This window comes from Borostomias antarcticus (genome assembly GCF_949987555.1).
Source record: "Borostomias antarcticus genome assembly, chromosome: 7".
In the NCBI taxonomy this organism is placed as follows: Eukaryota; Metazoa; Chordata; class Actinopteri; order Stomiiformes; family Stomiidae; genus Borostomias; species Borostomias antarcticus.
In genome coordinates, this window is record NC_140240.1 from 21,763,119 (window position 1) to 21,835,207 (window position 72,089).

The 72,089-nt window shown below is 41.9% G+C and overlaps 1 protein-coding gene across 3 annotated transcripts; it reads left to right on the forward strand.

Annotated features, from left to right (window-relative positions):
• The first annotated feature begins 15,528 nt into the window (after positions 1 to 15,528).
• Positions 15,529 to 35,571, forward strand: LOC311311172 (equilibrative nucleoside transporter 1-like). Of its 3 annotated transcripts, XM_084440831.1 has the most exons (14): positions 15,529 to 15,611; positions 18,636 to 18,676; positions 25,519 to 25,595; positions 25,730 to 25,811; positions 26,432 to 26,616; positions 27,947 to 28,086; positions 28,466 to 28,600; positions 29,810 to 29,907; positions 30,654 to 30,747; positions 31,325 to 31,398; positions 32,253 to 32,361; positions 32,844 to 32,929; positions 33,333 to 33,532; positions 33,693 to 35,571. In XM_084440831.1, exons 3-14 carry the CDS (start codon positions 25,570 to 25,572, stop codon positions 33,802 to 33,804), a joined length of 1,341 nt encoding a protein of 446 aa, XP_084296957.1. In that variant the 5' UTR covers positions 15,529 to 15,611; positions 18,636 to 18,676; positions 25,519 to 25,569; the 3' UTR covers positions 33,805 to 35,571. The 3 variants fall into 3 exon arrangements, with proteins under 3 accessions (XP_084296957.1, XP_084296958.1, XP_084296959.1); XM_084440832.1 differs by lacking the exon at positions 18,636 to 18,676 and having other exon boundaries at positions 15,568 to 15,611; XM_084440833.1 differs by lacking the exons at positions 15,529 to 15,611; positions 25,730 to 25,811.
• The last annotated feature ends 36,518 nt before the right edge of the window (positions 35,572 to 72,089 follow it).

Consider the following 72,089-nt stretch of genomic DNA (forward strand, 5'->3'; position numbering starts at 1 on the left):
TTTCTTCTTTACTTTAATCTTTATTAGCATTTTCCATCCATACAACGACAATACAATAAAAAATAAAAACTTACAATAACAGCTTATGGGTACTTCCATCCATGCAGCTTTTTTCTCTTAATCAAATATTACAATTTCAATATTAGTGGTATCATCACACTTCCTTCTATAATCCATCCATTTTTCCCATCTCCCTTCAAACTTTCCTTCCTGCATCCTCAATGCATGCGTGAAGTTCTCCCTAACATAAATCTCTTCCACAACACCCAGCCACTGCTCCTTGGTTGGGCGTTCCACCTTATACCAAGCGCTCATTATTGTCTTTTTACTAGCAACCAATAGTACTTTCACTAGGTATCTGTCCCCTCCTTGTACATCATCCTGTGTTATGTTTGCCAAGATATATATTCAAAGCTGATAAGAATGAGAACCAGTCAAGACCCCACCACAAAATGAGGACCCAAGCCCTCAGCCCCCTCCCCGTCATGAGGGTTACCAGCGGGGCCAAAGGGCCCGCACTGAGGTCATGCGCCAGCTATGAAGACACAAACAAGTAAGGTTCACATTTTTACCATTTTATTGTCTGTTGGTGGGTGACTGTGTGAGGTGTGTGAGTGCGTTTGTGAGTGCATGTGTGAGGTCCGTGAGTGTGGTAGTGAGTGACTGTGTGAGGTCCGTGACAGCATGTGTGGGAATGAAGTGCAGTGAGGATGTCCTGTTGGCTCTGGTGGTGTAATGTGGTGACCTCCACCAACTGCTGCACAACTGCCCCAATCCCTTCTGCCATGTCCCTCTGGGCCTCTAGGGTCATGAGCCTCCAGCACAGCATCTGAGAGGAAGCCCAGCCCTCAGGGACCCTTGAGGCAGGGACGCTGGCAGCCGGAGGTGGAGGCGTGGGCGGTGGAGACGGAGATGGAGGCGCTGGAGATGGCACTGGAGGTGGAGGCCGGCGCGCTGGAGGTGGAGGCACTGGAGGTCGTGGCGCTGGAGGTGGAGGCTGCAACCAGTGGGGGCACGACCGTCAGGTCAAGGACCACTGCAGACTCCCCCTCCTCTGAGTCCCACCCCACGTCAGAGTCTGGAGAAACAATTTCAGTCATTTTCTTTGAGTTTGTCTGTTAACTTGATTATGCATTAAACATTTCATTGTGTAGCCATATTCAATTGATATGTTTTTCTGTTGGCAGCCAAATAAATGCTTAAGTGTGATTTACCGGGTGATTTAGATGAGAGTCTTAATTTCCCAGAGGGGAAAATGTTTAATGTGGTCTAACATTATGAAGTGATCATCTGTGTTATCGTTCCCTGTTTTTGGTCCTAAATCAATCATAGCCTACCACAGAATGTGTGGAATGTTTGCTTTCCTCACAGCCACATAATACAGCATGTCCGTGTAGCCTACGCCAAATACAGGATGCACGAAACCTACAGTAGGCTACCTAAACTGTAGGAGCAATCAGACAAATGTAGGCTCGTACAAATAGCTTACCTTCCGAAGATGATTTTCTTTCCTCGCGTGGACCTCACCAACAAGCACATGCACCTCCGTCTCCGAAAAGTTTCTATTTTTTCCGCGTTTTTCCATAAACGTAATTGTCTTGCCTTTTTTTCTCCACGCTATATTATGTCGGTTCCTTCCGGGAAACCACGTTTGGCCACTCATGGTTTTGACCATATATGGTTGGATTTGGGCGTGGCGAGGGCGGAACACGGGGCGCGTGCACATCCGCTCTCTTCTACGCCACCGTCGGAATTTTCGTTGAGGAATCGGCGCAGCAGCGTGTACGCCATGTTTGATAGATCCGAAAAGCGTGTAAATATTCTCGTCGTACGCGACATTTCGCCTTTTCCTCGTTTTCGTCGTACGCCCTCTTTTACACCTGAATTTACACGCTCTTTGATAAATGAGGCCCCTGGCCTGTTATCACAGCACCCCATGATGCCATGACACCCAACAAAAACAACAACAGCAACAAACAAACAAACAACACCCAGTTTGGGACCCATTGCTCTAGACAGTTGTGAGACCATCCTGATCTTGCGAGCTCAGTCTGGAAGCTCCACAGAGATCAGTTTGGGCTTGGTCAAAAAATTACCGGGGCCAATTAGCGTTCAATGAGGGTAGGCTAACGCTATGTTCACAGGCTTTCCAAAGCGCAGCGCCAGCGCGAAGCGTTCACGCGCGCACAGCAGCGTTGTTCACACCAGAAGCCATTTCTTCGCGCTCGTCAGAGATTTTGAACTGAACTTGTGTTGCGACTTGTTGACAGTGGATATAAATAGAATATACCTGGCTCTCTAATGGCCTTCGCAATGACATCACAAAGCTTCATTTTTTTGTTGGTGTCTTTATAGAGCATGTGCTGGGGATCATAGCCTACAACTCCCTGTATTTTTCCACTTCGAGGATTAACTTGATGTCGTCGATCATCTTCAAAAATTGCACTAGTGTAGTTGGGGTTCGTCTCTCTCTGTCTCACTTTCATGTTTGGTCGCCCCAACCCCAACCCCGCCCCCAGCTCCTCTCTCTCATTTAAATTCAAAGGTGCTTTATTGGCATCGGAAGCTTACAGGCTACATTGTCAAAGCAAGTGTGAAACCTAAACAACGAATACGTAGGCTAGTATACAATTACAGATTTCGGCTACTGAAATCAAATCTTTACTTGACAGAAAATAGATAGACGTGGAAAGCCTATTCTTAAAGCAATACATCGCGATATTTGGACCTTTACAAACATGTCTGGTGCTAATTCTCCAATTAGATTTACTAAAAGTAAGCTGGTCATCGGGCTGTCCCCACTGAGCATTTGTGTCGTGGGGAAAATCACGCCTCCAATTCAAAACCAATGGAGAGCAGCGCCGAAAGGCGGGGTGAATGATCTTCAGGTGGCGGGCGGAGCGCTGGCTAGGAGGCGCGTTGTCGCGAGGAAATTAGCATAAAATGGACCTCCATCCTATTTTATGGTAATTCCTGCGTGCGATGTAGGCTACAATCAGGAAAGGGTATTACACTTTCATGTGGATTTTTGCTCTCCCCGCTGTATTGCATGTCCCTGCATTAGCATTGTTAAGTACCTGCCATCAAATCACGATTCTGTCAAATATATTGTTTCGAAAAATTATTTCTTTATCCAGGCATCTTAGTTGTACCAGTTTCATTATAGTGGAGCAGGTTATATTTGCTCGTATGTGGTATTTATTCTGTTCACAACTTCGCGATCGTACAGCCAGGCTACAGAGCTCCAGAAACCGTACCCAGATAGCAAGCGGATGTGTAATAATTCTGGGCCATATATGGGCCGGAACTAAGCCACAAGGGCCAGATCTGGCCTGTGGCAGAGGAGCGGCCAGAAACAGAGCGCTCCTGTCACAGGAACGCGGCTAACACACTGTCGTCATGATCATAGACGTAAGCTGAATCCCAAATCGCGCACTTAGGCGAAAGTGCAGAGCACTCGCGGCCTTGTGGCCTTACATGCGCGTTCCCGCTAAGTCCACAAGGGCTCAGGGTAGTTCCAAAACGGAATTGCTAGGTCCACAAGTGCGCCACGCCGCCATTTTGCGCACTTTAACCGCACTTACCGAAAGTCCGCAATTTCACGGATTTAGGAGTAGAAAATACCCACAGCCCACCGCGTCTCATGTGACACAGTGCTTGAGTGCATCCGAGTCATGATCCGAGTGCATCACACATAAATGATGACATTTGCAGATAACACAACATTTATCTTGAAATCCACATGCTGCAAACATATCCCACCCAACCTAATTTTTTAATTATTATTAAATTAAAACAGACGTCAATCGGTCAATTTGCAGAGCTGAAGGGAGCGTCAGAGCAGCCTCTGCGTCGGAGGAACGCGGCAGCCAATGAAAACGAAGTGGGAGGGGCATTGAGCGAAACTGGGAGTGCTGTCCCATTTAATTCACGGCCCTGCACCCTCTGGCCCTTCCAGCTGACGTCAATTAAGTGCTCAGGCCTCAGGCCACAAGTGCGAGGGGCCGCAAGTGCGGTTTGCGCACTCAGATTGGGATTCAGCTGAACTAGACTGGCCATTGTGCTGTAGAATTCCAATGGACTCACGTCCGACGTGGCAGCCATCTTGTGCAGGGCATCCCACTATGTGACGTCAATGATCCCACAGATTCACTGTGTAAATGGTAGATGTTAGATCATCTGGGAGAAAGTCCCTGTAGTTGTGCATAAGTGGAATTTCCTATCACTGGGATTAGCTTGAATGCTTGTATATTTATATTGTGACAAAAAATGTTTTTTATTGTGACTTGCCAAGAGATTATAGATGCAGCCCCCCTCCCTCCCCCGCCAGTATACTGTTAAGGTCTACTCTGTATCTGGTGTATTCTCCAGGGTACCCACTCATTTTTACCAATATAAATTACAACTTTTCCATGATTTTTCCATAACGTCTTGATGACCATGGACCCTGATTCTCACTAGCATCAGTATCAACTAGAAAAAACACGTAGCGGCTAAATGCCTCCGCCCAACAATGCTAGTTGCAGTAAACATTCAGTTGGACTTGAGAGAGGGCCCCTGTGTTGATGTGGATGGTGCTTGTGTACGCTAGCTTGCTGGTATTCTAGCTGTAACGCTAGCTAACACTAATGCTAGCTAGCATTACAGCTAGAATAGCTAACGCTAATGCTAGCTAACGCTAGCAAACGTTAATGCTAACGCTAATGCTAACGCTAAAGCTAATGCTAACGCTAATGTGTTAGAATTAGCATTAGCTTAGCTAGCTAGCGCTAGCTTTATTGTTAGCGTTAGCTAGCTAGTGTTAGCGTTCAAAAGTGCCTTTTGTTTGACCTTGACCTTTGACATTTGAATACCAAAATCTAATCCAAATAAATCCAACTGGACATTTTGGCCAAATATGTACAAATTCTGTCAAGCCGTTCTTCATATCATGTTCAGCAGGCCAAAAATACCTTTTGTGATGTCAGTGACCCTTGACCTTTGACCCCCACAATGTAATCAGTTAATCCTTGAGTCCAACTGGACATTTTACCTAAATATGAACAAATTCCGTTAAGCCGCAAAATACAAGTTTGACAATTAGCTATATGAGGGACTATCTCTATTTCCCCGCATAAAACAAGATACTACATTATATAAAACTGTGTTAATAGTTGATGTGAGTGGAATAAATTACGTTATCCGTGTAATGTTATCTTAGGGCAGCTAGACTAGTCTGTTATCCTAACCAGTTAGCTATGCAATTTAATTGTGAGATAAGTAAATAATTACCATTACAATACCCATATTAGGCTACCACTCTCTTCCCGCAAATGCCTGAGTATTCATAAAAACCTTAAAAGGCTAGTCTAACTGTATTTAGGCTGATACTTGGTGATACGGGTGATCACTAGTCACTTACCGAACAAAACGACGAGCAGCTCTGAAGCCCAACAGTAACATGTTCCAAATGATGCCCTGCATAACATGGCGGTCTCGTCGGACGAGTCTAAAGGGAGCGTGGCCAGTCTAGTTCTTTATAATGTCTATGGTCATGATGCTGTCCGCTGGCACTCCTCCCCTAGAAACGCCCACAAGCGTGGAAACCGCGGAGGGGACGCGGGGACGCGTGATTTCAAATTCTCCAGTAGGGACGGCCAGTTCATCGCTTGGGTGGGCGTGTTCGGGCTTCAAGCTAACGAACGTTATAATCTTGCATAGAATACTGATTCTGTCAAATATATCGGTTCAAAAAATTATTTCTTTTTCCAGGCATCTTAATTTTAACAGTTTCATTATAGCGGAGCAGGTTATATTTGCTCATACAGTATGTGGTATTTATTCTGTTCACAACTTCGCTATCGTACAGCCAGGCTACAGAGCTCCAGGAGTGACTCCTACAGCAGTCGCACAATATCATTTGATGTATTCATTCAGTAATGGAACGCAAATCATGCACATGGGCCACTTTCTTTATCAATATTCTGTTACTGTAGCCAGGTGTCCTGGTGAGTCAATATTCTGTTATAGAAAGCCTATTGACCTGGTGAGTTTATCAATATTCTGTTATAGAAAGCCTAGTGACCTGGTGAGTTTATCAATATTCTGTTACTGTAGCCTATTGACCTGGTGAGTTTATCAACATTCTGTTACTGAAAGCCTAGTGACCTGGTGAGTTTATCAATATTCTGTTACTGAAAGCCTAGTGTCCTGGTGAGTTGTGCTCATTCCTACTTTCATGTTTGTCAACTACGTCGTGCAGTATGAGTCCAAATGAGATATCAGCCCAACCAAAATGCCGAAGTGCTAATTTAATTGCCCAATATACTGTATGCGCACAGGAAGACCATTGCCTGCAGTTTCACCCTTGGGACTTGTATTTGACGTAGGCTATATGCTTAAACTCAATTATTGTATTTTTTCCAAATGTATAAAGACGGAGGACAGAAAGCAGAATTGAAAGCGAGAGCGCGCCGGACTCAGGGTTGATTATATAAGAAACTCTGGTTTCAGGACCTTGGACAAGTCATTTGGATACAGCACGTGGCACTTTGTTGATCTGCAAGAGGCACTGGTTGTGTTGTTTCTCCAATCGGTCAAAACGAAGTGAAAGAAGTGAGTTCGTCCGAGAAAACGCATTGTGTAGAGCCATAAGGTTATGTTCCTCGATTAAACTGATACCGTATGTTTGTTTCTGTCTCTGCATAGCAACATGTCACTGAAGAACAGCGCGCAACTTTCTTTGATAGCACTTTGTTCCGTGCTTCTCTCCCGGACAACGGCGCTTCCTGCTAATGCTGCATACTCGGACAGGTAATATAATATTGCAAAAGTGGGCTAATGTTCTCAAGATTGTTGTTCTTTTATTTTACAGAGAAGACAGATGATGAACATAACCTGAAAAGACACATACTGTATCTTTAATTGGTGGGCTACTGTAACTGATTATGCTGTGATTGATTTACGAATGTTAATTGCTAACATTTACAAGTGGATACATTTGGGATAAGGCATTGTCAATGTGATAATTGATGAGTTTGGTAGGCATGGTGTAATTATTTCTATGTGTACTGTAGGTCTCGAATTGTTGAGGAAGATAGTCATGGTGACTGGAACCAGAGTCCCTCAACACAAAACATGGAGAGCCTAAAACGCATTTATGGTATAACTTACGTTGCAAGGTAAGTTCTCTCACATACATTTATCAAAAGTCATGATTGGAGATTGAATAAACCATAAACGTAAAAGAGTTATGTTGCATAGAAAGCTTTGTCAAAATCAAGTCAATGTTTTAGGCCACACAGTACATTGATAATATAGAAGATCTGCAGTAGCTTTGCTGAAGTTTATAGGCTATATTTGATTAATCGATAAGTGAAGAATGTATGAATAGCTTTTCCACCAAGAGGAATTTGGTCTCCTGCTTTTCTATCTCAATCATTGGTTGAGTTGAGTCTGCCACAGACTAGTCTCTCATAGCCAGACCGGTCTCCACACCTCATTTACGCTGTGCCAGCGCTGGAGAAAGGTCTGGCTGGACTCATTACCAATTGGAGATAGTGGGAAAGTCTTGGGCGGAGCGGTTGTGTTGTCATTTCACGTAGTCTGGATTTAATCTGATTGGGCTGGAAAAATCTTCCATCGCCACTGATTGGGCAGTAATAAAGTGCATGACAAGGCTTATCCCCCAAACCTACTGTACATCCAATGAGTCAGACCAGCCAAAGCGTGACCTGCTCCTGGAAGTTAGGAGCTAGTGTTGGGGTTAGGAGCTAGTGTTGGGGTTAGGTGCCGTGCTCAGGGGCACAACAGTAGGCAATGACAGATGGGAACTCTAAGTTCTAACCACTGGGCTACCTATCGCCCACAATGTAGTCTCTCATAGTCAGACCGTATCTCCACACTTTATTTACCCTGTGCCAGCACTGAAGAAAGCTCTGGCTGGATTCATTACCATTCAGGGATAGGTGGGATAAAACGGTTTCTTTAAACCAGTCACAATTGTCTTCGGCAGAGCGGTTGCTAGGCTGTTGTGGTTTCTTATAGTCTGGATCGAAACTGATTGGGTGGGCAACAGATTTCACCTCCACTGATTGGGCAGTGATAAACTAATGACAAGGTGGGCGTATCCCCAAAACTACATCTGTTGACTCAAACTACCCACAATGTAATTTTGACATTGATTTAAGTGGGACATGTAAGTGTGTACATGTAAGTAAGATAGGCAGTCTCTTAACATCATACTGTAGTAGCGCTTTGGGAGATTTTCATAAAATTCACTATCATTTCCAAAAAAAAGTGGTAATTTCATGTTCATCATCCCTTTTCCTGTTCTTCTTAACTCATACCTTACAAACCTAACTGTGAAGACCTAACAACCTTAGATCAAAGCACATACAGTATGAATCACATTGAAATGCTATCAATGGTGTAACGGATTAATCTGCAAATCTCTCAGATTATCTTATTTTGACATCCTGTCTGTAACTATCTATCTGATGTGACTGAGCTAAATTGAGAAGCAGTCTTGTTTGTTTCATTAGTGATTTTTCTTAAAGTGATTCTTATTTTTACAGACCAACGAGACATGCAGATGCTCTCTTCACAAGTGGATACAGCAGACTTTTAGGACAGCTTTCAGCTAAGGACTACCTGGAATCATTGATTGCGAAGCAAATCAGGTAGACTATGCATCCAGCAAACATTAAAAGTGTTTCTGACTGTGTATTCATTGAGCATTGTACGGTATATTAAGTGATAGGTGTCAGTATGCTGCTGTTACAGTCCACATAGACAAGATGCTTTTGTATTGCAGATAAGCCAGAGCATATGGGGATACAGCTACACTTTGTAGACCAATGGAAATTTATATAGAAAACACATTGTGGTGTAATTAGCCTCCACATTGTGCATTTCACTCATATGTTGTGTGCCGTTAACTAATATTTTCTACATTAAAATATAAAGAAATAGGTTATTTATGCGTTGCTCACTGCTGACTTTCATCATAGTCCCTCTGGGCTAAATCATGTTGCTAGGGAATTTCAAATGGTATCATATTCCCTGGAGGAACAGTGATGACATCCAATAGTTAACAGGGGTTTAGAACCGTTACCTTTTCTTTCAGCAAGTTGCTCACCCCTGGATACGACCTGCTATTCCATACAGTAGATACGACCTGCTATTCCATAGCAACAAAGAGTGAGCCTGCCAGCAAACTTCCCAAAAGATTTGGCAGATTTACTAACAGCCGTGTTTTTGATAAACTGACCATGTGTTGATAATGGTATATATATGGTTATGGTTAGCTGCCAGCACTGACCAGCTATCCCAATATTTTGACCAATGTGTTAGAACAGTTTATACATGTAAATGGTTCATAATGTATTTACAAATGCTTAAATAACCATTAATGTAATTATAAACCCCTTTAAAGACCCTCTTACAAATGTAACATTATTGTATTGTTATCGAAAACACTTATCACGTAAGATAAAACCAATGTTTTTTTTGGCATAGCGCCTTTTTTTCGACACTTGTCGAACGCTTGTCCAACTTGTATCTTGTAGATCAAGGCTCAGCTGTTGAACTCATACCTATTTATTGTATTACAAATTATATTTAATTTGCAGTAACAACCTCACGGAGGATCAGTCGCCAGTGAAGCGCCACTCCGATGCGGTTTTCACAGACAACTACAGCCACTACCGGAAACAGATGGCCGCCAAGAAATACCTGAACTCTGTGCTGTCAGGCAAGAGGAGGTAAATACAATGAAGAGGAACTAGAGACGAGAAAAGATTTAGAAAAAAAAGATAGCCTTCCTACTCGTGTATCCACAGTTAATAATGGGTTAATAACGCTGACTGCATATTCCCCCCAGTAAGTTGGAAGATCTGCCCATGACAGAGGTATCCACAAGGAATGAGCCATCTCCACAGCAAAGCAGTGATGATTTCTCAATGGATGAGCTGCTTGACGAGCTCTCTCTGGTAGGTCCTTCAACATGTACTAGAGTCTCTCTCTCTGTTACTGTAGGTCCTTCATCATGTACTAGTCTCTCTCTCTCTGTTACTGTAGGTCCTTCATCATGTACTAGTCTCTCTCTCTGTTACTGTAGGTCCTTCATCATGTACTAGTCTCTCTCTCTGTTACTGTAGGTCCTTCATCATGTACTAGTCTCTCTCTCTGTTACTGTAGGTCCTTCATCATGTACTAGTCTCTCTCTCTCTGTTACTGTAGGTCCTTCATTATATACTAGTATCTCTCTGTTACTGTAGGTCCTTCATTATGTACTAGTCTCTCTCTGTTACTGTAGGTCCTTCATCATGTACTAGTCTCTCTCTGTTACTGTAGGTCCTTCATCATGTACTAGTCTCTCTCTCTGTTACAGTAGGTCCTTCATCATGTACTAGTCTCTCTCTCTGTTACTGTAGGTCCTTCATCATGTACTAGTCTCTCTCTCTGTTACTGTAGGTCCTTCATCATGTACTAGTCTCTCTCTCTGTTACTGTAGGTCCTTCATCATGTACTAGAGTCTAGAGACGATTTGTAAAACAGGGATTGCCAATAACTATTGGAATTTGTATGTGCACATTGTACCAACACATTTAGATGGACACTGACATTCACAAGGTAAGCATATGATAATGATCTTGCATTTGTAATTTTGTATTATGACACAAAGTCTCCTATTATTTTTCCAGACACTCTGAGACTGACATTGAAGTGGAGAAATGCCAAAACCAACCAATCAATGTATGTGCTCGTCTTTACCCCCTATACAGTAAACGTCCTGAAACTGCTACAATGTTAAGAGCTCTGATCAAAACACCACAATCTATAGCCACATAGAACTGGTGGGAATTACAACAAAAGATACTCTCAGCAAATGTTGCATTTATCAATGTGCCATATTAACCAATGTATTTGTTTGTTTATGTATGTATGTACTGTATCTATTTACTTTTCACATCAGTTCAATATTGTTGATTCAACTATTGTGAATTTATTGATTGCTTATTGATTAATTTAATTATTGATGTAAAATTATTGATTCTTTGCTTTATTTTGTATCTACTTTTCTTGATAACACTGTCTGGATTAGTGTTTGTTTTTGAAAGTTGAAAGTTATGATACAGCAAATAAAGGAATTGATCATTGAAATGGCTGATGAATCAATTATTTTAAAGCTACTTAATCAGATAATGAGTAATGCATTGTGTTCTGGTGCAGCTGCCCACCGGGGACCTGCGGTCTCGCCAGATCCGAGTATGGACGGATCCCAGAGGGAGTGGCCTATTGAGCCGCCACTCCCCGAGCGTGGTTAGTTTAATCTCGTCTTGAGGGTTCGTCTCACCACAGCAACCCTGGTGTCAGAATTATAGTTGCAAGCTGAGAGAGTCAAGGAGGCGTCTCTCCCCTTCGTATTGACGACCAGCCGGGCTGTGTGATGAATCTCAACAGTTACTGGGGGGTAATTGGACACTAGGGTCCAATTCAATTGGATCAGTCCAAGTCAATTGTCTACCAAATTGGGTGAAAATGGGATAAAATCCTAAAATAAATGTATAAAATAAAACAAAAAGTTGTGGAAAAAAAGTTGTTAAAGGCTACAAAAAAACATAAAAAATTCCAAAATTCCCAAGCTTCACTTCCCATGGTACATTTGCGGAAAGTTTCCACCCCTTTGCAACCCTATGACTGCTTGACACTGGAGTGAACAAAAAGGAAGGAAGGAGAGATGGAGGGAGGGAGGGAGAGGTGGAGGGAGGGAGGGAGAGATGGAGGGAGGGAGAGGTGGGGGGAGGGAGGGAGAGATGGAGGGAGGGAGGGAGGGAGAGATGGAGGGAGGGAGGGAGGGAGAGGTGGGGGGAGGGAGGGAGAGGTGGGGGGAGGGAGAGATATATATTGAACTTTATTGAAGGATAAACCACTTGAGATTAATCATTTCGTTTTCAAGGGGGTCCTTGAAACACAAATACAACTGCAGTACAACAACTCAAAGAAAATTAGATGGAGTGAGGGAGAGAGAGATGGAGGGAGGGAGGGTTAGATGGAGGGAGGGAGAGAGAGATGGAGGGAGGGAGGGTTAGATGGAGGGAGGGAGAGAGAGATGGAGGGAGGGAGGGTTAGATGGAGAGAGGGAGAGAGAGATGAGAGAGAGAGAAGCTCAATCTCCTGACTTGTTGAACTTTACTAGGTTGTACAAGTCCTGCTTTGAGTCATTCTTGGACATCAGCCTCCTGCTGGTCTCCTGAGCCCTGATCGCTCCATCCCTCTTTTCCTGAGAGATGTACTTGGCTGAAGCCTCTGTCACCATCTTAACAACCCTCTCAATGCTTTGTGTGTGGCAAGGCCAGTTGAGCACCTCCATGGGAGTTGATGAAGCTCTTCACCTGCAAAGTGCTGAGGGAGCAGGTGAGAGGTGGCTCTGATACTCCTTCTGACCAGCTGATCAGGTCACTAATGCTGGTAGCCTCACTGTTGATGTCAGGTGTCTTTCTGATCCTGACAGAGGAGTCCCCCAGCTGGGTATCTCTGTCCCCCTCTCCCCTGATCCTGAGAGAGGAGTCCCCCAGCTGGGTATCTCTGTCCCCCTCTCCCCTGATCCTGAGAGAGGAGTCCCCCAGCTGGGTATCTCTGTCCCCCTCTCCCCTGATCGCCAGGATTCTCTCCACCCCATTGATCCTCTCCTTCTGGTCCTCAGAGCACAGCAGTGTTTGGATGATGATGTCACTGTGGGCATACCAAGCACATCTTCTCACAGTTGGCATCACACGATCGAGCATCTCTTTCCTCTGGGACTTGAGGCAGTCCAGCTGAAAGAGGATGTGCCTAGGCCCTTCGATCCAGCAGTGCTTGACCTTGGCATTGAACCAGCATGGATAGAACACCCCAATGATTAATTCCACGATGAGCTGCAGATTCTTCAGGTTCTTTCCTTTAAGTCCGTGCTTTGACACCCAGAGCCTGAGAAGTCTGTTCACTGTGGTGAGCCAGCGGCTGTGGTTCACTGGTCCAATCTCCAACAGAGCCATCCTTGCAGGAAACACTCCTTCCCTGACTGCACAGACTATTTTGTAGCCATAGCGTTGGTCCGTTGAGAGATCTTGAATGACCTCATCAGGTTTGATCAGTGGAGGGCCAACACAGACGCAGGTGAAGTGTGGATTGATATCAAGTCCCAGAGGAAAGAGGTGCTCGATCGTGTGACGCTACAGTGTCACATCCTGATATGGCATGGGCTGGTAAAACGTGTTTGACAATTTGTGTCTGCTTGGCCAGTGTTGACTTGATGTCCACTATTACTCTCTCCTTGCAGAGAGACTTGTCCCTACAACCAGAGGGCAGTCAAAGTCAGTATTCCAGAGGCGTAGCCAGGGCTGCTAGATGGCCACTCCCAGACAGATTACTATTTTTTCAATTGGGGAAGGGTGTTTCATTCAAATGACAATAACTTGGGCATAAATTGTGCTTAGTTGCCCACCCATTTTTTGGCCACCGCCCACCCACCAGATGATTTCTGGCTACGCCTCTGCAGTATTAATTTATAATACATTACCTCCTTTATTAATAGTCATTGTAGACTATCCATTTGATGCATTTAATCCTTTAATGCATGCAATATCATAAGTCTCTATTTTTGTGTGATTTTGGTATTTTCGGGCATGAAGGGGTTATCTGAAAATGCTCAAGGGATATCACCGAGCACCCTCCTGTATTTTGAAGCCCCAAGATTTTTCTACTGGAGTGAATTCTGGGGGAACGTGTAGTACAGTATGTAGAGAATTATCTGTTAGTATATTTACACCACACATTAGTTATGTTTTTTTTTCCATACTGTTGTAACTTGTAATGCACATGTGTATAAGTGTGGATGCATACTCACTGGGTGGGGATGCACTTGTTTGATTTAGTCAGATACATTTTTGTGGGGGGAAGAGCTGCACCCCTTTTCCTGTTGCTCATGTTTTGTTGCCCATATCAATAAATGGACCAACACAATGCAAACTTGAGTTGTGTGTCGCAGCTAATAACTCCTGCTAAAAAAGTTGTTTTACAGGCCTGGCTTGAAAGGGTTAATACTAATAATTTGGAATGCAATACATTTCCCATCACCCCTTGTATGAAAAAACATTAGAGAATGTAGAGAACTGGGATGCTGGAGGGAGAGAGGGTAGAGAACTGGGATGCTGAAAGATAATTCTTCAGTGACAGGAACCCAATCTGCTCTTCTGCCCCCTGCTGCCAGATTACACAACACCTATATAGGGATCAAGATCTCCAACTAGACATACTGTACTGTACATAAAATAAGTTATAACACACACTTACATAGTCTTTGAGAGGTAAAAACAGTGATGGAACAGCTAATGTGTTCTTTTTCTGTAGCCTGTACCTACTGTACTGTTATATTCCTTCTTGTGTGGTTAGAGTCCCATCCCAGTGAGTATATATGAAGGGTTGACCTTTGATCTTTGAAAAACGTAATGCTTACAGACAAAAGAAGGAAGGACACTGCGTTCATATATGGTTCCTAATGTACCGACTGTCCACGACCAGGTCAGGTCTGCGCAGGACCACCTCTGCAGGAAGTTAGTTATGAAGAGGGATTGAGAAACACATGAAGTCAATCACAAAAAGGAAAAACATACTGTACGACTTCAGTGACAATCTTTTCCTGACTAAAAGGAAGGGAGGTGTACGTTCGTAACTTCCTTTAGAGTCATAATGTCAACGAAGCAATTAGACTGGCAGACATAAATATAATCACAACAAGCATTTCGCTTTTTTATGTCTTGGAATGTTTTGAAATCCTTGAACTATAACTTGGCCTCTCAGATGAGAAAGGTTGCCTATGCAATCAGTCTGTGGTGTACTTTAGCTGTGTGCCAAAACCAAGTTCAAAAGTCCATGGAGTTCTGCCTCACTGACTGTCAGGGCCTGTCTTATAACAGGAGGAAGAGGAAGGGTGAAAGGTGGATTAATCAAACATGCACTAATTAGTCTGGAAGTACCCCAACATTTCTCCATGGGCACGTAGTCCCTCCATGGAAAAAACGTGGCGAATCCTGGTTGTGGAAAGGGTTGAGTTTAAACTATTTACTGGAATGCTTCTACATGTCCTGTATGCACCTCCAAATCAAGTCCAGTACACAGTGCATCTCAATTATTGAGACAGTGGTGTTACCGTCTTATGTTTGTACAGTAATTGAATCACATCAAAGGAAATGTTGTATTGTTTCATAATCTCTGATTTTGTTAGTGTGCACTGTATGTCGTGCTTCAAGTAAAGGTATCTTTCCAATCCATTCACAAGCTTGTAAAGTTGATTGATTTTTTGGTGTGAACGACATCTTTTATAAATGATACATGTGTTTTATTTGAAAGGCGTATGACAAACAGAACACACATGACACACGTGGAGGTGTTTCAGTGTCCCAATGAAAAGGTGAGTGAAACTCATGACAGGTCCAAGTTGTCCATAGTGGGTGTTGTTACCTCTTGTTTTACCACTCCCACAGAGTTGGACCCAGAGGGTTCTCAGATAAGGCCCCTGTGGTATTTGAACTGCTGCTGTTGAGACATTGCTGGGGACGTACTGTAGCGCTGACAGCCTCCTTTGACAAGTGAGTTACTCTCATTTCCCTTTCCAGCTTTACTTTGAGTCAAGCAACTTTGTTCCTCTGTTTCTCATCCATTAGGCAGACAACAAAACCACATCCCTGGGGGGAAATAGTTGTGCGAAATATGCTACAAAATATGGTCGATTTCTCCAAGCTTACCTTGGTCAAATAGATCAAATTCTTGAATGTGGACGTGATTTACCTCATATTTTGTACTTTTGGTTCCATACTGTAGGTTCCATTGCACTAGATAGAAAAGGGTAAAGAATGTGTACATCTGTTTGGAAATACAATGGATTCCTTGTAGACTGGTTACAATTGGAGCTATTCTATAATTATAACATATTTAAGCACTGATAGTGATTGTCAATAGCTTCCAGTTAATGATTCCCAAACATGTGTGGAATGTTCAGCTCCAACAAATCTATGTAATATTGTGTGTGAAGAGGCTTTAAAATAAAACATTCCTTGAGATGAAGTCACATTTTTCATTACATGTATATCACTATAAAATTATAACTTAAATTGTTAAGATATGTTTCTATAATCGCAACTTGAGAGGTCCAGAGGCTGCAATCAGGAAACATAAAGCCTGATTCCATTCCAAAGCAACAAAAGAGAGAGATTAGACCTGTTTTTCTAGAGTAGTCTACTATGCTAATATGTTCTCAATCTGCATGTGCATATATACGATGAAAATAACACTGAATGTAGTTTCTCTGAGGGGAGGGTGGAAATGTCACAAGGCTGTGTAAAAACAGACTGGCGCATGATCATAAATTGCATAACACAGAGACTGCAGCGAATGTGGCTCTGACTTCTCCAAGAATTGTAGTCAGAGAATCATTGGTTTATCTCAGGCTAGTAGCTCAATGAGGTGTTCACAGGGAATACATCAGACTTGTTCTGCCATGAATAGAATGAGAGAGAGAACGAGTAGAACTCAATGACTATGGCCAGGTGAGATACAGAGAGCTGAATCAGTATGTAAGTGTACTTAATCTGACTGTAATATTTGCTTCTCAAGGACTGTAAATAACCTTGGCGTGGAATGTAGGGATCCATTTCAAACACGTGCAAGAGAGCTGACAGGATCACTATAAATGTTTTTTGTTTTGCACAAAGAGAGCATAGTCCATCTGAAATGAATGTCAAGTTGACACAGTTGACATTTTAGACTGAACTGTATTTCATTTCATTCATGTAAATGAATGTGTGGAGCCTTAAGTTGTCCCCACCTTTATCAGGTTACACTATTATACTAATAATGTGGATTGGTCTGTTTGGTTTGATTAATATTATGTTGTTTTTCAGTACATTTTTGTGCTTAGTAGTTATCCAGCAAGGAATCTTGTAGGCTGCAGGGCAAACACATGAGGCATGTAGCATTTGACAGTTATTATGTGGAGCTGAGGCAGACACCTTGTCCTCTCATCGACCAGGGTTTCCTCCAGACCTGTTACATGGCCGTGTGAAAATTTTGTCAAGAAAAAAGAAAGTGTGAACAAAGTGTGCAATGTACCATGTTAGGATACAGGGGGGAAGTGTTACTTGATCTGTGACCCCTTTGCTGCTAGTATCCTTCTTTTCCTAAACTAAGGTTTAGTGACCATCATATTTGCAGCTGATGTATTGTAAACTGCATGGCATATGGAAGGAAACTGCTTGCTGCATGATCAGTTGGAAGTCACTCTTAAGATTTACCCCATAATACAGTAGGAGTGAGAAATACTCTCATAAAACAAAAGTGCAACAATATGTTTTTTTTCTTGTGGTCTGGTCACATGACGATTTCCTCTTTTTAGTGCATTCTCAGCACTGCACAAGCCACTCATGTGATTGACAAGCAGCGTTTGAATCTCTGCGCGTGCGCTCTTGGCTTTGGTCAGCGTGGTTGTTCTAGTTGATGAGGCACTTTCTAGTATTCTACTTTGTGGACTGCACAGGGGCCAGACCAGAGTCCAGACAGGGCCTTGTGAATGTAAATATAAGGTAAATGTAAATATAGGGTACATGTAAATATAGGGTAAATGTAAATATAGGGTAAATGTAAATATTGTTTGTCAGGCAAGGTTTCCAAAGATCCTGCTGAGATGAGAGGAGGCTATGAGAAGGTGTTGAACCTGCAGGGTCCCCTCAGTCCATGTTCCTCCATCGTTTTGTCTCAGGGCTCCACAAGCTATAGTTTTGTTTTGGCCATAAGGACCGGCAACCTATAGTTTGGTCCTCGTTGGGGTACTACTAGAATATGTTATGACTCATATGCGTGACACTCCTCGAGGGCTACACTACCAAGCAGGAATGTCGTGTTTTTTACGTGAACCGTTTTACATGAACGCGCTGAAAATCCTGGGTTGGCTTAACGAGTTACTGTGCGATTGCGGTTTAAGGCTTAGTGAAGCCAGCTAACAAAATGATTTTCTTACACAACTATATTCAACTACTGTATATTCAAAGGTAGGGTCAGGCAGGGTCTCCACACATATTTACCAATTAATTTTCATAACTTTTTCATAATATTTTATCACATTTCCATCCATAGGGCGCAATAATGACTGTGCCATGCCCTAAGACTGGCAGTGTAGCACACATGGAGGGCCGGGGGCGCTGGTAGTCAGAGGGCCCTATAGGAGGGCTGGAGCGCCAGTAGTTGAAGGGCCAGGGGCCTGTGTAGTCAGGGGACCCTGTGGGAGCGGTCTTGTATAGGCTGAGGGGCCCACATATTCAAGCATTAATTGTCTATATACATTTTGTTTTCACAGTAGATTGTTGATGGGCCTCACAGCTCAGGGCCCCCCCGAGGGTTTCAGGTATATATAGGATATATATAGTTAGGTATAAGATATCCCAAAGATTTGAGAGGCAATGTTTTGTACCTGATTTATCTTTACACACAGAACTTATTTGTGCAAATTAAGGTTATGTGTAGGCCTATTATTAACTCACTGGCTTATGACATAGTAACAACCCTTTTGATGTCACATTTAAGGTCTCTATGTAAATAAAGTTAATTATTCCACATTCCAGATTCATCACCAGCCCCTCACCTCTCTGGTACCTGATACAGGGTAAGTCTGATTTACTTTGATGAGGTACTGTATTTCCTCCAAAATTCTGTGGAAACAGAACTAAACTAAATCAACTTAAGTAAGCATGTAAGGAGTTTCTCTCTAAAATATGACCTGCAGGTGCATTTACTTACTGCCTCCCACATCCTGCTGCATCCTCAAGACAAGTATGTGTTAATATGCACGGGTATTAGCACACTGGCACAGTACGGTACTTCACAAGGACTGCTGTGAGTAACCAAGGGCCAAACATGCCAAACATGTTATCAACCCCCTCATTCCTCTCTCTGATTGCGTGAGGGATCTTCTCCCATGGAGGTCTTTCGGGGTTAGGTGCTCAGTGTTTCTCAGCTCTCCCTCTCTTTTGACATCGTATTCTGGGAACGGTGTCTTCTGTCAGGTCTACGTACTTCAATTATTTGTTTGATATGGATCTATGGACTGTATAAATATTTGCCTGCCTTAATGAAATGTAGCATATTGTCGCCTCAATCTGAAAAATGCAAGACGCCTGCATCATGGTACAGTATCGAAGGACGAGTATCGCATTCGTTTTTGTGTTTCAGTACAGTATTTATTTGTTTGTTTTAGTTGTATCTTTATTAGTTATCTTCTTCCTAGGAAGTCTGACTTCCCATGCATGAAAAATCACCAAACTTTGCACATAGGTCCAGTCCTGTGCCAGAAGTCCTCAACTGGCATTGTGGGTCAATAGTCCTGATGGTGGCACTACAGCAACAGTCTAATAAGCTTAAAACCTCTAAAGATATAAGCTGTACAGTACGTGCTATCACTTTGCAACCACCACCAACATGTAGGCCTAAGTGAGCAGAAACTTCCACATACTTTGAACTGGCAGGAATTATGAAGCCCATCACTCTGTTTTTCTCAAAAACTGTAAAACAAACAGTCAATCAAACTCTACTCCTCCCACGTTTTGGTCAATTGACTCCTCAATTGCTACTCTACATCTTCAGACTGTCCTCCACAAATGATCTTCACAGATTTTTGAAATATCAGAATTTGAGCCCACAGTGCATCAAAATGTTTTACTGTAAACAGTACTGTATGCAGCTACTGCAAAATCTCCAATGTTCATGAAAAAAAGATAAAATTTTTATGACATGGTAGATATAGTGTGAACATTTGAGAATTTTATCTCACAAACTGTATTTTAGACAGTATTTTGAAGTCTGACCCTTCAAACTGCTGCTGTTCATACAGGAAAAAATAAACTACCCACAATAGTACCCTATACTGCAACAGCAATGTCTCCACCAATCAGAGATGTTGTTGTTGACAACCCAGCCCCAATAGCGGACCCTAGGACTACAATTGGCTAAATTGACTCACTGAGAGGACACCTGTGCCACTGATTGTTTGATTGGGTTCCACACGTCTTGTTAGTCTGTGTATACAGTATACAGCCATTCCCAAACTGTGAGGTCCGCCTCCCCTGGGGGGCCCCAAAGAAATTCAGGGAAGGCGCGGAGGGATGGTTAGAAAAGAAAAAGGACCAATATGTTTTTTATTATTGAATTTTCTATGGTTTTTATGAATGAAACGTGTTTTTAAAGGTCAGAAAATCTAAATAAATAATGGGAGAGATGTATACTAAATTTGTGGATAGTGCAGAGAGAGTCTCCCCCCCGCAGGCATGAATGTATTGTGCGAAAACGTCATAACCTTAACTAGCAACAGGTGCCACCGAGCTAACTTAGCTGTGTAACGTTATTGGCTAGCTAACACTGCCTTGCACAATGGACAAATTTGAGGGGTTTGGGGGGGCGCGGGTGTGTCACTGTTTTCAGAGGAGAGGCCCACATTGATGGAGTTTGGGAACCTATGGCCTACATGTAACTCCCTGTTCTTTGTCTGTTCATTATTTGCTGTAGCTGTGCGTTGTCACTGGTGTTGTTCTGTGCCAAGTCTGTAAGCTTGTAAGCTTTGTCTTTTGTTCTCCACTTGTTGAGTGTACAGCATAGGTGATTTTACCCTCTGAGAGTAGGGGGGGCAACATTTTGACATGAGAAAAAAAAAAACAGTTCTGCCGTCTCGTCCCATCTATTTACAAAGAATACCAGTTGTGAACAGTATGCTAATAAGAAATCCGTATGACAATTCAATTATGTACAACGCATCAAACTTCATCTAAACACCACGAGCATGTCAATATGACTTTATGACCGAGCACTAGGCCATACCCAACATCACAACATCAAACTGCAACTGCCTGCTGGTGCTAGCTTCCTCGCCGATGGTGATGTTGCTAGTGCTAGTGCTAGCTTCGATAGCCTCTTGAGCACTTCTGCATTCGATTGCACCTGCTGCGCTGTCATTTCGAGTGGTATCTTCTTCATTAGCATTGCCAGTTTTTATTTTATTTTATGAAGAAGTGGTAAATTGTTTTTATAGCTCTTTTTGCCATTGTGAGCAGGTTGGCTAGTTGTAGCTTGTTGAGCACTGAGCAGTACAGTCAGATCTCATTTTTTTCGACGGACGAGTTGTGCCATTAGTGGATTATGAATATATATATATTTTTAAAGGTAGCCTAGTTTAAGTAATAAATACACTTTTAAAATTAATGATGATCTAACACAAACTGGTACAAACCATGTGTGTATGTATTTAATAATTGTGTTAATTAGTAAAAAAAAAGAAAAAAAAAGAAGTTTTTGTTTGTTTTTGTTTTTTAAGAATTGGGCTGTCCAATCAGGGGGGGCACTTGCCCCCCCTGCCCCCCCTATAAAATCGCCAATGGTGTACAGTATACAGGTACCTTGGTTTTATTGTTTAGTCTTTGGTTTTGGTTTTTGAAACTCGCGGTGCCTTTATTTTGTGGAAACTGCTGAAACATTACAGTGCGTGCAACCCTTGTGATTGTGATGTTTAAGTCTCAGGCATTGTGCTGTGACGTTATTTTCTACATTTTCTTTTTAATTAAAGGTGTAAATTATGGTCTGGGCAAATACATGAGCACACCCTCACGTATCTGTCATTGTCCTCGTCATCTCCTCATCATCCTCTTAGACCTCATGCACACTTCCTCATAGTTTTTTTGTATTGTGGCAACCCAGGGGACAGGGAACACCACACAACCCAGGGGACAGGGAAGACCACACAACCCAGGGGACAGGGAAGACCACACAACCCAGGGGACAGGGAAGACCACACAACCCAGGGGACAGGGAAGACCACACAACCCTAGGGGACAGGAAAGTCCACACATGGCGAAATGGCAGTGGCACACAGACAAGGGAAGCAAGTTGCAGAGAATATTCAGAGGTTGTCTCTTTAATAAACGCAGTGTTACAAATGAAAGATCTCAAACAAAATCCACACATCCCCCCTCTTCTCACAGGCTATTTCTGGCCTGGATCTTCCAGTTTTTGGTGAGGGGACGTGACTGATTGTCCACACCTGCCTCAGCAATCAGCCCAGGAAGTCATTCAGCCCTCTAAACCACAACCTGTGGGGTTCTGGGAAATGCAGTCCCACAGCTAGCGGCCACTTTGTGTCACAGGCGGCCATTTTGGGCTGTGAGGGGCCCGGGTTGCCACAGTATTCTATCAAAATCCATTTCATGTAAAACAAAAATGTGTGCTTATGTACAGTAGTTGGACTGAACCAATTTCAACCAATAATATGACATCCACCCTCAATCTTCAACTTTCAGCAACACACAGCTAAGATTCATTATATGGCTAGTTAGCAACAGCATGGCAAAGTCACTTAGCTGACACTTTTATCCAAAGTGACTTATTTGCATTTAACATAGGAAGTTAGTGTAATATTCACCAGAACTCACAAGTGCATCTCCTTTCTAAACTAATGCTTAGGTAAGTGCAAAAGTAAACTTAAAAAAAACAATAGGTGCTTATAAGAGGGACAATCCTGGTAGTACTTCTTCAAGAGGTGAGTTTTGAGTCTATGGTGAAATATGAGCAGTCCTGATGTCGGTGGACAGTTCACTGTGTGGCCAGGACAGAAAAGAGTTTCCTCAAACCTTGTTCCATCTCCTAACTGTGGCAGTTAACAGGAAAACATATGCCTGCACCAGTTTTTGTATATATGCGAGTATGCGTACACCTAGACCCTCATATATTTGCCATTGTCTCTCTACTCCACCCAGCCCTGATCCAGTGCTGCGCAGCAGCTACCTGTATAATCCTGTCCCCAGATTAGATTGCTTAGCCAAAGTTCTGGAGACCTTGGTAAATAACCAATTGAAATTGTTTCTTTCAAGTCACTCAGTTTTAACTACTCACTAATCTGGATTCAGAGCTAATCACAGCATCATTTCTGCTGTTACTCTTGTTACTCATCTTGGCATTAAACAACAGGAAACATTGTGCTGCCCTCTTTGTAGATCTTTCAAAAGCATTTGATATAGTTGATCACTACCTGCTTTTAAATAGACTATCTTGTATTGGTTTGGATAGAGGTGCTTGTGATTTCAGGTTTCAGGACTATCTGTCGTCAAGGTGTCAGTGTGTGAAATTGGGTAACATTCGATCTGATTTCTTGTATCTAGCTAAAGGTGTTCCCCAAGGCTCAGTGTTGGGTCCTGTCCTTTTCACCATGTATATTAATGATATTTTAATGATATTGTCTATGCACTAACTGGCTGTCATGCTCATCTATATGCTGATGATACAGTTGTCTATTGTATTGTGGATACTGTTCAGGAAGCCATTGAGAACCTACAGCTTTCTTTTAATGTGCTGCAAGAAGCTCTCACCAATCTGAAACTAGTCCTTAATCCTAGCAAATCTAAATGATGTTGTTTTCTAGAGCCAGGATTACTGATTATGACAGGCTCCATCTATTAACAGCTAATGGCTCGCGTATTTAGAGAGTCACTGAGTACAAATATCTTTGCCTGTGGCTGGATGATAAACTCTCTTTCAAGTTTCATGTAGACAGTCTAGCCTCTAAGATGTGTCAGAAAATTGGCTTCCTGTACAGAAACAGTTCTAGCTTTCCTATGTTCAGCAGGAAGGGAATTGTTCAAGATGTCTTCTTATCAGTATTAGACTATGGTGACACAATCTATAGACATGCTTCTGTGACTACCCTGAAACCCCTAGACTCTGTCTATCACTACACCCTAAGATTTATTATGGGTGATAGTTATGACACCCACCACTGTGTTCTTTATGATAAGGTAGGCTGGTCTCCTCTCTCCTTAAGGCGTAACTATCACTGGTATTTGTTTATTTTCAAAGCCATTATTGGTAAACTTCCACCATACATCTCGTCTCTGTTGGACTGGAGCCTTGGTACCTACCAGATGCGATCAAACGATCGGCTTGTTTTTAGGGTTCCTCGAGTGCATTCTAAACTTTGTCGAGCTGCTTTTTTCCATGATGCACCATATTATACCTAGAATACTTTACGACAGACTCTAAAGCTTGAGGCACTTCCTTCAGTCGCAGAGTTTAAATCCATGGCTCTTGACATTTGTACTTCGACCTGTAACTGTTTTTAATTATTATTATTATTATTATTATTATTATTGTATATTGTATTTGTTCTGTTGTTATTTGTGTATTTGTGTGAACTCGTCGAAATTGTAAATGAGAGAAACCTCAGTGCTTTACGAGTATAAATAAAGGTTGTAGATAGATAGATAGATAGATAGATAGATAGATAGATAGATAGATAGATAGATAGATAGATAGATAGATAGATAGATAGATAGATAGATAGATAGATAGATAGATCGATCTTCTCCTAGTCAAGAGTGAACTCAAACCAGGCCGGAACTGGGATTCATACACTTTCTTTTAAACATGCCTATAGAGCAGAGGTTCCCATCCTTTCTTCCCTAGAGACCCCCTAACTTACACCTGATGGAATCAATGACATGATTCTTTAACAAATATTTGTCTAGCTAAATATGATATTAAGGCCTCAATTTATCTGAGGCCTGGCGCACCCCCTGCGATCGTTGGCGCCCCCCTAAGGGGGGCCCGGACCTATGTCACAGAGCTGTGTTTTCTCCTGGTCTTAGATCTGTGGGTGCTGCACTATCAGCTGCAGAAATGGTTGCATGGGAAGGGAGGAGTCTTACTATAGATCTAAGATATGTAGGATCAACTTTCGAAGGCTGAGACCACTTGTTAGAAATGTATACTTCATGAATGTGACTCTGCCATTGTAAGTAGTCCAGCTTGTCTCATTATTTTCTCTCCCTCTCTTTCTCTCTCTCTCTCCCTCTCTATCTCTCTCTGTACATTTTTGTGGTGTTTATAATTCAGGTTTGTGTTAATTTATTGTTCACTGAAATACATTTAGATCAAGTTTTGGTTTCCATGTTTGGTCTCAATTTTTAAGTTGGAGGCTTGCAACAGCCTAGATATTTGTCTCATTATGACATCACAGTTACATTCTATTATGTCACTTTATCTCTGGGGCTGAAATAAACCGCTCATTCAGGATTAACAGCCTGTTGTATTTCTGTTCTCTGACACAGTAAGTTTCCTTTAATATATATATATTATATATATATATATATATATATATATATATATATATATATGTGGATATGTATATGTATGTATGTGTATATATATATATATATATATATATATGTATATATATATATATATATATAGATATATATATAGTATATTATCACAAATTTGAATCTTAGTTGCTAGAAGTGTATGGTAGTTTTAAGGAACAGAATGAATTCTAAGGTTTACAATACTGTATACGTGAGGGGTTCAATCTTGTTTGACCAGAAATGTGGTTGAAACATCTGTCTGAATTGTGTTGTTTTTTTCTCTGCTTGGGGAAGGAATGAAAATGTTTTCTATCTCTCCATTTTCTTTCAGGCGGTGTTTTATCTGTGAAAGAGAAGTCCATTATTTCACGGCAGTGGAATAATGGCCGCTAAAGCGCCAAAAGATAAGTAAGTAGGCTACCTACCTCTAATGTCTTTTCACTCTAAAGGGCCTGCTGCCAGTCCAGTGTTACTGACAACAAGGCAGGGATACAGTAAGGAAAACATGTAACCCCATTTCAATCACCCTCTTCCTTTAACAGATACAATGCCGTCTGGCTGATATTTTTCATGTTGGGCATTGGCACCTTATTACCTTGGAATTTCTTCATGACAGCAACCATGGTAGATCAACAATGTGTTTCTACAGTAATTTATTCTGTGTTTTTATGTACTGTTGAAATAAATCAAACAAGGTACACTGAAATCTTAAAGGGGAACACTGCTGTCATAGCAAGTTTAGCTGAAATGTCGCTTTGTCCTCAATGAAACCGACCCGTACACCAACATTTAACCGTTCCGTGCAGCTCAATTTGGGCCAGAACTATTTCGCCGAACGCACTACATCATACCTTTCGCACTGTAAACTTCCGCCATGGTAAAGCTAGACGATTGTTTACATCCTCCTAACACGTCAACACATGGGGATGGTGATTCATTTCACAAGACAACATTCTACTGAGGCCGGTAAGGGGCATCCTGGCACTTCCTGCCTTGAAAATGCATGTTTATCATAGATTTTAGCAGAGGCCCATAGACGTCCATTATAAAGGGGGTGCGCGCACAGAGGAAAAATGAACTAGCTTACTACTGCACGGATCGGTTAAATGTTGGTGTGTACGGATCGGTTTCATTGAGGACAAAGGGACATTTGAGCTAAACTTGCTATGACAGCGGCGTTCCCCTTTAAGTCATCATTACTATTGAGCTGCTAACAGTTGCGTTCTGTTGTTTTATGTTTACAGTATTTTACCAGTCGCTTGAAGGAGCCTTTCACAACTCCCACAATTCCACCACTTTCGGCCAATGAAACTGGGGGTAATATCGACACCCGCAGTGTTTTGGAAGCCAAGTTCAATAATGTCATGACCCTTTGCTCTATGGTGCCGCTGCTGGTGTTTACCTGTCTCAACTCCTTCCTGCATGGCTTGTAAGTCCAGAAACAACAACAAAACCAACAAACATACAAACAACTTGTGTTTGCAGTTATACATCAGATCATGTCTTCCTCCTCAATAACACACTCTATTAAAGGACTATGCTCGTTTTTGACAACCTGGACCTTATTTACGACATATTATAAGAAGTTTGACTCACCCAGATCACTTTTGTGTAGTTCGGAGGCCTGTAGAAGAAATATAAAATCCAGCGCGAGCCAGTATATCCATGTAATGGCGGCGCACGGGGCATAGGGAATGCCGTTTCTCAAAATCCATTTTCGGCCGCTAAACGGTTGTTTTCATCAATCACATTGCATGAATCGACAGTTGATATTCCTCTACGCCAGCCATTGTTGTTTTGGTTCCAAATAAGGGGTCTTGATCCTCTGTAACATGGTCTTTATAAGCCTCTCCCCCACTTGCTCCAGCACGCATGCGCACAGGCCAGCTGTTCCTCTCTCTGTCTCCTCACCCTCCTTTCAAGGAGCTCTTCGTCCGTATACTCTGGCTCAAAACGATATGGACGTCCGTCATATTCTAATTCATTTTCTAGATCCTCTAAATCTGACAAATATTCAGCCATATTGCACACAATATTCTAGGCACCAACAATCCGATCGTAGCGCAGAGAATGTGAGCCGCGAGTGTAGCCTACAGACGGAGAATAGCAAGTCTGCGCGCTGGCCTGTGCGCATGCGTGCTGGAGCAAGTGGGGGAGAGGCTTATAAAGACCATGTTACAGAGGATCAAGACCCCTTATTTGGAACCAAAACAACAATGGCTGGCGTAGAGGAATATCAACTGTCGATTCATGCAATGTGATTGATGAAAACAACCGTTTAGCGGCCGAAAATGGATTTTGAGAAACGGCATTCCCTATGCCCCGTGCGCCGCCATTACATGGATATACTGGCTCGCGCTGGATTTTATATTTCTTCTACAGGCCTCCGAACTACACAAAAGTGATCTGGGTGAGTCAAACTTCTTATAATATGTCGTAAATAAGGTCCAGGTTGTCAAAAACGAGCATAGTCCTTTAATGTTCTATGGTGACACATTGGAATACAGTATATAGATTACTGTAAGGATCGATTTGACTTGTAAAACGATGTGGTGTGTACTTACAGTACCTTTGTGCTATCAGGGGACGCACAAAGGTAAGCCAAAAGGTAAGGGATCGAGATGACTGCAAGCGCCGGTGGAGCCCTCGTCCGAGGACGACCTAGAGGAAGGATATCGTGTTTTCAACTGTCATTTGAGTCATTTGACACTGAGTCATTTGAGTCATTTGACTCTGAGTCATTTGACTCTGTCCTACAGGATTCCCCAGAAGCTGCGCGTGGCGGGCAGCCTGACCGTGATCCTGGTGGTGTTCGCCATAACGGCCGCCATCGTCAAGGTGGACATGCAGCCGCTGCCTTTCTTCTCCTTCACCATGATAAAGATCGCCATTATAAACTGTACGTTTACACACACACGCGTGCACGCACAAACACACACACACATATATACAGTACATACACACACACACACACGCACACACACACATGCACTCCCACACACACATAAACATACACAATCACATACATACACGCACACACACATATTCTCTCTTTCTCTCTCTCTCTCTCTCTCTCTCTCCTTCATCATGATAAAGATCACCATTATAAACTGTACTGTGAGTTTCTCTCTGAGTTGGATTTTTCAATGTGTAATTGATATCATTATTTCTTATTTTTATCTGGCCATAGGCAAATATCGCCATCTGTTAGTTGTTGATAAAGGGGCATTGAAAACCTTAATGAAATTCAAATAAGCTTTCTTCACTTTGAACTTTAGCATTTGGCGCAATCCTACAAGGAAGTCTTTTTGGCATGGCTGGCCTCCTGCCCGCCTCCTACACCACGCCCATCATGAGTGGACAGGGACTCGCCGGCACGTTTGCCGCCTTCTCTATGATCTGTGCTATAGCGAGTGAGTTTCTGAATCCTTGCATCTGTCTAGGGCCTCCTCAAACCCAACTTGCTTGGTTGTTGCACTCCCACCCCACGACAACACTCTCTTTCAATAGAAAACAACAGACATAGCAGCACACGTTAGTGGAAATCAGATGCTCTGAGGAACAGCCGAAACGCTAAGAGCCTCCATTTACTGTAACGTGTGCTGCTCTGTCTGTATTTTTCTATGAAAAGACAGCCACCTGCTGAGTGAATATTACCTTTGAGTCCAGCCCCGTATTCTTCAAGTATTTTTGAGAATCGCACCCCACCTCCAACCTACTAACCATCCTCTTCGTCTCCCCACCTCCAACCTACTACCCATCCTCTTCGTCTCCCCACCTCCAACCTACTACCCATCCTCTTCGTCTCCCCACCTCCAACCTACTAACCATCCTCTTCGTCTCCCCACCTCCAACCTACTACCCACCCTCTTCGTCTCCCCACCTCCAACCTACTAACCATCCTCTTCGTCTCCCCACCTCCAACCTACTACCCACCCTCTTCGTCTCCCCACCTCCAACCTACTAACCATCCTCTTCGTCTCCCCACCACCAACCTACTACCCACCCTCTTCGTCTCCCCACCTCCAACCTACTAACCATCCTCTTCGTCTCCCCACCTCCAACCTACTAACCATCCTCTTCGTCTCCCCACCTCCAACCTACTACCCACCCTCTTCGTCTCCCCACCTCCAACCTACTAACCATCCTCTTCGTCTCCCCACCTCCAACCTACTAACCATCCTCTTCGTCTCCCCACCTCCAACCTACTACCCATCCTCTTCATCTCCCCACCTCCAACCTACTACCCACCCTTATCGTCTCCCCACCTCCAACCTACTACCCATCCTCTTCATCTCCCCACCTCCAACCTACTACCCATCCTCTTCGTCTCCCCACCTCCAACCTACTACCCACCCTCTTCGTCTCCCCACCTCCAACCTACTAACCATCCTCTTCGTCTCCCCACCTCCAACCTACTACCCATCCTCTTCATCTCCCCACCTCCAACCTACTACCCACCCTTATCGTCTCCCCACCTCCAACCTACTACCCATCCTCTTCATCTCCCCACCTCCAACCTACTACCCATCCTCTTCATCTCCCTACCTCCTACCTACTACCCATCCTCTTGGTCTCCCCACCTCCGTTCTCCGTTCTCTCCCCTCGTCTGTTCCCCCCAGGCGGCTCTGAGATGCAGCAGGCTGCTTTCGGATACTTCATCACCGCCTGTGCTGTCATCTTGTTGTCCATTCTCTCCTACGTCGCCCTGCCAAAGATGGTATGAAACTCTAATGCAGTTACGCCAATAAGCTTTTAAACAGACGTGACATTACTGTCGGGTGTAAACCTTGTATACGTCTTCAGAATGTTGAAAAGCACATTCCGATCCTTAGACTGTGGAAAAGTACATCATCTCCTGTTATAAACAAATGGATAGAATCTATGTTAGAAATAGTATCGCAGATGAGCGGATGCTGGCTAGATTAAGTGGTGGGAATGAGAACTTTCTGAGGTCATGGGACCGTTTCCTGGTTTGCAGCATTTCTGGAGCGCAGTGATGTTTGATTAGAATGCTGAGATTGTATTAGCAATGTTCTACTATTTATTATTGTTTTTCTTTCCTATTATTGGCTTGCCTGTCCTGAGCATGTGCACTTTTCATAGACCTATGGATGTCTTGTAATTTAAAATAATATTACTGTCTGTTCGAATATGTTTGAATAAAAAACTTTAATGACAAAAAAAAAAGAAAAGAAAAGCACATTCCAATTTCTCTGTTTTTCAACATAAAATCACATATGATGAGCTGTTTAGAATACATTTAATTGTTCCCAGGGCAGGAGGCGTTCAGAGGTTGTAAAGGGTAGTACTAGTCCCAGCTTTCAATTGATGTAAAAAATAAAAATAAATAAAAAATCATGGAAATACAACGTTTCCGCCTGACAGCGATGTTATACTACAGACATTATGTATTAAACTTATCACGTATCAAGTTACTAACATGTACTTATTCATATTCCTTAGGAATTCTTCCAACACTACCAGGAAAGCAGCGCTCATAAACGGCCTGGTGACACTGAAAACACCATTGATTTGATCAAGAACGGTAAAGCTGGAGGTACAGTAAAATACATTTATTTGATGTTTCTTGATATATTCTGATAGTTTCTTGATGTTTCTTGATGTTATTTAGAATTCTGTATCAGACCACTCACATTATCCATGTGAAAACTTTGACACCAGAACAGTTGTTAAAGGTGCAGTATGTGTATTTTTGGCAGCATCTAGTCGTGAGGATGCAGATTGCAACCAACTGAATACAATTACATGGTGCAAAATGGCGGCCTCCGTGGAAGGACCCGCTCTCTATGTAGATATAAAGGTCTCATTCTAAGGTGACAAAAATGATTTTTATTTTCATGGGATTATACATTAATTAAAACATACTTTATATTCATAATATTATTTCCAATTTCTGCCATGTCTACACAAAATTCTGCCACGAAATTCTACACACTGCACCTTTAAAGTTAATGCCTACCGTAGGATTTGTTTTAGTGAAATGTCCCTGGATAATATGTAGGACCTGAACCTGACAGCTGATCTCTCTCCCTTACAAAACAATGCCAAAGAAAAATCCAGAAATATTTTTGATTATATTATATCCTAACAAGCCTCAATCCATTCTCCCACAGAGAAATCAGGAGACTCAGAACCAGTAGAGGAGAATATCACTCCAAAAGTGTCAATGACAGCCATCTTCAAAAAGGTACCCTTACACACACACACACACACACACACACACACATTTTAACCATTTATTTAATATGTCCTCATAGAGAAAATTCCATACAGGGACACAAATACTAACGGTGCAATTAAATACAATCACAAGGTCATGGACCAGCGGCATAACTTTCTTTTTCCCACATTATTCACGGGTACAAGTAGCAGCGTCTCCACCATATACAGTATGGCGGCTGCCTGTGACAGCAGAGACAGAGCAGAACGTAGCGAGGCGTTTAGCCCGCTCTTTGGGCCTTCCCAGCTGTTGGAACCCTCTTATGACCAACCTGTGTGTCCTAGGCTGCCAGATATGAACACAAGTAGTCTGCATCTGTACCCTAGCTCTGAGATGGTATTTAGGAGAGGTTGGTCCTTAATGGCTAGATATGTCCTTTACTATCAAGTCCACTATTCTGTCATGACGTGCTACTGTATGTACATTCCTTTGTAGTCATGACAGCAATTCAAAATGTGTGACACACGCACACACATACACACGAACACATGTGCGCGCACACACACGCACACACATACACAGACACACACACACACACACACACACACAGTCCTTTGGGCAAGTGTAGTCTATTGCAGGTGCAGTCTAGGCTATTGGAGGTGATGAACAGATTTGTATTGATTAGGGACTTTCTGCATTCAAGTTCATGGATGTCATGAATTGACTGTGCGCTGGGGTGGAACTGAATGCCCCCCTTCCCTCAGAAGTGCCTAACAGGAGTAGATAGTGATTTCCAGTGGGGGTGGGTGCTGCTGTCTGTGCTGGGCTCAGCTGGGCTCTCTTGACGGCTGTCCTCTTGACCTTTGACCCCGGGGCTGTAGATCTGGGTGGTGGCCCTCGCCGTGTGCTTTGCCTTCACCATCACCATCGGCACCTTCCCCGCCGTCACCGCAGACGTCGAGTCCACCATCGCCAACGGAGGAGCCTGGGGTAAATGATGTGTGTGTGTGTGTGTGTGTGTGTGTGTGTGTGCACGCGTGTGTGTGCGTCACATTTGTACAGCTTGGGTACAAATGTAAATTGCTGGTGTTTATATTTGGAAGCCTAGGTAATGTCCACAGACTAGCTGTGAGGGCTTGCAGATGGCATGAATTCCCAAGCCACACGTTAAGGCATTGGCAAGGCTCAGTTCGATGTCTGTGATAAGTGGCAGACGCCACACACTGGATATGGAGGAGACCTGTATCCATAGACTGAGACTGGAAACGTATGTCATTGAGATTCCCAAAGCTTGTGCATCTATTATCGTTTGTGTTCAACAATTCCTTGTCAAATGTGAACACAAGTATATTATACACATAATAATGTATATGTGTGTGTTTGTCAGCTTGCCGACTTTCATAATCATAATGTATGCATGGCTTCAGTACACTGTTGATGTTACAATGCTGCCTGTGGCCCTGGTCACCCAGGGCTGTATTTCATCCCTGTGTCCTGCTTCCTGCTCTTCAACCTCTGTGACTGGGCTGGGCGGAGCCTTACGGCGCTGTGTATGTGGGTGAGTAGCTCACAAGTCTATGGCATTTGTCTGGCACGGATGAGTTTCTAGAACTGTTTTGTTAACCTCTCTATGTAGTATGAGAGTTGATGTCCTGGGTATAGAAGGGATGAGTTTCTAGAACCATCGTGTTAACCTCTCTAATATGTAGTATGGGAGTTGATGTCCTGGGTATACAGTAGAAGAAAGGGATGAGTTTCTAGAACCTTCTTGTTAACCTCTCTGATATGTAGTATGAGAGTTGATGTCCTGGGTATACAGTAGAAGAAAGGGATGAGTTTCTAGAACCTTCTTGTTAACCTCTCTAATATGTAGTATGAGAGTTGATGTCCTGGGTATAGAAGGGATGAGTTTCTAGAACCTTCTCGTTAACCTCTCTCTCTCTCTCCCTCCTCTCTCTCAGCCTGGGAAGGACAGCGTTGTGCTGCCACTCCTCATCGTGGCGCGTGTCGTCTTCGTGCCTCTTTTCATGATGTGTAACGTTCAGCCTCGGTCCAGCCTCCCTGTGTTCTTCCAGCATGACGCCTGGTTCATCGTCTTCATGGTCTTCTTCGCCTTCTCCAACGGCTACCTGGCCAGTCTCTGCATGTGCTTTGGGCCCAAGTTAGTCTGCTTCTAGGAGTAAACTGGGCACAGAAAAGAGTTACCAGTCTTGACCGATTACACCATATTTTTGTTTTTGGACACACACACACACACACACAGATGTGGTTTCTTCCTCGTGGCTGTAAACCTGACTGTGCCTCGTTCTTTCTCTCCACAGGAAAGTTCTTCCTCATGAGGCTGAGACAGCTGGCACCATCATGGCCTTCTTCCTGTCCCTGGGTTTGGCCCTTGGAGCCTCTCTCTCCTTCGTCTTCAGAGGAGTGATCTAGAATGATCACAGAACCACCCCCCCATGAAGAGAGTTCATAACCCCCCCCCACCCCCCCATGGAGAGAGTTCATAAACCCTCCGACTTGCAGCAAAATTGTCTTCACATTTGTGTTTCTATTTTGGGGCACGCAAAGTAGATGTGCTAAAGGTATAGTCTTCCAAAGGACTGAGTCTGGGATGTAGCTTCACATTCCTTTTGTAAAACTACCATAAATAACAGAATTTACAAAGTTATTAATTGAAGTCATGTCCTAATGTCTCAATGAACTAAGTATTACATTACATGAGTCATTTAGCAGATGCTTTCATCCAAAGGGACTTAAGTGCATTCAAGATAGGTAGTCAAGTGTAGCTACGCACCAGAACTATAAAGTGCATCTCTTTCTAAACAAGCATCTAAGAGCCTGAACTAGTGCTAAAGTAAAAGTGCAAGAACAGCCAAGTACAAATACAGTGAGTGTTAGGAGGAAGGGTCAGGTAATAGCCAAGTAATTTTGTAGTAATCACAACATTTGGAAAAATACTGTTATTGTATTGCTGTTCCACAATACAGTATTATATTAGGCCATGTGTTAATACAGATATATTCCATCAGTCTGCATATGTGAAGGCTGTATAGGTATAATAACAATATTAACTGCCTGCTTTATGCTGTTTTATATGAATATTATTCAGAAGAGCAATAGTGAATTTGTATATGTACTCCCGTACATTCTGTCTGTATAAGCATAATATATCATGAGATGCATTACTGGGAGCACTGAGAGCTTTGTACACTATTAGTCATAATTGTCTTTAAAGTGGCAATCTCAAGGATTTCACTTTCATTGTCTTTGGCACCACCTTTTGTCAATATGCAGTAATTGCAGGAGTTCCAAACCGTAGCATGAGTTTTTTTTTCCAGAGTTCATTAGAAACCAAACATGAGCCACCAATCACGTCAACCGGTGCGCTGCTAATGAATACTACGCAGGAATGACGCCACAGACATCCGATTCACAAAACCTGGCAAATGGAAAGGCTTTGGGGAATATGTTGAATCATTACTGTGTTACCTCAATCAGCGATAGCGGTGAAACTGACATTTATTTATATGATAATCCTTGAGATTGCCACTTATACATTGGGAGAGGGTTCTAATAATTGTCAAAGAGCTAAACTGAGGATGGCCTTAATTTTGAACTGTCATGTGGCTTTGTAAATTCTCTAGTGTACCAAATACTTTTGTTGTTGTTGTTGCTTATGAAACATAAGCACCTTTAATACATGTATTAAATTTACATTAAATGTATTAATTTAGCAGACAGGTTTTATCCAAAGCGACTTACAATAAGTAGCCTACATTTTGTCAAGAGTAAGTGAACCAGCCCAGCCATTAGACAATAGACAAACAACAAGGAAAATACAGTAGGGAAAATAGTATTCTTCAATGTATCTACAATCTTGTTGTGTTTGTTCATGAAAGAAGAACATTGACTGTGTTTGTAGCTATTAATCAATGCAGGATCTTTCTGAATACTTCACCCTTACTTATATATACTTCTGTTTATTTCAAATAAGTGTGCACTACCTCTTCCTGTGTTTGTGCAGTTTGACAACTGCCAGTCTTTTCACTATCAAGCTAGTTACTGAAGCAGGCTGTGCTTTGTATTCCTCTGCCAGTTTGAGATGAGAGAGGGATTATGATGGAGGATGTTTCATTTGTGTATACTGCAATTTGAATAAGTTGGTGAATTTACTCTTGGAATAAAAACTTATTTTGTGTGTTTAAACCTTCCATTAATACATCCATGGTTTAAACACACTTAGGCCTACTAATTTTTTTTAAAGCTTTTGACAAGAAAACTATTTCAACCTCCTGCTTCTGAGCCTACTCAGGAAGTAAAGTTGTCTCTATCCCTTCTTGACCTTGGTGTTTCCGGCCTGTTGTCCAGGTGACTCCTCAATACTTGCACGACTGGACCACATCAACATCAACATCAGCCCCCTGGATGGAAACGGGAGATATTGGAGCTTTCTTCCTCTGGAAGTCCACTACCTCTCCCTGGTCTTTCCTACGTTGAGCTGCAAGTGCATGGTTCTGTGTGCACCAATAATAATAATAATTAAAGCTGCTGCGCAGCGATGAGGCGGGGCCAGGCAATTTCAGACAAGTTTAGGAGCAAGCGAGAAAATAGGAAGACAACAAGAAAGTTGACATTCCAATGTTAATTTTGCATCAGTTGAGAATTGAACTTGGAACCTCTGACAACATGCAACATCCTCTATCTTACTGAGCTAATTAGCAACAACTCATGTTTGGATTGACTAAGCCAGTCACAGGACACAGGACAGCCTTCATCCATGCATTAAGGCAGATTTCAAACTGCTGTCAAAAATGCAGTTATCAAGACAACATTTCTACATTTTAATAATAAATCTATTTAGTTACATTCCACCACTGTAATGTAATCAGTAATTACAATTTTTGGTAACACTTTACAATAAGGTACTGAGTAACTAGGCTACTGTTGAATTAACGATTAGTTAATGAGTAGGCCTAGTTACTGATTCTGTGACTTCTATACTAGTTATTGAGGAACTAGAGAATAGACTGAGGACTACTATAGTAGGCTACCGAGGAACCAATGAACGGAGCTGAACTAAACAACCAACCGTTCGGCCCGACAGATTTGCACTGACTGGAACGAATTTCTTGCAAATGTAGCAATGAGATGTTGTTACACTAGATTATCCACTGTGTTTGCACTGCCTGAAAACTTCAAAAAATGCGCATGGAGCTGCATCTTGTAGGAAACGAGGTCGTGAAATTTCTCATTTGAAATTTGAATTACTGCATTGAAGTAATGTGTTCCATTCTTGGATATCTTAGCTGCACTCACTTTACTGACATATCCCTCTACTACAACAACATCACTCTGGACTGCAGACACTCTAAACTTCTTTCTCTGGTTCTCCTCCATGATTGGTAAGTGAAGCCAAACTCCAGGGCTGTGTTCGGAATCGCTCCCTATTCACTATATAGTGCACTATATAGGGCGTCAGCCATTTTGTTTGTAGTGTCCGAATTCTCCACGGAATTTTCGTTCCCTATATAGTCCACTATTTATTACCCACAAGTCACCTTGATTTCCAGGGTACAGTGCATGTACCCTACATTTTCTCCGGTATACCACAATGCAATGCAGTTGAGTTGTCTCGCGAAGAGGGCTGTGAACGGAGGATGGCGGCGGCAACTTTCGTGTATAAACTGAAGGAACTCTAGCTTGCGGAGCTAAATCGTAAACATGTAATGTTTGTAAACATGGGTTACTTGATCGTGCGCTTCATAGCTAGCTAGGTAGCGCGGCTATAGCCAACGTTACATCTTGCAATTAACAGACAGGACCAAAGTAGAAAAACCACACATGCACATGATTAGAATTTAAATTTCAACACTTTATTTGGGATTTAACATTCAAAATGAACACACAAAAGCAAATCCGATACTACCTGATTGAGTACATCTCAACCTGCAGCGTGAATGCTCCCTGTTAGACTTGTTTGTTTACACGAGGGTGCATCCGCCTGCATCACACGAATGACCGACGCATTTTTGTGACGTTCGGTGTAGTGTCCGAATACTCCTTAAACCATACCCTAGGTAGTTCACTACATAGTGAACCCTATATAGGGAGTGAGGGAGCGATTCCGAACACAGCCCAGGACTTTAAATACTTCTCTGTATGAACCAGGTGTAAACCATCAGCAAATAGCTGATTGATCAGTGCACAGTCAGTGTGTGATATCAGCATTGCCCATGTGATTCCATGTGTATGTAGTTATGAGGTTGAATTCTCTTCAGTTTAGATAGATAGCTCTTTAGATAGATAGCTCTTCAGTTTTATGTAGGCTACATATTGTGCATACATGCACTATTTCTAAAACATGTTCATGGGTTCTGTGCATGTATAAATGTTTTTGCATGTATAATGCTTTTTGTTTAAAAACTGCTTGTTTCTATTAGACTTACTCCCCTAATTGATTAATAGAGCCGTTTTCCAGAAGCCATGTTGAAGTGTCATAGTAGGGCAAAACACAGATGTAATTGATCAAATTAATAATGATCCCATTTTATTTGTGTCACTGCCATTCCAGTGAAGCAGCATGCACAATATCAGAGCCTTGGCTCAACTAATCCTAAATGGAACAGGACTATAATTACTGTTATTAATGACACCTGTGTTTACCCTGATGTTACATGCCACATATATTTGAAGTGGGTGTTGTATGGTGTTGGGGGTGTCTCTCTGTTCCCTCTCTCTCTGTTCTTCCCCCATTCAAGCATCCACCAGTCTGTTTCAAGTTCCATCCTGTTGCAGTGCCGGCCGGCTGTCAATCAAGATCCACTCACGACTGCAGCTGCTGCCAATCATCGTTAGCCCAATGCCAGTCTAAGCAGTGGACTTTCTGTTTGTCTCTCTCTTTCCAGCCACTGCCATGGTGTCTATGGGTTTGTATGTTTTGATAACTGATGTTTTAGAGTATGGCCATGGGGTCAGGTAAAACAGAGGCCTCTACATATAGTGTTCACGTAGGAGTGTTCGCTGTCTAATACTCCAGTTTAGGGATGGTTGCTTTCTTAAGTTTTGGTTGGCCTTGGCTGGCCCGCTATATTTGGTTAGAGAAGTTAGTTAGCCATTTGTACATTCTTAGATTCTTTTGATATTTAGTGTGTTGTTTCTAGATTCAGGTTTTTGATCATCTGGAGTCCCCCCTTGGTCATGTTATTTTATGTACTGATACATACCCAGCATTGTGGCAATGTATTGTAACCCAGCATTGTGGCAGTGTATTGTAACTGTATCATTCATCAATTGCATTGTAACTTTGTACCATTATAATTTTTTTACAATATACCAACGAGTTACAGCTTTGGTTCCTGGTCTGGTCTGTTATTTGCACCTCACCTGCTCAACATCTTTTGACACCTTATCCTGGTTTTTATTGTTATGTAACTTATCCCACTAGAGGGTCGAAACGCCTATGACATCTCAACATAGCTGTTGGGGAAAAAAGGTCTATTAATCAGGATGCACAGGGATGATGCAAATTTCTTTCAGCTCACATAGTTGAGTGCACCTGAATTGGCTAAGAATGTGATCCTGAATTAATCCAAGGTAATCTAATTTCACCTATAATATATATTTTGCAAAGAAATCCACCAAGTCCAGTAATAGGCTATCAACCCTATATATTTATCATTTTGTAAATATAAAGGTTGACCCAAGTGGTGTTTTCAAATGGGCTATTTTGTTTATTTTATTTAAGTCCAAATGACACATTGTTGAGTTGTGGTTTCTGTTGAGAGAGCATTTTGCTAATTAATCTCATTGTACAGCCATCTTTAAATGTGCAATAGGCGATATTGAGCTCATTAGCACCATCTAGTGTCTCAGAAGAATTGCTACAACAGAACACAATTCAATTTGCTTGTTGAATACGCGGTCGCAGGTAGGCTATTGCAAATCTCGCCCACTATCTAGTACCTGGCTTTTTTTAACTTAACACAGATGTGTCGTGCCAAAGATGTAATAGATCAGATCAGGTCAAAACCTCATCCCCATGGGGGGCTTGAACCTTCTGCCTGTGAAATAGGAACCTAGACCACTATGCCATATAAACCGTTGGTAGGCTACCTTTGACTCATGAGCTGTATTAGAGGCAGCTACCAAACCAGATGTACATAGCCTATTATGTTCAATTCACCCTTCCTAAGCCACGGCCCCTTTCGCTAAGGCTAGTAGCTATTTAAACATCAGTGCAGCTATCTTTATTAAAAATTACCACATTTTAACCACTGGGTGATACAAGATGTATGGGGGAACTTTAACAGTGGCACTCGATATCCTGATCGTGTGGACAGCGTTGATTTATTCCGCTCCCAAAACCGAAAACAAATCGTCTGATGCAAAGAGTGGATTAGCCTAAACTGTGCAGCAAACTTAATCAGCTCAATGTCAACACCATCACCAAAGTCTGTTCAAAGGTAATTGTTAGCTATGCCAAGTTACAATCTTCATGGACATTGTACTGTTATAGTCTCTTATACTTTGTTAGCTAGCAGCTACTAAATGGTTAACTGCTAGCTAACGTTTCCAATACATACTTTGGATTTGGGAACTTGGATGTCTTAGCTAGCTCGCGTTCTGCTAACTAACATGGCATAATTGTATGCAATGTAAGTTACAATGAGACTATAACAGTACAATGTACATCCATGAAGATTTTAACTTGACATAGCATGTTACCTTTGAATAGATAGACATAGGAGTCTTTGCACTGTTGCCTCACAGCAAAAAGGTCCTGGGTTCAATTCCCAGCTAGGGCAGGGCCTTTTTGTGTGGAGATGGCATGTTTTCCCCTTTTTCTCAGTTAGGCTATAGGATGAGCACCTCTTGGTTAGAAAACTGTTCTTTTGTATAAGGTAGTGAAAATGGCAGATCAAAGATGTATCCCTGTCTTGAAAACTTATACTGTAAGGGATGGTCTCCAGTCAGTCTGCATAACTCAAGACAGTCATATAACTCGGTAGCCTATAAAACTCATCAACACTCAGTTGACATCAATTCCTGTAGTAAGTTAATTGGACCAATTGAAATGTCTTTGTGATCATCAATTAGGGGTGGAGTCACCCCACCTACAATTCACTTCAATTCAAATCACCTGCAAGACAAATTACCTGCACCGAATCACTCCTGAGGTCGGCTGACTTATAGAGAGCAGTGATAAGACAGAAGAAATAAAAAGAGAAAGATCAAAAAAGGAAAAATTTGAAAACAAAATTGTATTCTGAACTGAACGGATCAGACCTTGCTGTTGGCAGGTAAGGACTGCTCAAGGACTGCTCATACCAATCCTGAACAGAAACAAGCCAGCCATGCTGGACCTGGCCTGGTTTTCTCTCTCCTCTGATATAGTGTGCGCTGTCATCACTAACATCATATGCCATCGCTGACCCCTTTGATGACATGATCCATTTCTAGGGCTGTTTCCATGGACAAACAGACACACAGACAAACAGCCAGTTATAGACTGCTTGACCTGTCGGCCAAACCGGAAAACATAAACCAGACCTTTTATCTATAAGAAAGTGAGTGGATAATGACTGAATTTTTTAACTATTCCTTTAAAGATGTTGAATTGTATATGTGCTTGCTAATGAAATAATTATTCTTTAAAATGTAGGAGTAAATTCATATTACCTGCTAATAGAAGAGTTTAACTCTTAAAATTTCAAAACACTACTCTCCTGATTTGCTTTTTCACTTTGAGCAGCTTAAAATCTGTGTTTGGTTGTGATTGTGAGGAATGTTAATGAATCAGTTGATTTTCTTTTTAGAGAGGGGCTGGATCAACACTCACAGGTCCCAGTGGGCCCATTGTGCACTTTTCATAAAAGGTAATCTGAAACTTATCTGAAACTCAGGTTTATTCATTACAAAATACCATCCCTTCTATCTGAAGCTTGCATAATATGCAATTTTCAGTTATAACATTTGTCTAAACCCAAGACATGCCCTTGGTAGATGCAAAAACCCCTCATATTTAAGCACTCTACAAGATGTAGATAAATTGCTTTGTGCTGCTGTACAATATGTAATAGTTTGCTCTGTTTTATGCTTATGTCAAAGTAGTTAAGGAAGATATTAGTACTCAAATATGCTATATTAAATATGGTATGTTACTTTGAAATTTAGTAGCCTATGTGAGGTATGCATAACCATTAGTCCATTTCTAGCCGCTTGTCCAGGTCTGTGGTAGCGGTGGCAGCGGCGCAAGAGCTGAGCAACTCGGGCATTCTTTTCTCCAGCGGATTCATAACCACGCAAATATATAATTCTTACATAATTTACCTCACAATATTGCTGTACTATAAGTTTGTGTTTTACATTTGTAAGCTAATTATTTTTCATTTCCTCCCCTTTAGATAGAACATTTCAAGATACTAGTACAAGGTATGTTACACTTAACTTTCTGTTAAATGGGTTGTGTTTCCCATTAGTTAATAATGCTTTTGTGGGTTATACTGATTAAATGCAATGTTGTGGTATTTATGTAATGGAAGATCAAGAAGTTAAGTACTACGTATTGTAAATATGAAGTCTGCAATGACAGAAGAAAATCCTAAAATTAATGAAAGGTGTATACAGTAATTCTTTGTGAATAAGCTGATTTCTAATTTTTACTTTTCTGTTTTCAGATGCCCCTTAAAAGTAAAAAGAGTGAGATTATGAAAAAGTTGTGTGTTGCCAAGACAGCTAAAAAAGTTTGTCCTAACACCTCAAGTGCTCTGAATGACACAGAGTGTTCAAAACCTGCCGCCCAAGGTAAAACCAGTTCTGAAAAGACTTACGCCGATGTCGTCAAAGGTAACATTGGTTCATCCTCTGCTGCTATTGATGGATCTGGAAATAATGTTGGTCAAATCCCTGCAACATTATGTACTATGGATAGGCTTCCTGTACAAGGTTCATACCACCAGGCTGATGGGAGATTTGGTATATACGCTGGTATTCAATGTGTTGCCAACAGTTTCAATGCAGTTGTGAAGAGCACCACAAAAAGCATACTCACATGGGGCACTGAAGACATTAACACTGTTTTAAAGAATGGAAACACCCTCTACTATAATTTACGACAAAACGGAAAGATAAAGTCTAAAAATGGATTCATGCTTGTGACCGAACTACCTGGCATCTACAGACTGGAGCATAACACATTTTCACTCAGTTTGGGGGATGCTGTACAGCACAAACACAATTCAGCAATTTGTCCAAGAATTTGTGAAGAAACTGATGGTTTACAGCGAAAAACCCGATCGTGGTACACTGATAATGTAACCAAATCTGAGAGAATCAAAAGGAAACATGAAAATGACCCTGCATATGAGGAAAAAAATGAGAAAAATGTACAGAGCTAACCCTTACCACCGGGAGCAGAAACTTGGAAAAATGAGAGAGTACAGTGCTAATCCTGACCACCGGGAGAAAATACTTGGAAAAAAAGAGAGACTTGTACAGTACTGATCCTGGATACTGCAAAGAGAAGATTGAAATAAGTAAGCAAAAGTATGCTTCAAATATTGATCATAAGCAGTCTGTTAAGGAATATAGTAAGCAAAGGTATGCTTCAAATATTGATCATAGGCAGTCTGTTAAGGAATACAGCAAATCTCAATATTTAAAGAAAGCTGAAAACAATAAGAATGTGAATAAGGCTATTCAAACCTTCTACAACACAGTAGAAAACAATCTTTCCTATGTATGTTGCGTTTGTCACAGACTGTTGTTCCGAAACCAAGTTGTTCAGTGCAAAGTGGAATCGTATGGAAAGACGAGTGAAATTGCTGCATTAGCCTCCAGATGTATCACAACTACATACTTGCATATAAATGAAGAATGTGGTGTTGAATGCTACCTTTGCAGAAGGGAGAGAGACAAACTTTGGATCTGTCATACATGCCATGGAAAACTACAGAATGCTAAAATGCCTGAAGGAAGTACTGTAAATGGTCTTCATCTAGAACCAATTCCATTAGAGTTAAAGTGCTTGAATTCTCTTGAGGAACACTTGGTAGCTTTGAATATCCCCTTTATGAAACTTGTTCCTTTGCCCAAAGGAGGACAAAATGGCGTTCATGGACCTGTGGTTTGTGTACCATCTAACATCAATGATGTCATAAGCATTCTCCCCAGAGAAGAACAAAGTAATTTGATTATTAAGGTAAAGCTTAAAATAAAATTATCATACAAAGGGCACTACCAATATCAGTTTGTAAGAACAGAACATGTTAAAATTGCCTTAGACTATTTGATTAAAAACAATAAGTGGTATTCAGATATAAAAGTCAATGACCAATGGATAAACCCTCTTGAGAAAATTGAAGTGGAAGAAGAATTTGGTGAGGTTGAGCCAACTGAAGATATATTGCAAAACAATAACTTGAATGAAAAAGATGACTCAAGAGTACAGGATGACAATGAAGTAGAGGATTTCATCTTCAACGCTGATGGAAGATTTGCTGAAAATACAGACTATATATTCTATTCTCAATACATTTCTGAACTTGAACAAATTCTATCAAATGTTTCAATTGCTTTGAGGAAGGGATCCTCTAACAGCATTAGGAATGTAACTGCAGACATGCTGACAAATAAAGAATCTCTTCAAGAGATATTAAAATTTGATGAAGGATACAAATTTTTACGGCCTATCCGTGGAACTCCTCCTTTCTGGCAATCAGTACAAAAACATTTATATGCGATGCTAAGACAACTGGGCATACCGACTTGGTTCTGTTCTTTTTCTTGTGCTGAAATGAGATGGACGGAAATCCTGGAAACCATTATGACACAAGAAGGCATAAATAAGAATGTTGACGAAATGGACTGGTTGGAAAAGAATGATTTATTGAAAAGAAATCCAGTAACTGCAGCAAGAATGTTTGATCATCGTTTTCAAACATTTTTAAACAAAGTTATCTTTTCTGATGCAAACCCGATTGGTAAGATAAAGGACTACTTTTATCGTAATTGAGTTTCAACAAAGAGGATCTCCTCATGCTCATTGCCTGTTTTGGGTAGAACATGCTCCACAGATTGGCAAGGATGAGGACAAGGATGTTGTACAGTTTGTCGATCAGTATATCACCTGCAAAAGGCCATCAAATGATTCAGACCTGGAAGAAAAAGTTACAAGTGTTCAAAAACACAGTAAAAGGCATTCAAAAACATGTAGAAAAAAAGGTACAACATGTCGCTTTAATTTCCCACGTGAGCCCTCTTGCCAAACATTTATCTGCAAAATAAGGCAAATGACAAAAATAACTCCAGTGATGCTTCAAATATGAATAAAGTAAGAATGCCAGAAAAACAAGCTATGGAAATATTGACAAAACTCAAACTAGCTTTGTCCATCGATGATGTTGAATCCTTTACAACTGAAGAGTTATTTGACAAAATTGGAATATCTCAAAGAGATTTGGAAAATGCTCATGCCACCCGCAGCGGCAAAACGAGCATTGTTCACAAAAGAGAACCAGATGCTCTGTGGATAAACCAATACAATAAAAATCTCCTAAGGGCCTGGAATGCAAACATGGATATCCAATTTGTTGTTGATGCTTATTCTTGTGTCGTATATATAATTTCATACATTTCAAAGGCTGAGAGAGAAATGGGATTGCTACTGGAGCGAACTCAAAAGGAGGCAAGAAATCAAGAAAATCACAATGCAAGACGAGCTTTGAAAGAACTTGGTGCAGTTTATCTCCACAGTAGAGAAGTATGTGCGCAAGAAGCTGTGTACAGATTGACTGGCATGCTGCTTAGAAAATGCTCACGAAAAGTACAGTTCATCCCAACAGGAGAAAATCCAGTGAAAATGAGTAAACCATTGCATGTTTTGCAACAACAGACCCAAGAGGGAACCATTACTGACAAAGAATTGTGGATGGTCAGCTTGTCAGACAGATATCGAAATAGACCAAACACTGAAAACTTTGAAAACATGTGTCTTGCAAGTTTTGCTTCAGAATACAGGGTGTTGTCAAAATCTGAAGTAAATCCATCCAAAGTGGAACATGATGTCAACATTGCAAAATTGAAGAACTTTGGCTATGTCAGAAGAAGAACTGTAACTCAACCAGCTGTTGTCAGATATGCAAGATTGTCTCCAACTAAAGACCCTGAAAAGTATCATCAAAGTATTTTACAGCTTTTCTTACCGCATCGAAATGATTCAGATCTGAAACCACTACCCTTCGAGTCATATGAAGACTACTTTAACCTCGGAACCATACATATTGATGGAAATAACTATTCAGTCCAGTCTACAGTTAATGATAATAGATGTCTGTTTGAAAAAGAATCTGAGAAAATCGATGAGTTTAAAGATATGATTGATCAATTTGGTAAGTTGGAAGATATCTGGGCACAGATATGCCCTGAATCTGAACTCGACCGTTTGGAATGCCAAGAGATCCTAGGAAAGCAAAAGCAAGACTTGGTTGAAGAGGGCAATGTTGAGATGATTCCTGATCTGATGATCAATCATGATGTAGCAGTTGTTGAAAAGAACAGATGTGAGATGTCAAGAGATGATGCACTAAATGTCTTACGGTCTCTGAATGACTTGCAAAGAAAAGCTTTCTACCAAATAAGACAGTGGTGTGTAGCTAAATGCCATGGTGACAATACGGATCCTTTTTATGTTTTCGTAACAGGTTCTGCAGGAACTGGCAAAAGTCATCTGATAAAAGCAATACAATATGAATGCTCACGGATTTTGCAACAGACTACAGGGACTCCAGATGATGTCACTGTTCTTTTAACTGCCCCAACTGGTGTAGCAGCTTATAACATTGGGGCTACAACAATCCATAACACGTTTCGTATCAATACTCATAGTAAGCTACCTTACCAACCACTTGGTGAAGAGCAAATCAACACACTGAGAACAAAATTAAGTAACTTAAAAATACTGATCATTGATGAAATTTCAATGGTGGATCATACACTTCTGTCTTACATTCATGGCCGTCTCAGACAAATAAAACAAACAGGAGATTATTCACCATTTGGGAAAGTAAGTATCATTGCTGTAGGTGACTTCTACCAACTTCCTCCTTGCAGAAATCGGCCACTTTACGATCAATCACATCTGGTTGATTTATGGGCAGATAATTTTACAGTTCTCGAACTTCAAGAGATTGTCAGACAAAAAGATGCATCGTTTGCCGAATTATTAAACAGAATACGGAAGCAAAAGAAGGGTGATCCATTGTTGGAAGCTGATGTCCAAATGTTGAAACAACGTGAAACCGGAGAAGAAAAAAACGTCATCCACATTTTTGCAACAAATAGAGAGGTTGACAAATACAATGCAGAAATGCTGAGTAAAACGTGTAATGACATAATGGAGATTAAAGCTAAAGACTTTGAAAGAAATGCTAAAACCGGAAGATTGGAAGAGAAAATTGGCTACCACTCAAAAGTATTCAACACCTGTTTGAATAAATCTCTTTCCCTGGGGATAGGTGCTCGTGTCATGCTGGTTAAGAATATCTGCGTGTCAGATGGTTTGACAAATGGAGCCTTTGGAACTGTTGCTTACATTGACAGTGATTTTGATGAATGCTTTCCAAAAGCCATTTACATTGTCTTTGATAATCCAAAAATTGGACAGAACCAAAGGTCAAAGGTGTTTCACAGGCCGTGTATACCACAAAATGCAACCCCGATAAAGCCAGAAGAAGATTAAATCAATAACCGTGGAGGCAAAAGAAGACAATTTCCCCTTCGTTTGGCCTACAGTTGTACTGTGCATAAAATGCAAGGTTCAACAGTTGACAATGCAGTTGTTTCTCTAAAGAAGATATTTGCACCCGGGCAAGCTTATGTTGCTTTAAGCAGAGTCAAATCCATCCAAGGACTTATTATTGAAGATTTTAAAGAATCTGCAATTTATTGCAATGATAAAATTCAAGATGCTATGAGCAAAATGTCACAGTTCATTGAAGAGGAAGACAATCCTGCACCATTCCATCAGTCTTTCAAAATGGTTCTACATAACATTCAAAGTTTGAAAGCACATATAAAAGACTTGATTGCAGATGATCGATTAATTGATGCCAATTGTGTTTTTCTTACCGAAACGTGGTTGCATGCAGATGAAACCACTGATCCATTACAAATCCCTGGGTTTGTATTACATCATAGACCAAGGTTTAGCAGTTATGACAATAGTAACGATATGTTTTCTCAATTAAAACAACAGTCCAGTGGTGGTGTCGGTGCATACTGCAGAGCAAATGTGAAAACAGAGGTGAGTTATCCATTGTGCAACATTGAATGTTTACATATCAAGTTCCCTGAGAATAATTTGAATGTTGCTCTTTTATACCGACCAGGCACATACCGGGTGAGTGTGTTCAAGAGGAATTTGACACTTCTTATCAATGATTTGGAGATGGAAAACGGTGGTAAAATCATAATGGGAGATTTCAATGAGAATATTTTGATTTCATCATCAGTTCTGAATATGATGAGTAAATATGGTTACAGGCAACATGTTTTAAATGTTACAACTGAAGATGGCACTCTGATTGATCACATTTATATTAAATCTGTGCAGAATGTAGATGTAGCTGTAATGCCAACATATTACAGTTTTCACAATGCAATCTCCTTAACATTTCTTGAGTAATTAGTAGAAAAAGTAATCTTCTATTCGTCTCAAATTTGAACTTTCTCTTCCATTTTACAGTTGGACTTGACTGAGAACAAAACAATACTGCCTTGAACTGAACTGACTTGAATACTACCCCCTACATGTAGGACTACCATTAACTTTGTAAACTGTGAACTATCATTCATAATTTTACAGTTGATCTCAACTAAACGGACATGAGCTGAACTGACTTGCCACCAGTTACATGTAGGCGTACCATGAGCCTGAAATGAACAGACTTTAATGCCACCACCTACATGTAGGCGTACCATGAGCCTGAACTGAACTGACTCAAATGCCACTTCCTACAAGTACTGTACCATAACGTTTGTAAACTTCAAACTTTCATGTTCATATCTGGCAGTGGGACTTGACTGAAAACTGAACCATACCAACTTGAACTGACTTGAAACATACTTGATTAAAGAAATTTGATGAAAGAAATTTGATGAAAGCTTGGTGAACTTCCTTCTGAATCCCCTTAAAATTGATCAGGATGCGCAGTGATGACGCAAATTTCTTTAGCTCACATATAGCTGACTCATTTTTCTGAGTGCACCTGAATTGGCTAAATTTGTTGTGATCCTGTGTTAATCCGAGGTAATCTGAAAGAAACTTGAAGCTTGGTGAACTTCCCTCTGAATCCCCTTAAGATTGAACAGGATGCACAGTGATGATGCAAATTTCTTTCAACTTACATATAGCTGACTCATTCTTCTGAGTGAACCTGAATTGGCTAAGATTGCTGTGATCCTGTATTAATCCAAGGTAATTTAATAATATTTCATCTATAATATAGATTTTGCTATGAAATCCACCAAGTCCTGTAGAGTAATATCAACCCAGTACATTTATCATTTGGTAAGTATAAAAGTAGACAAATTTTTCTTTTTTATATACCCTATTTTTTCCCTGATTTACTACTTTGAAAATAAAGACTAAAAGGTCCAAATGACAAATTGTGAGTTATTATTGTGTTGTGGTTTCCATTGATAAAAAAATGTATTTTGCAAATTAATCACATTGCTCAGCCATCCATAATGTTCAATTTCTGTAGTGCAATTTTCAGATGATGTAATACAACCAGCAAAATTAAATCAGTAATGGCCTATACTATAAACCTCCCTGGATATGCAAAACCATTTTTTGGGGGAAAAAACTTCACATGCCTTAACTTCACATGCCTTAACTGAAGACCTTCCATTACAGTATGTTTTCAAGACAGGGGTACTTCTTTGATCCAAGGATAAGACTTTTGATCTGCCATTTTCACTACCTTATACAAAAATAACTGTTTTCCTAACCAAGAAGTGCTCATCCCATAACTGAGAAAAAAAGTCAGTACTAGAGCATGGAACTCAAGGTGGAATTTATTGATAAAACTGTTTTTAGGAAAGAAGGTACTTCTCAGAGTGTATTGTGAGCCAAATTACTCTTTCTAAATCCCATACCGATTTTTTTTTTACATACAAATATGTTTATTATTCTGTTCCCTGTAGCTTCAATATGTTAAATACTGTTGCCTGGCCCAGCAATAAGCCTGCAGTTCAGTGGTCCCTGTCTATACGAGGTCATAATCTGTTTCATAAAACACTGAACGTGTGGTTAATACAGGAGTCTCGCCGCGCTTCAGCTGTAGCAGGCTTTTATTAAGGTGCAATATAAGCTTGACAATGTTTTGATGTCAGTACATCTTCATCAGGTCATGAACACCACAGGTGAGGGTGGCACTATAGAGTTTTCTGGTCACCTGACCGGTGAGTGAAAAGGGAAGTGCACAATACCTGGGTGAATTCTACCAAAAAACAGGCTGTCTGAAATATTCAATAAATATCTTTCTGGCATAACATTCCTGAAAAGTTGTCTTTGTTGATCCATACATTGTTTATAAAAACCCATTGGTTCTAGTAAGATACATACATTATATAAACAGTACACAATCTAATACAGAAAGAAAAAGAATACATCGCATCATAATACACAGACCTATAGTAGGGGGAAATAGAGCCACTTCTATAGGAAGCTATAGGAAACAGGACAGGCTGAGTTCCTCATTAAGGCCGAGGGGCTCTAGTGTCTCCAATTTGTGGATACAGTCGGCTTCCCTGCATAGTAGTTTTTTGATGATGTCGCCACCCCTCGGAGGTATGGATATTTTTTCAATGCTTCAGAACTTTAAAAAAGCTGGGGAGCCGTGATTCGCTTGCATGTACTTACGTGCCATAGCGTATTCTAGGTTTTGTGTGCGTATCGCTGTTATTGCCCCTTTTCACTCACCTGTCAGGTGACCACAAAACCCTATATATAGTGCCACCCTCACCTGTGGTGTTCATGACCTGATGAAGATGTACTGACATCGAAACGTTGACAAGCTTATACTGCACCTTAATAAAAGGCTCTAATAGCCGAGTGCTCCAGCGACTCCTCTCCCTACTTGTTACCACTGAACGTGTGGTATATGTAAAAGCCCACGTGAAAAGATGTTTGTTGATTAAAGTATACACACTGAAGCAAAGGATATAACAATAAAAGTTACATCATATAATGATGGTATGCCCTTCAAAATGTGGATGAATGGCTGAAGTGATCAGAGTCTCATAATATACAACAAAGGAAAGAGAAAGCTGTTGACAGTACTGTGTATTGTAAAACATTTTGATGCATTGTAAGATCAATTTTGATAATTCAATAATCTGGTCAATGAGTTTGTGAATGACAGTTTGAAGATCCAGTGTAGCAACTTTAGTGTTAATTGATTGAAAAATGAGGGTTACAGGTTTTGTTAGCTTTTTTTTCATAATTGAACATTAACTTCAGCAGCTGTGTACTCAGTCAGTTGCCAATCAATCGATTTAGTCATTGTAATCCTCGGCGGGGGTTGGGTAGGGTTGCCAACAGCGATGTCTCCGATTCGTGGAGCTTGCGTTGGATTGTGGGTAACGTAGCTTTCTCTGTATGAAGTGTTGGTTTCAGAGGACAGAATTAAACATATTTTAAAAAATTCAATTTTTGAGATAAAATTCTGAAAAAAATCATACTACATCTTGGATATGTGGTCAATGTTGTCACTTTTTATGAGGATGATCAGACATTGATTTGGCGAGAATTAATAGGAACTGTATACAAAACTGTTAACAGTGACATTTTTTGATGTGCTGTGGGCTCAATTTTTCATATTTCAAAAATCTGTGAGGATCCTTTGGTAAGGACAGTCTGTAGATACAGTATATTAATTTTGGTGTCAATTGAACAAAAAATGTGGGAGGAGATATGTTTGATAGGTTTTACAGTTTATGAAGAAATCAGAGTGATGGACTTCAAAATTCCTGCAAGGTCAAAGTGTATGAAAGTTTTGTCTCACTTGGGACTACATTCACGTGGTGGTTTTACAGTGATAGCACCTATGATTTTTTTAAGTTTTAAACTTTAGACTGTTGCTGTAGCGCCACCTTCAGGTTTATTGACCTACAATGCAGGTTGAGGACTTTGGGTATAGTACTGAAGCTTTGTGCAAATTTTGGTGATTTTTTGTCCATGGGAAGTTAGACTTCAGTGGAAGATGGAGAATAATAATATAGGCAAATACAATAGGGTTCCGGCAGCTACGCTGCCTGGCCCCTAATAATAATAATAATAATAATAATAATAATAATAATATATTATTATTATTATTGTTAATATTAGTTGTAGTAGTAATAGTAGTAGAAGTATACCTTTTATTTGTAATGCACTTTACTTTTAAAACAAATGTCAAAGTGCTAGAGAGAAAAAAACAAGACCAAAAAATGAACAGAGAAGCATAAAAAACAAAGCCTAAAAACAGATTAGTTAATTAAAAGTCAGGAAAGGCTCTGCTAAAAAGGAAAGTTTTGTCTTGATTTCTTCGTTGCCCTCGGTGACCATAGCTCAGGAAAGATCCCTATGACCTGTGGGGTGCCCCAAGGATCGATCCTAGGACCTCTACTCTTCCGCCTGTACATGCTGCCCCTTGGCAATGTCATCAGGAGGCACAACATTAGCTCCCATAGCTACGCAGATGATACCCAACTCTACATTTCTGTAACACCCAGTAACTACAGCTTGATTGACTGCCTTGTCAAGTGTATTACAGATATAAATGTATGGATGTCACATAATTTCCTCCAACTAAACCAGGACAAAAGAGAAGTACTGATCATTGGAGAAAAAGCTGAAAGAGAGAAACTATCTGCACACTTAAAAACTCTGGAAATCGACACCAAATGCCAGGCTAAAAACCTAGGTGTCATACTTGACTCAGATCTTAATTTCGAAAACCACATCAAGAATATTACAAAGACATATTTTTACCACTTAAGGAACATTGCCAAGGTGCAACCCTTTCTCTCTCAGGCTGACACCGAAAGACTAATGCATGCATTCATCACAAGCAGGCTGGACTACTGCAATGCTCTACTATCAGGCCTACCAAAGAAAGCAATCTCTAAGCTACAAATGATACAGAATGCTGCAGCACGAGTCCTCACTAAGACTAGACGAAGGGCACACATCACACCAGCCTTAAAATCACTACACTGGTTACCTGTCAACTCATGCCCAACAGCTGTTTGCTACTAACACAGTGGGTTGCAGCAACGTTGCACATAAGTTGTACTTAGGTAAGGCGCAACGTTACCATCAGGCGATGTTGTGACAACGTCCATATATGGTCGAAAATAACTTTACCCTCCTACCCTACTAACACAGTGGGTTGCAGCAACGTTGCACATAAGTTGTACTTAGGTAAATTGCAACGTTACCATCAGGCGATGTTGTGACAACGTCCATCTAAGGTCGAAAATAACTTTACCCTCCTAAGTCTAATTAGACTTTTCTGCAGCGTTGCAGAAACATTGGCAATATGGGTCCCTGCAACATTAAATAACGTTGCAGTGACGTTGGATTAAAGTCCTATTAGGCTAGCATTAGGATTGCAATCGGGCTATCCCGTGACGTCACTGCTTGCTTGGTTCACAGTTGAAGTAGGCAGGATTCTTTGCCAAACTGCTCCTGTCTTTTTTTCTTTTTTTAAATTTTCGCTTATATCCTTCATATTGTACTGTATGTTGAGGTTAATAACGCATCTTAGAAATGTTATTGATTGTATATTTCCCTGTTTGTTATAAATTGAATGCTTTTTCATTAATTAAAAAAAAAAGTAGGCAGGATTCTCTATCACTGCGACCCATGGTGGAAATCATGTGTTTAAAGGTGCCATCAACCCGGAATGTAATCAATGAAATAAGAGATTTGACACATGAATGCTCAATACAGATAAAAACAGAACAACCAATCACACTTCTGACCAAGTGAAATGATTGGAATGACCTGTCAAACTGCCTAATCAACCTGCACACAATTTGATGTTTCTTTTCTAATCTACTAACGGTTTATGCCCCCTTGCTTAAAACAGAGCTGGAGGGAGAGCAACTTTAAATGACACCCTCATGAGCAACTGGACTTTAGTTTTACATTTTCATAGTCACAGCTAATTATTGCAGATATGCCGTGCACAGGTACAAGAGATTACAATGAGAATACACAAGGTTAACCCCAAGCTTTATTTACAATTGGGCATCTAATCAATCGTGTACAACCACAGAAATCCATCATTTTTTATGTGAACAGGTACAAGACTACAATACTACAGGCTATCCTCAACTGAAGCTTTATTTACAATGTTGTGCACAAATCTGATTAGTCAACATCTGCAATAAACAATAGAAGACATTCTGCCCCATCATTAAACAAGACACAAGAGGATGGCTTTTCTGTTTATAGACCCCATGTAGATTCTACAGCCTGCGTCACTACTAGGGAGTGTTTAGTACTACATTAAAACAATACATTACCTAATTAAACAATGCATTAAAAGAACTGTACCACAAAAGAACCGAGCAAACAGGCTAACCTCACTGTTCACTCAAATGACATGAATGAAATCACAAATCTCCATTATAGTCTCCCAGATAGACCCAGAACAAACCCTTCTCCCAGGTACCCATATATGAATGAGACCACCCCGCCCCCTCGCTATTCAAACAGGTGATTGAGAATGAGGATTATTTAATTTACATTCATGGTCGTTGTGTGGGCAATCTTGTCCATTGAGCCAACAATTGTGCGTCGTCCCCCTCAATGGACAGCTCGCTACCACACAATCCACTCCACTGGGACTACATGAATCACAGTTGCAGCTTGTCTAGAGGCTCATAGCAAAACATGTCACTGCTCGTTGCACTTGCAGTATGTGAGAAATATATTTGTCATGCGCAGACAGAGGATGATTGAATGGAGCTCTGGCTTGTCCAAAGGCCTTCTAACTCAGTACCTGAAACATCACAGACACACAAAGTTAGTCTTATGAAAGACACAACTCCACAAATCCAGTTTGTATGCATTTTCACCAAATTGGACCCTGTGTGTGTGTGCGGGGGCGAGGTGTTACCTGTTGTGGTGGTGCTCCATCCCTGAACTACTATGACGGTAGTTCTGCAGATACGAGGGGTCCTCTGGACTTGGCTCCAGGGGCAAGATTCCAAATCTGTAATAATGATCAGCCATCAGTGACATTTGTTCATCATCTAGAGGTGGTTGCATGTGCATGACACTGACTGTGTGTTAGATTAGTGTGAGGAGAGTGAATACAGCATAACCTCCCAGTAGTGTGTGTGTGCGTGCGTGCATGTATGTCTATGTGTGCTTTACCTGACCATGAGGGGGCTGAGCGTGGCAGTGTCTCAGAAGAGAGCATCTTCTCTTGGGTTTGTTCTGGGTCTGGAGAGCAGATTTTGTTCTCTGTAAAGCGCATTGTGTCGCCTCTGGGTATGAAATGCGCTATACAAATAAAGCTTTGATTGATTGATTGATTGATTTTGGTTCCTGATTGTGGGCAGCTGTTATCTACTGTCTCTTGTTGGGCAAATGTGCAAATGTTAGGATTTGCAGTGTCTTATCAAAAACTGTGCAGAAGTCCCAAAAACACTGTGCCTTGTGGCTGCTCAATCTTGATCGCTCTTCTTGTCAGCTGTGATTTTGGTATGAATTTCCTGTCTGCATCTCTCTTCTGAAACCGGAAGGCATGAATCATGAAGGATGTGCATGGGTGATTGAAGAGAGGGGCAGGATTTGCGTAGACAAGGCAAAGAGCCATGTTGTCGTCGTCTGCAGGGATTCCAACAACTTCCACACACTGTTCATCCTCTGTGATGAATGCACGGTCCTTCTCCTGGCTTGACCTTTTCACGTTGTGTGGTTTGACATGCATGTTGAAATTCCTTTCCTGCAGTCTTTTAGCCACCTGCTTGATGGGATTGTTTCCACACCGCACCAGCCGCTTGACGCCATGAAGGTAGTTTTCAAACTGGAATGCACTGCAGTTGTCCAGTCCGCCATATTTCTCTGCCTCAGCAGTAATGTGAACCAAACTGTGCAGATTGTACACCATGAAGTCATCGCCGTAGAGGAGTCTAGCTTGAGCAACAAAGTACTTCAGAAGCTCGTGGGCGTAGGTACTGTAGACTTTCAGGAGTTTTGGACACGCCAGAATGCCCATAGCGACACTGAACACCATGAAGTGTTTGTATAGTCTATCATCCAGAAGACCTTTCAGCACAAGTTTTCCAGTGTAGAGCATGAACTGGCGGAATTCTGTTGCTTTCCATCTCTCCACATGCTCAATCGATCGAGGCGACCTTGCAAAGTCTGATGGGATGCTGTTCTTGAGCTCACGCATTCTGTCGCCAAGTAATCCACATTGCTGGGCAGACATTCTGACACTTCGCTTTCCTTTTCTGGTCCAGGTGAGGAGCAGTTTCTTCATAACCCCAAGGCAACTCTGGTGCATGTAATCAATGGGGAATGCTGCAACCATGTCAATCGGCAAATCGGATAGTGGGGTGTCACCTCGATGGTGTAGCTCTTGCGTTTTGTTTCTAAAGGAGTGATTGTCCCTCAGAATCAGGCCATCTACTTTTGGGAATGTGACTCGACCAGTCACATAAGCACCCTTCTGCTCACACTTGTCACATCCATAATACCCAGTGCAGTATTTCGTGTTCCTTACAAGTGCGCGGGCAGGAGCATCACAGACAATGCATCGGACTTTAACCTGGAGCCTCTTGCCCCTGAACAGAAGGCCATTACTCATCGCAGCATTCAGGTCGGCAACCACCTCCTTCAAAAAGTCCAAGTCTTTGGGTTTGCTGTCCCCAGCAGTGAGAACTATAGGGAAGATCTTGACAGGTTGAAGCTGGACAGCGCAGAGAACAGGCCACATACTTTGGCCTGAACTTTTGAACAGTGGTAGGCCATCCACATTAATGGACAATTCAACCTCTGTGATGTTTTCAAAATCTCCATGTGGGTATTGCTCAAGTGTATCACGTAACTGCTTTTCAAGTGAAAGATGTATGTACTCCATCTCTGACCTCTTCTCAACAATAATGTCTCTGGGTGTTTGCATTACTGTACGGCTGGAGGAAGGCAGTTCTTGGTGGCCATGTTTTTGCAAGATCTTGAGCAATGCATCCAGGGCATTGAGCTTGACTTGGTATGCATTTGTCCAGTCCCGCAATTCCTCACGCAGAGAGGCCGAATGATCAGAGTCTGTATCCTCTTGGGAATGTTCTGAGTCATCTTCGCGGTGATGATCCGAGTCATCCTCTCGCAGATGATCCGAGTCATCCTCTCTGCTGCCTGGAAGGGCGTCTTCATCCAAGCCAGGGACATCAATTCTCACCATCTCATCATCCTCCTCTCTGCTGCCTGTAAGGGCGTCTTCATCCAAGTCAGGGACATCAACTCTTGCAATCTCTTCATGATTATTATAGCTCTCCGCAGTGCCATCTATGGATTGCATGTGTTCAGCATCGTGGAGGGGCCGTTGAAACTCCCTAAGTTCCTTGAACATTTTGTGTCCAGCTCTCCAATGCCTTCTATACCGATTCCTTCTCTGTCTCCTTTCTTCCAAGTCCATCCTATAAAAAACACAAAAAAACAGAAGAGCCCTTTTAGAAATCTCAACATAACTGACAGACAATAGTGATTGTTTAGATGTGGGTGTTGAGTGTTGCGATATTTGATTTTAGTATACACGGTAGTTCCGGAAGTGGGGGGACAACGCACTGTTATGAACGGTGTTTCTGTACGTTCAGCCACCTACGACATGCTTGCTTTTTAATACATAAACAAACCTCTATGCATATTTAGAGTGTCCCTGTGGACAAATTTCAACCCAGTGCATACTATTCAAAAGTCAATCCTTGTAAATATATTGCTAGCCGGCTAGTTATAGCTTATATGGCCAACAACACGTCGCGTAGCAGTGACGCGCCATACCCACAGCCACAACGACGCTATTGTTAGCTTTTGCTAGGCGGCTAGCAATATTTTCAAGGCGAGTGACTTTTGTATATTACACAGTTGGTTGATGGCGATAACTATGGAATACGTCAACAGGAACAATGCAAATATGAGGAAAAGTGTAATTAAATCAGAAAAAAACAAACACAGTTTATGTCGGAGGTGGCCAAAAGTACACAATCTTACTGAACTGAACTCCAACACAAAGCCATGATGGCGGCGTATACATGAACTGCATGGTTTGACCAACCAATTTTAGGCTGGCTAGCTTTAAAAGGCTTGCCAGTGATACGAATTCGAAGGCGTTACTACCGTGTGTATCAAAAACATTACATCTGTTAATGCAGTGGGCAACAATAGTTAAAAACACAGGGGTGCTAACGTTAGCTTCAATGCCAGCCTGTCTGTTGTTTGCCCGCCCGGATAACAGAAAACGTATAACGTTAGCAGGTTACTGCAGGTTAAAATATTCCTAGCCGGCTAACCAGCTATACTGTAGCTGGTTAATGCACACTGTACTGACCTGAATTCAATAGTAGTAGTTGGTAGTTGTTGTTGTTCCTCTTCTTCTCTGTATGGTAGCGAGCGAGGCGCTGTTTCAGATGTAGGCGAGAAGAAGACGAATTTTAAAGCGCCGGACATCCGCTTGCATCGGTCTGGTGGGATCCTATTGGCTAACGTGTACTGTAGTTGTACTGTCATTGGTCACGTTTTGACAAATAACTGGCCAATGGCTCGGCGACTGAGGATTCAGGTGGGGCATTTAAACCCCCAGACGACGAAGAAAAATACAGAGACACGCAGACGAAGAAGAGAGAAGACGCAAACACGAAGAGAAAGACGAACACGAACACAAAGACGAAGACAAAGACGACTAATTACTTTTACCGTTACTTCGAAAAATGACTTCAAGGTAAGAGCGCACTAAGTTACATTTGTACATTACCAGCGCAGGCCTGCGTTAAAATCCAAGTTAGCTAACGTTAGGTTTTCAGACACAAAGCTAACTAGGCTAACATTAGACAATATTGTAAATACTCCGACAAACTACTGCAAACCTTTTTTCTGTTACTGCTGGCTTGGTGTTCGCCGCGAACATTTGCAGAAACATAAGCGAACGGTCTGAGCTGGTAGTGTGTTAGTTAACGTTACTCTAAAATGGCCGCTGGACTGAGGGAAATGTGAATTGTTTGTTTGACTCTGCTGAATTTGAGACTCACGTTGGGAGCTCGCTCGTGTCAGGCTTTCTAAGGCCACCACGAATCTTAGGCTAATATTACATAGGCAACAGTGAAGGCGAAGCCAAGATAATGCTTTATATATTTGCCATTTGTCTGTAAAGTGGGAGACTGCCACCCACGAGGTAATCGCGGTGCCTAAACTAGCTGTTGTTTCCCACACTGATGATTGACCGCCATTGACCGCATCTGTCCTGGGCAGATGCCGGCAAAGAATAAAAAATAAAAAAAAGGATAGAATAGTGGCGTGTCACTAATTACTTATCGGCTGTAATGACTTGTTGAATTGTTGTTTTAGTCGCTTCTTCCCCTCTGCCTACTTTCCCATAGGGTCCTTATGTGTTTATAACCTTAATTTTTTTTGTTTATTGGGCAGACTGTATTGCAGTGTGGAGTTTCTGGGGGAGGACACTGTGTCGGTTGTCCCAGTATCCTGGCTCTCCAAAAAGGATGGGGTAAGAACATGTTTGTGTGAACAATGTTTCTGATTGGTGTGCTACTTTTCAATAGTACAGGGAAGCGGGTACTAACATGGTTTCACTCACAGTTGCAGATGTGTTCCTGGCCGATGAACAAAGTCAGCCAACGGATAAAGAGCTGCGTGGAACCTAACCCTGGCTGGGCGCTCCACAGAGTCCGGGTTTTCCCCAAGTCCACAACTGGTACTGTTTGCATTTTAAGCTGTTCAAAAATACTGACGGGGGGGGAAAAAGATCATGACTCATTATTCTGAGGAAAAAGGATGGCTGAAATGTATTGATTATGGTACTTTATGCACACAGATCATTACGAAGGTGCCAGGCTCATGGCAAAAGTCTTTGAGCAGCAGTCGTCGATGGACGAGTGCCAGGACGTTAGAAAGAGACGGCGCAACACGCGCTATCACTCCAGTGACAAAGGTAATATACTAAAGTGCATTCAACAGTCCCAAAAGAGTAGTACTTTTGAAATTGAGTAATCTGAGCTAATTTACTGATATTCCACTAGATATTCCAAGCCCCGGGCAGCCATTGGTCCCCACTATGCAGGCCAAAGACCAGGTGCCAGGTGCCGGAGTTGAAAGGCCTCTGCCAGCGGTCCAGTACAATCCATGTGTGCTGTACAATCCAGGTATGCATGTTTGTGTTGAAATGAAATGTCTATGCCTACTGCACACTGATAGTTGGACTATTTTTTATTTATTTTGAATACCATTTTACTCATCTTGCAGATTTTCCAAGCTTGTCCCATGTGGGCGAGCGGGGCCCAGGCCCCATGTATAGCACCCCAGCCAGATCATACAGCACCCCAGCCAGACCAGGTAAGAGTGGCATGTACTGCTGTGGTGTCTACCTGTCTTGTCTTTATTTAGTTTCCCTCCAAATGCCAGAAGCCAAAGCCAACACCATAAAGTTTCCTGCTAATTCCTTTAGGTTTTCAGTTAGCTCTGTGATTGGCTTTTTTAGATTGAATACCATTTACTCATCTTGCAGATTTTCCGAGCTCATCCCCTGTGAGCGAAAACCATGCGAGCCCAGGCTTCATGTATAGCACCCCAGCCAGACCAGGTAAGAGTGGCATGTACTGCTGTGGTGTTGTGATGTCTACCTGTTAATGTCTTAATTTATTTTCTCTTCAAATGCCAGAAGCCAAAGCATGCTGCCAACACCATACAGTTTCCTGCAAATCCCTTTCCTTTATCCCTTTTGTTTTTCAGTTAGGTCTGTGATGCCGTCGCCCAATAAAACGGCTCCAGCACCATTGACTCCATGTACCCCTCTACCTAATCGATGCTGCTCTGCAGATGCTGGTATGGGACTACTTCATGTTGCATGCAGGGATATATTTTGAGTTTCATTTAGTTTTATGTCAATGTACTTATAGCCACATCTGTATTTATCTAGATTTCCAGAGGTCTGTACATCAGCAGTTCTCATAGATGCGGGAGCAACTCCGTGAGCTTGCACGGACTGTGAGGGAACTGGCCCAGAGCACGCGGCCTGTGGAGTCTGGAGCCCAGGGAGAAGTGCTGGATGTACTGAACCCTGCCCAAACGGACGAGGAGCTGCAGGTCTGTGAGGCCAGGTTGAAGGACCGGGAACATCAGAGGAAGATGGTGAGTGTCTGCAGGGCAGAACTTTGTCTTATTTTTGCAGTGCAGGGAAGGGTACAGTAAATGACTGTCTTTGTTTCGAGCGCCTACAGTGTGCACGGGAAGAAGGGGAAGAAGCCACTGAAGAGTATGACACTCTTCAATGTTCTAACACGTAAGAAATGGTTCATATTTTGAATATTTTTTAATACATCGTCTTTGTTCCATGACCGATGTGAATTGAAACCATTACCTTTCTTGATAACTTAAAGGTGCAGTTATGGTCTCCATGCCAAAGGCTACGATGGCGGAGGTGGCCGCCCAGCTGCAGGAGACATTGAAACATGCCCCTGCTAAATGCAGAAGGGTAAGTGATGTCTTTTTTTTTGGTTTCTCCTACCCAGTGACACTGCATGGTTCCAAAGATTGTGTACCACTTTTTTGTGCATGTATGTGCGTTGTGTATATACGGCCATTTCATTGTGTCTTTAGGTATCTGCAGAAGTCCGCCTGAGCACAGCCCATCCAAGAACAGTCCATTTGAGCAGTCCCCAGCATTCTGATGAGGAAGACTTCCCTTCCTAGCTGCCCCCCAACCCATCTGACGCCCACCCGCAGCCCATCTGAGCACAGCCTGCCATTTTTTTGTAAATAACTTTTTTTGTAAATAACTTGTTTTTTTTTTGTTGTTTTTTTAAAATCCTTTTTGTTTTTAAACTTGTTTATCATGTTGCAGGCCAGACATTGTGTACTTTTTTAATAAATTGTTCTTGACTGAATGGTGTTCTGTCATAACTTTTGTACCATAATTTTGCTTGCTGCATTTACTATGACATTAATAGGCTCTTTGCACAAGCTACACTACATCCTGACACTCTACAGGCGTATTTCTTTCCTGGCCTATACTAGTGGATGGAAGTGATTGATCAGGTGTGCTGCACACCGGATTCATGGCAATTGCTATCCAATAGTATAGGACGGTAAAGAAATATGCCTGTAGAGTTTCAGGAAGTAGTGGAGCTTGTGCAAGGAGCTGATTTGTTTTGTAATGCAAATTATAAATGTAGCCAACGGAAGTGTAGGCCACGTTGCAGCAACGTAAAGTAATATATAAACGTGTATACAACGTTGCAGCAATATACATCGAAATCATAGCGGAAATCACAACGTTGTGTACACATTGCAGGCACGTTGCAGACACGTTGGACCTGCACGTTGCAGCAACTTGTGTGCAGATACCGCGTTTGCGTTGCATGCACGTTTAACTTGACGTTGAGTGGACCATACAAAAGTCTAAATTGCACGTTTCTGCAACATTGCTGCAACCTGATTGTGTTAGTAGGGTAACAGTGTTAATTTCGTTGACGAGAACTATGACGAAAACTATTCGTCAACAACATTTTTTGGGTTATCGTCACGAGACACGATGACAAAAACTGACTATATCTATTCACATTTTCGTCAACAAATAAAAACTAGAGTAAAATGGTTATGGAGGGACGTATGGGAAAAGTTCAAATCAGAATGTCGAGGTTCGGCATGTGCGCAGTTGGATCATGGATGTATTAATAGAACGAGTTGGATACAACCTACAGGTACCCTACTAACACAATCAGGTTGCAGCAATGTTGCAGAAACGTGCAATTTAGACTTTTGTATGGTCCACTCAACGTCAAGTTAAACGTGCATGCAACGCAAACGCGGTATCTGCACACAAGTTGCTGCAACGTGCAGGTCCAACGTGTCTGCAACGTGCCTGCAATGTCCACACAACGTTGTGATTTCCGTGATGATTTCGATGTATGTGGCTGCAACGTTGTATACACGTTTATATTATATACACGTTTATATGTTACTTTGCTGCAACGTGGTCTACACTTCCGTTGGCTACATTTATTATTTGCATTACAAAACAAATCAGCTCCTTGCACAAGCTCCACTACTTCCTGAAACTCTACAGGCATATTTCTTTACCGTCCTATACTATTGGATAGCAATTGCGATGAATCCGGTGTGCAGCACACCTGATCAATCACTTCCATCCACTAGTATAGGACAGGAAAGAAATACGCCTGTAGAGTGTCATGAAGTAGTGGAGCTTGTGCAAAGAGCCTATTAATGTCATAGTCAATGCAGCAAGCAAAATTATGGTACAAAAGTAATGACAACACCATTAACAGTTAAGAACAATTTATTTTATTAAAAAAGTACACACAATGTCTGGCCTGCAACATGATAAACAAGTTTTAAAAACAAAAAGGATTAAAAAAAAAGAAAAAGTTATTTACAAAAAAAATGACAGGCTGTGCTCAGATAGGCTGGGGGGGGGGGGCTGTGCTCAGATGGGCTGCGGGTAGGCGTCAGATGGGCTGGGGGGCAGCTAGGAAGGGAAGTCTTCCTCATCAGAATGCTGGGGAGTGCTCAGATGGACTGTTCTTGGATGGGCTGTGCTCAGACGGACTTCTGCAGATACCTAAAGACATAATGAAATGGCCGTAAATACACAACGCACATACATGCACAAAAAAGTGGTACACAATCTTTGGAACCATGCAGTGTCACTGGGTAGGAGAAACCAAAAAAAAATACATCACTTACCCTTCTGCATTTAGCAGGGGCATGTTTTAATGTCTCCTGCAGCTGGGCGGCCACCTCCGCCATCGTAGCCTTCGGCATGGAGACCATAACCGCACCTTTAAGTTATCAAGAAAGGTAATGGTTTCAATTCACATCGGTCATGGAACAAAGACGATGTATTAAAAAATATTAAAAATATGAACCATTTCTTACGTGTTAGAACATTGAAGAGTGTCATACTCTACAGTGGCTTCTTCCCCTTCTTCCCGTGCACACTGTAGGCGCTCCACACCGCATGTGTGGCAACGGCTGACAGCACCCGCCGGACTGTGTCCGCCAAGTCTCTGCCACCAATGGCACCTAGGTATTGTGTCTGCAAAACAAAGACAGTCATTTACTGTACCCTTCCCTGCAAAAATAAGACAAAGTTCTGCCCTGCAGACACTCATCATCTTCCTCTGATGTTCCCGGTCCTTCAACCTGGCCTCAAAGACCTGCAGCTCCTCCTCCGTTTGGGCAGGGTTCAGTACATCCAGCACTTCTCCCTGGGCTCCAGACTCCCCAGGCCGCATGCTCTGGGCCAGTTCCCTCACACTCTGTGCAAGCTCACGAAGTTGCTCCTGCAAGTCTGAGAACTGCCGATGTACAGACCTCTGGAAATCTAGATAAACACAGATGTGGCTATAAGTACATTGACATAAAACTAAATGAAACTCAAAATATATCCCTGCATGCAACATGAAGTAGTTCCATACCAGCATCTGCAGAGCAGCATCGTTTGGGTAGAGGGGTACATGGAGTCAATGGTGCTGGAGCCGTTTTCTTGGGCGACGGCATCACAGACCTAACTGAAAAACAAAAGGGATAAAGGAAAGGGATTAGCAGGAAACTTTATGGTGTTGGCAGCATGCTTTGGCTTCTGGCATTTGAAGGAAAATAAATTAAGACATTTACAGGTAGACATCACAACACCACAGCAGTACATGCCACTCTTACCTGGTCTGGCTGGGGTGCTATACATGAGGCCTGGGCTCATTTGGTTTTCGCTCACAGGGGATGAGCTCGGAAAATCTGCAAGATGAGTAAAATGGTATTCAATCTAAAAAAGCCAATCACAGAGCTAACTGAAAACCTAAAGGGATTAGCAGGAAACTTTATGGTGTTGGCTTTGGCTTCTGGCATTTGGAGGGAAACTAAATAAAGACATGAAAGGTAAACACCACAACACCACAGCAGTACATGCCACTCTTACCTGGTCTGGCTGGGGTGCTATACCTGGGGTCTGGGCCCCGCTCGCTCACATGGGACAAGCTTGGAAAATCTGCAAGATGAGTAAAATGGTATTCAAAATAAATAAAAAATAGTCCAACTATCAGTGTGCAGCAGGCATAGACGTTTCATTCATTTCATTTCAACAAAAACATGCATACCTGGATTGTACTGGACAGCCGGCAGAGGCCTTTCAACTCCGGCACCTGGCATACTGTCTTTGGCCTGCATTGTGGGGACCAATGGCTGCCCGGGGCTTGGAATATCTAGTGGAATATCAGTATATTAGCTCAGATTACTCGATTTCAAAAGGACTACTCTTTTGGGACTGTTGAATGCACTTTAGTATATTACCTTCGTCACTGGAGTGATAGCGCGTGTTGCGCCGTCTCTTTCGAACGTCGTCCATTGACGACTGCTGCTCAAAGACTTTTGCCATGAGCCTGGCACCTTCGTAATGATCTGTGTGCATAAAGCAGGGCTGGACTGGCCATGTGGCGTACCGGGCAAATGCCCGGTGGGCCGGACCTACTTGTGGGCCGATCTAAAAAAATATATATATATTTTTTTTCTTTGGGGGCTAACGAACGGCCCATAGAGCAGGGACAGCGGCCCATTGGTCCATTTTCTATACTGACACTGGGCTGGCCCAATCATATGTAGGCCCCACCCCTCCCTCTGTTAGTTTCAGGTGTCATTTGCGTGGGCCGTTAGAGAGCCAAAAGTCAGTGGATGGAGAAAGATGGATAAGGACAAGTATAGCAAACCAAAGCGCAAGGGGGGCGCAGAGAAATTACGAGCTAAAAAGATTAAAAGTATTGAGGCGGATGCTGCAACATGTGCAAAGATTACTGATATGTTTGCGCCAGGGGCTGCTTCAACGTCTACAGCCTCAGCCCACGTTGCGCAGCAACACCATGTTGAACACGAACTTGAAGGAGAGGTGGCTGGTGGCCATGGTGGCCGAGAGCAGGACAGGGAAGCCGAGGAGGGACAGACATGACAGGGCCGAGGAAGGACAGAGTGAGCAGGAGGAGTGTGTAGTTGAAACGGTAAGGAAATATAGCTGAAAGCTAAAAAAGCTATAGCTAAATATGAATATGGGTGACGGCTATCTGCTGGCTAGCGCCAGCTAGCATTAGCTAGGTACAGCTAGCTAGCATTATCTAGCTACCCACCTCCCTCGTAGCTAGCTACGTTTGAGCTAGCTAGCGTTAACACTGTTTGTCTAGGCCAGCCAGATAACGTCAGTACTAGTAGTGCTAACGTTAGCACGTTAGCTTGGCAATTATCACTAGCGCTATTACTAACGTTATCTATTCTGGCCTAGCCTAGCAGTGTTGCTGCTGCTGGGCTCCTTAACGTTATATCTTCGAAGAAAAAGAGGAGCAGGCTAACGTTAGCTGTGTGTGGCCATGGTCCAAAATTAACCCTAGCCATTTACTAGCCAATGGCTAGCTGCTAAAAATCTATTGGTAATGGATAATTTACCAGCCAGTTGACTGGTAAGTCTAGCTCCTTTCAGGACTGTTACTAAGGGGCTAGGTTAAAAAATTATTTTTCATTCTCAACACTGAAATATATCAAAAGCAGACTGAGGAGCAGCCCGTCTGCCAGCAAATTGGAAGCCTTCATGTTGATGGCCACTGAAAAAGACGTCCTTGTTGCTTTGGACACAGACACTCATTGACAAAGTGTCAGAGAAGAGTGAGCTACTGAGGAAACTTATAGTAAGTTGATATGAAATTGTTGTTATTATTATAAAATCATTCATAATAATGTAGCAGCTTTTTAGACTGAAGATAGTGTGATCATGTAACTCATTATTACCCCCCCTCCCCCGTCTCTCAAAGGATGCCCGGCCCTAACTTGTGTGGTTCATTGTCCATTGTTGATGAGGGTATTCAGAGGGCCATGCAGCCTTTTCCACTAAGTAAGTATACAATACATGCAACTATGTTTTTATATTTTCCAGAATCTGTCATTTAATCATTTATAATAATGATCATTGATCATGTCTCATCTCTCTCTCACTCCCCCCCCCCTCTCTCTCTCTGTCAGGATATTATTGTTGAGGGTATCCAGAGGGTCATGCAGCCTTTTCCAGTAAAGATAAAGGTATTATGATCATGTAATTACCAGTACTGTGATCAACTATCAACATAACTGATCATCAATTATAATGTCTCAGTCTCACCTTTCTCTCTGTCTCCCCTTTTCTCCCTCTCTCTCTATCAAAGGTTGCCCTAATTTGTTTGAAAAGAAGCACTTTGCTTTTAACTGGAGTGGACTTCACAGGCATCCTTTTTATGTAAGTAGTGAGTTTACAATCTATGCAACTGCTTACATTTTCTAGAAGATATTGTTACTATCTGAATCTATAGTTTATCTCACTTATCATGTCTCATCTCTCTTCCTCCCTCTTTCTCACTCAGGATGCCATTGTTGATGAGGGTATTCAGAGGTCCATGCAGCCTTTTTCCAGTAAGTATACAAGTCATGCAACTCTGATCATCTGAATCTGTCATTTAATCATGTATGACTTATCATTGATCATGTCTCATCTCTCCCTCTCTCTCTCTCCCCCCCTCTCTCTCTCTATCTCTCTCTTTCTCTCTCTCTCTCTCTCAGGAGATGCCATTATTGTTGAGGGTATCCAGAGGGCCATGCAGCCTTTATTACTAAGTAAGTATCAAATACATGCAACTATCTATCTACATTGTTCTCAATTGAAGATACTGGACCAGTACTGTGATCATTTAACTCCATCAATTATCATTCTCACCTTTCTCTCTTTGTCTCTCCCTCTCACTCTTTTAAAGGTTTGTGGAGATCTTTTCAGCCCAGTGGAGTTCACAGGCAACATTTTGAGTTACTTGTATACTTTGTACATATATTTCTATACTTACATTTGAATAATAATAATAATAATTTAATAAATAATTTGAAATTATACTTTGACTTCTATCAGAGCTTTTTCTTTGACAATTTCTTGTACTTCTACTGTAACTGTTACTTGAGTATGGAGATTGTGTACTCCACGGCCACGTCTGATCACCAGGGAGTCAAGAGTGAGTGAGTACACTCGTCCATTTGCACTGGTACACTTGTCCACGGAACTTACTCATCTTTGTAGTGGTTTGGGGAAATAGTACGGTGGTATTGCATATTTAAAGGGAAATAGTACGGTGGTATTGAATATTTAAAGGGGCCGCAAGGATTTCGTACTGGTGGGTGGTGTCCGACCGATTGTGGTGGTCCGGTCTGGGCCAAAAATGCCAGGGCTGATTTTTTGTCCCAGTCCAGCCCTGGCATAAAGTACCATAATCAATACATTTCAGCCATCCTTTTTCCTCAGAATAATGAGTCATGATCTCCCCCCCCCCCATCAGTATTTTTTTAACAGCTTAAAATGCAAACAGTACCAGTTGTGGACTTTGGGAAAACCCGGACTCTGTGGAGCGCCCAGCCAGGGTTAGGTTCCACACAGCTCTTTATCCGTTGGCTGACTCATTCATTGGCCAGGAACACATCTGCAACTGTGAGTGAAACTATGTTAGTACCCGCTTCCCTGTACAATTGAAAAGTAGCACACCAATCAGAAACATTGTTCACACAAACATGTTCTTACCCCATCCTTTTTGGAGAGCCAGGATACTGGGACAACCGACACAGTGTCCTTCCCCAGAAACTCCACACTGCAATACAGTCTGCCCAATAAACAAAAAAATATTAAGTTTATAAACACATTAGGACCCTATGGGAAAGTAGGCAGAGAAAGATGCGACTAAAACAACAATTCAACAAGTCATTACAGCCGATAAGTAATTAGTGACACGCCACTATTCTATACTTTTTTTTTTTTATTTTTATTCTCTGCCGGCATCTGCCTAGGACAGATGCGGTCAATGGCGGTCAATCATCAGTGTTGGAAACATGAAGCTAGTTTAGGCATTAGCCACTGCAGTGCACAGATTAAATGTATAAGGCCCGTGAATCACGCGTTACTACTCGCAGTTTTAACAGGAACGCCTTTTTTTTTACTCGTGAACTCCAACAATACACACCGATACTACTAATGTGGCAAACAAAGCTGCCTCCATCTTTGTTTCGAGCTAACGTTATTGTCCATGGTACCCCACTTACCTCGTGGGTGGCATCGTTCTCAGTCTCCCACTTTCCAGACAAATGGAAAATATATAAAGCATTATCTTGGCTTCGCCTTCACTTTTGCCTATGTAAAATTAGCCTAAGATTCGTGGTGGCCTTAGAAAGCCTGACACGAGCGAGCTCCCAATGTGAGTCTCAAATTCAGCAGTCAAACAAACGATTCACATTTCCCTCAATCCAGCGGCCATTTTAGATCAACGTTAACTAACACAAAACTTAACAGCTCAGACCGTTCGCTTTTGTTTCTGCAAATGTTCGCGGCGAACACAAAGCCAGCAGTAACAGAAAAAAGGTTTGCAATAGTTTGTCGGAGTATTTGCAATATTGTCTAAACGTTAGTCAAGTTCGGGCCTTGACTTAGCTAGCTAGCACTAGGTAGCGTGCTAGCTAGCATTAGCTAACGTTAGCTAGCTTTCATTAGGCTTCCAATTCCTGAACTTAGTTTAGCGTGCAGGTTATGAGTTACTTCTGTTTACTTAAATTATTACCGGTAAGTAAACAAATAAATAGCTAAACCAACAGTAAAATCAATGTAATTTGATGAGAAAAAAAACCTGAGGGAACTGGTATAACTTACCAGAGATGAAGTGCGCACCACACAAAAAAAGTGTTTGTTGGTCCCCAATCTGCTCTCTTTATGGCTTTAAACCACAGCTTTCGGCGGTTCCTCTGAAAAGGGTGACATCTCAAGGGGATGCTGAAGAATCTGAGGCCATCATCTTGTCCTTTTCTGTTTGTACAGTTCACAGCACAGCAGCTTTGAGGCATAATTAGCTACATGAAACGGAGCTCCTGGCTACTGTGGCTAGCGAGTTCGTTCCTCGTTCGCGCGTTCCTTTTTACCGAGAGGCTGCGTGCGCACCCCGCTGTGACGTAGGCGGCGAACACATCTATAGGGAGGGAAAGTAATCTCATCGCCCCCTAGTGGAAGCGTTCCATAATGCCGAGAGAATGAATGGGATTTCTCGACACGTCTTTTGAAAAATGATAGCTTGGTCGACACCGAAAAGTTAGTTTTAATTAATGAAAAAGCATTCAATTTATAACAAACAGGGAAATATACAATCAATAACATTTCTAAGATGAGTTATTCACCTCAACATACAGTACAATATGAAGGATATAAGCGAAAATTAAAAAAAAAAAAAAAATACAGGAGCAGTTTGGCAAAGAATCCTGCCTACTTTAACTGTGAACCAGCAAGCAGTGACGTCACGGGATAGCCCGATTGCTAGCCTAATAGGACTGTAATACAACGTTACTGTCACGTTATGTAATGACGTTGCAGGGACCCATGTTGCCAATGTTTCTGCAACGTAATTGTAACTGCAACGTAATTCTGCTGAATTTGAGACTCTCGAGCTCGCTCGTGTCAGGCTTTCTAAGGCCATCACGAATCTTAGGCAATTTTTACATACAGTAGGCAAAAGTGAAGGCGAAGCCAAGATAATGCTTTATATATTTTCCATTTGTCTGGAAAGTGGGAGACTGAAAACGATTCCACCCACGAGGTAAGCGGGGTACCATGGACAATAACGTTAGCTCGAAACAACATTAGTAGTATCGGTGTGTATTGTTGGAGTTCACGAGTCAAAAACAGGCCTTCCTGTTAAAACTGCGAGTAGTAACGCGTGATTCACGGGCCTTACACATTTAATCTATGCACTGCAGTGGCTAATGCCTAAACTAGCTTCATGTTTCCCACACTGATGATTGACCGCCATTGACCGCATCTGTCCTGGGCAGATGCCGGCAGAGAATAAAAAAAAAAAAAGAAGAATAGTATAGAATAGTGGCGTGTCACTAATTACTTATCGGCTGTAATGACTTGTTGAATTGTTGTTTTAGTCGCTTCTTCCCCTTTGCCTACTTTCCCATAGGGTCCTTATGTGTTTATAACCTTAATATTTTTTTGTTTATTGGGCAGACTGTATTGCAGTGTGGGGTTTCTAGGGGAGTTTCTGTGTCGGTTGTCCCAGTATCCTGGCTCTCCAAAAAGGATGGGGTAAGAAGATGTTTGTGTGAACAATGTTTCTGATTGGTGTGCTACTTTTCAATTGTACAGGGAAGCGGGTACTAAGATGGTTTCACTCACAGTTGCAGATGTGTTCCTGGCCAATGAACAAAGTCAGCCAACGGATAAAGAGCTGTGTGGAACCTAACCCCGGCTGGGCGCTCCACAGAGTCCGGGTTTTCCCAAAGTCCACAACTGGTACTGTTTGCATTTTAAGCTGTTAAAAAATACTGATGGGGGGGGAAAAAGATCATGACTCATTATTCTGAGGAAAAAGGATGGCTGAAATGTATTGATTATGGTACTTTATGCACACAGATCATTACGAAGGTGCCAGGCTCATGGCAAAAGTCTTGGCGCAACAGTCGTCAATGGACGAGTGCCAAGACGTTCGAAAGAGACGGCGCAACACGCGCTATCACTCCAGTGACGAAGGTAATATACTAAAGTGCATTCAACAGTCCCAAAAGAGTAGTACTTTTGAAATCGAGTAATCTGAGCTAATATACTGATATTCCACTAGATATTCCAAGCCCAGGACAGCCATTGGTCCCAACAATGCAGGCCAAAGACAGTATGCCAGGTGCCGGAGTTGAAAGGCCTCTGCCGGCTGTCCAGTACATTCCACGTGTGCTGTACAATCCAGGTATGCATGTTTGTGTTGAAATGAAATGTCTATGCCTGCTGCACACTGATAGTTGGACTATATTTTATTTATTTTGAATACCATTTTACTCATCTTGCAGATTTTCCAAGCTTGTCCCATGTGAGTGAGCGGGGCCCAGGCCCCATGTATAGCACCCCAGCCAGACCAGGTAAGAGTGGCATGTACTGCTGTGGTGTTGTGGTGTTTACCTTTCATGTCTTTATTTAGTTTCCCTCCAAATGCCAGAAGCCAAAGCCAACACCATAAAGTTTCCTGCTAATCCCTTTAGGTTTTCAGTTAGCTCTGTTAGCTCTGTTTCAGTTAGCTCTGGCTTTTTTAGATTGAATACCATTTTACTCATCTTGCAGATTTTCCGAGCTCATCCCCTGTGAGCGAAAACCACATGAGCCCAGGCCTCATGTATAGCACCCCAGCCAGACCAGGTAAGAGTGGCATGTACTGCTGTGGTGGTGTGATGTCTACCTGTTAATGTCTTAATTTATTTTCCTTCGAATGGCAGAAGCCAAAACATGCTGCCAACACCATACAGTTTCCTGCTAATCCCTTTCCTTTATCCCTTTTGTTTTTCAGTTAGGTCTGTGATGCCGTCGCCCAAGAAAACGGCTCCAGCACCATTGACTCCATGT

Excerpts from the sequence above, each read along its gene's own strand:
- LOC311311172 (XM_084440831.1), top strand. The coding sequence starts at position 25,570 with ATGGCCGCTAAAGCGCCAAAAGATAA. Across the intron at positions 29,908-30,653 it reads ACGTCGCCCTGCCAAAGATG|GAATTCTTCCAACACTACCA; the intron begins GTATGAAACTCT and ends CATATTCCTTAG. Across the intron at positions 32,362-32,843 it reads CGCCAACGGAGGAGCCTGGG|GGCTGTATTTCATCCCTGTG; the intron begins GTAAATGATGTG and ends CTGGTCACCCAG.